Raw genomic sequence first — 72,089 nt, 5'->3', positions numbered from 1 at the left:
TCACCTTGCTAGGGGAGTCTGCATGTCCCCACAGTGCTGTGTCCACGCCAGCACAGAGATGCTCCCCACATCCCCAGGCACCCTGCTGTATCCCACCCTTCTCTCAGCAGGCAGCATCCCCACAGACATAAAGCCAGGGCATTTCCTCCCAAGGTTTCTTCTGCCAATCGCCTTCACATCTGCCCCAGGCCCTCCCTCATTCTCACTGGCAGGCCCTGCCAACACTGCCTGGAAAAGGAACCTCCTTCTCCCCTCTACAGACCAGGCATGGTGCTTGGGGCTGGCACATGGCATCCCCACAGGACCATGTCCTGCCAGCGAGCAGCTGTGGCGAGGCCCATTGCCAGGTGTGGGAAAGCACATCACCCTTTTCAGAGGAGAAATAAAGTACTTTTGGCAGCAGGTTCCCTCGTGGCGACTGGCCCCACGTCCCTCCTGTGGGGCGGGCAGATGGCGGCCGTGCAGAGGCCCAGCCAGCACCACAAGGCCCCCACGGCCCCAGCCCCATATGCCCCACTCAGCTGCTGTCACAGCTCGTCAGAGTAGGAGTCATTTTTCAAACACCACTAGCACGGGTGAGGGAAATGCACCAAAGGGCAAACTTTGTTTTTCAGCATTAGTAGCCATGAGGCCAGAAGCTCCTGAAGGGCCAGAGGTGGGTGACTCTGACTCGCTGCCTGGTGGCAGCAGCACTGAGGGTGTCATGGCTCTCTGCACAGATAAATGGTGCAGCAGAGACCTACTAGGAGAAAGAGGAAAAGGATCTGAGGTTTTCTTTAAGTGTAGACCACCTTAACAATAAGTTTTCTTACAAATCTGTAGAGTTCAAACACTCTAGACTGTAACCTTGAGCTCAAACATGAGAAGAAGATGCTTTGCCAGTTCTTAACATCGCTCGACACCTGCGCCGTCACTGCTGCTGCTGCTGCTAAGGCCTGGAGTTACACAGTGCTGAGGTCTGGCATGGGAAAAGGAGGCTTGGACAGTACTGTGGTAATTCATGCATGAGGGAGTACTGAAAAGAAGATAAAGTGGGCATGTAAGTCCCTACCCACTTGTAGTCTAGAGCCAAAATAAAGACAGTGAGGCAAAGACCACCTTGAAGGCTGCTACACCCCCACAGCAACACCAGTGTTGTGCTGGACTCCTGGGGGCCAGGCTGGCAGCACAAGCAAACAGCTTGCCTCTTTTGTCCCTCTTGTTAGCAGGAAAGTGAGCACCACACCACACTCTGTGGCCTCATCTTGTGGGACCGATCACAGGTAACCTCTCAAGCAGACAGAGGCACTGCGGGGGAAGTGTCTTTGTCTTGCTCATGGCATATCTGCTAGGATGGAGCAAAGCCATCTCTGCTGCCTGGGCATGTGGGAGCAGAGTTCACCACTGCTGGGTCTGAACACGAGCTGGAGCAGGTCAGGGGTGAGCAGCAAGCAGAGGAGATAAGGGCATGACAAGACTGGAAGATTTGGATCATCTGGGCCACAGGGTGCAAGGATGTGTGCAAAGGCTGAAGCTACAGTTGGAGCTATTGTTCTAGAGTTGTTTAGGAAAGGTATATTTTAGGACTCCTGGAAACTAAGTAAAAAGGCATTTATTTTTCATTTTAAGTAATTGAACATGGATTATGCTTAGACATAGTTATTCTGGAAATCAAAAAGAGATTTTAGGAGCCATGCCACCAGTTCTGACAGCCTGACCTAGAGCAAGGTAGCCACAGAAAGAGTCAAGATGCTTTCCCAGGCTACTTGCATTGACTCAGATGTGGTTTTCCCAGTAATATGAGCAAAGGCTTCTGTAACACTTTCAGGCATAACCTTCCTTCTTACCCTGAATGCCCCTTGTCAAAATGAAGCCACACTGGTCATCAGTACTCAGGATCACATAAAATAATGTCATAAAAGGGAGAGATGATTTTTGCACACATTCATGACACCATTTTAGCATCTAAAATTTGGATACAAAAATCACGATCTTTTCCTCAGTCTATTATCCAGTTTTTGTGAGCTAGGATTTCCTCAAACTTGTCCATAAGGGTTTTATTTTCACCTGAAGTTGTGCTAGTTACATTTAATCTAATTTTAGTGTAGATAGGCTAATAGAGTTTTGATAATGTAAATCCTCTTGAAAAAAGACTAATTTTAAGGTTCCAGAAAACTGTTGACATGCTATGATCATGAATTAGCCCAGTGTGTAAGAGAATGGCACTAATACTGCCAAGGTCATGGACTTGATCCCTGTACAGCCCATTCTCTGAAGAGAGGATCCCTCCAACTCAGACTATTCTGTGATTTTCTCTCCAGGCTATAGTACAAAGCAAGGTGCATTAGCTAAGTGTAATCTTAGGTTTAGAAGTCATTCCTCAGGCCTTCAAGAGATGTGAATCAGTGAGCTTTCTAACTGTGAAAAATGGTCTTCACAGATCACTGGCTTTGTGGTAAAGATTAAGATGCAAGGCAGATGGATGGGATATTTGACCTCCCTTATTCCCTTCTAAATTTGACTGGACTCTGTTAGGGCACTGTATATGTGTTGGTGCTGCCTCTTAGACACCGATACCATTCCTAGAGGAGCTCTGGCTTGGCATGTCAAACAAGATAATGTGATTACATATTTCTTTGACTGAATGAAGGTGGTTTTCCAGTCAAAGGGGAAGAAAGCTGTAGATTTTCCAAGCCAAGGTCATGTGTCTGATATTCCATCTACTGTGTAAGTTAGCTGGTAACCTCAGCATATATTTACGAAAAAATATGTAGATTATTACCTATTGCTCTTTAAATATCTCTGAAAGTGTTTAGAAACTTCATGGCTGATAAGTAAGACATCTTTTCTATTCAGGCATATCAGATGCCTTTTCTACAAATACACTTTCATTCTACAGTAAGGAAAAATCTATTTGTAGTTCAAACAATATTCTATGTTCTCTCATGTAGCTACTGAGTCTCTCCTGAGCTGTTTTTATGTTTGGGAGTTTTTGGGGGTTTTGGGGGGTTCTGGGGATTTTTTGGGGTTTTTTTTTTGGGGGGGGGGGGTGGGTTTTTTTTTTTTTTTTTTTGTTATTTGGCAAAAGCAAAGCAGAAGTTATTTGAAATTGAGTCACATTGGTGGAAATTAATGGTTTAAGTCTGGCAAAATACAGCATCCACAAAACTAGATCTAAGTCTCCAGAACAAAATCTTCTTTACAGGTATGTGCAAACTCATTCATCCCAGCAATCTGGAAGATGAGAGACTTTATTTTCTGGTAACCCTGTGATGCAAAGGCACTGCACCAAATAAATATTTTCAAGCATAACAATATCATGAAGACTCTCAAAAGCCACTTAAATAGTTATAATTTTTAGTTCTGTAAGTTCATTGAGCAATTTTGTGTGTTCATGTTTAACTCACAAAGAAGAAATAAAAATATTATTCCTGCTCATAAAACTTGAAGTTTGCAATCAGGAAACTGAAAGACCACACCATTAAGCTGGCCAACCATGTGGCACAAGCAGTAATCAAATCACAGTGAATATTCAGAGAAGCCATTTTTCCATCAGCCCACAGGCAAAAAAGAAAAGCAACTGCGGTATTTAAAGATTTGGAAAAGTCAGTTAGTTTACTGACAATTTATAAACAGGAAAAAATAGAGCAATATCTTAATTTATCAACTAAATTGTTACCTTCAAAGAATGCTACCTAGCCATTTGTTCAGCCTGTCATACCTTCCCAGCACAGACTACTGGTACTGTGCCCCTTCCCAGGTCTGAGGACACCTGAGACCACAAAATAGCCACTGTTCTGTCTGTCTGTAAGTGGAAGGATCTGTTACTGTTCAGGGTCCTCTTGGATTCCTGCCTCACCAAAGAAGCTTGAAACAAAACAATGCTCTTTAGATTCAGAGAACTTGATCCTTGAGCACATGGTGCAGCAGCCCCTGTCAGTACCTGTCCCCCTTCAGGCAGCAAATAATGCTCCTCTGGCTTAAGAACCTTTGTGTGAGTTTTGCAAAGTGGCTTGAGATCCCTGGATGGAACAGTTGGTGCAAGTATAATAGACTGTCTTTAAAATTGTTTCTTGTGGGTGTCATAACAATGCTGATTTTTTCACTACATGAATAATTTTTTACCTGCAAATTGTGGAATACAGGAGAATCAGTTTAATTAAAATGAAGGTGAGTGACTGGTGCTTAACTGGTGCATCAATAGAGTAAATTCTGTTTAATGGAGATGTATTTGACCTTTCATAATTTATAAAGTAGCATTTAGATATTAAAATAAAGTTGAAGTTTTAAACTTCAGTATATGAAAAGGGATTTCACTAATTAAAGGTTTAAAGCTATGAATATAATTTTAATTTAAAAGCTCTTTTTATGCTGAATTTAGATATATTGAAAGATTTGTTTTTAATAAAACCTCCTTTTTGATCAGAAATTCCTGAAGAATTTAAGATGATTCTCTGTTTACTTGGATGTCAGATGTAAGGCTGAGTCTTTTAAACACTTAGGCATGTGCTTAACTTGACATCAGCAAGATCACCCCTGTGCATGAAGCTAGCCATGGGCAAAGATATTTGTAGGACTGGCATCTAGCAATCTCTTGTAAACTCCAATCTCATCCTTTGGAAAGGTTTTCAGTTCAAGTGGAAAAAAGGAGTTGAAGGCGGAGAGCAGTGATGTGAAAGAACTGCATAATGTTACTCTTGCATAATTTGCAGCGAACACAAATAACAGAGTATTTTCTACTTGTTTTTTCCTCTTTATGTCATCAGGGTAGGTATCAACTGTAATTCTGAGGGCTGCTTTGGGATCACCTCATGACCTTGGCCCATTGGCACAGATTTTGGTGCTGATCTGAAGCCACTGAGGATTTGAATATTCTTTCCAAACTAGCTAAGGAAGGATTCCCACTGAAATTAACAGCATTTGAAGAACAGATAGCCAAGTAAGGAAAGAATTATATCCACACATGCCAGATTAAAGACTTATGGCCACTTCTAGGCACAAGTTAAATAAGGAACAGAGCTGTGATGGGCCGTGTGGAATGCTCAGTAACTCTCACAAATTGAAATCCACCTTGGAGAGAATGAATGGCAAGGGTTTTAAGAACTTTTCCCTAAAAGTTGTTCATTACAGACTTATTGCTCATCAGAGAGCTCTTCACCCCTCTGAAGTGGAATGACTCTTAGACTTTTCATGTACTTCCCTCACAGAAGATCTTCTTAACACAATAATTGCAAATTCAGTAATTTTGCTTTATCACTCCTTCTAAGTTTCAGTTTCTCCTTTTTGCACTCAGGGCCCTGTAGAACTTCACAGGTCTGTTGGCATGTTCCCATTCTCCCCAGTTGCTCTGTCAAAGATGTCAGCTTTTGGACAGCTTAGTTTCCCTTCCAAACGCTCCGTGTCCTCTAGGCTGTTCCCTGCACACACATGGCAGTTTCCTAATCTTGGTGCCTCAGGAAGTGAGACCTCTCTGCTCAGCACAGAAGGCTGACTCCCATCACCTCCACTACATGCAGGATAAACTAAACAACTTGCACAGCTACTCCTCATCTATATTTAGATGTACATTGTCATTCCAGTTTTTCTAAAACCTAGATTTCCATTTTACAGCAGTACATGTACCATCATCAAACACAAGAATGACAATCACAGAGTAACACAGATTCACACATGTGCACAGAGCATAACAATAGCCTATAAAATCTGATTTCTTGTATTTGCATTTATCACTGTTAGCAGCAAAATAAATAATTTGACCTCTATCAAAAGGTTTGGTTTATGCTGAGTTTAAATAATTTCATTCAGACACCTGGAATCTGTAGGTAGCAATTTGTAAGCCTCATGAGTCACTGTTGATATTTTAATGGTGTGTGGGTTTTTTGGTTTATTCACTCTGTTCCCTTTGCCATGTACAGTGTATTTTCTTGTTCAGTTTTCAGAAAGAGTAAATACTTGGAAAATAAAAGCTTTTGGTTTTTCAGCACTGCTTAAAGAATACAGCAGTTATTGTCACTTCAAAACCACCAGAAAATAAAGTTCAAAATAAATACTAAGACTGTTCATACTACAGAAGGCAGTATTATCCCAGTCCCAGAGGAATGTCCCTCCTTCAGGCCTCACAGATCTAGGTCCAAACTGGAAACCACACCAGATGAATTTGTGAGGCAAGGACTGCATAGAGGTAATGAGAGTCACCACATAACAGAAAAGAAAGAGCTCAGAAAACTGCAGCACTGGGGCATTAACACGATTCTCAGCTGTACAGCCAGATTTTCATTTGATGTCTACTGGAAATGTTGCAGTGCAGCTAAGCTGACTTATCCTCACTGAAGATCTCTTGCTTTTGAGCTTTGGGCTACCCTGGTGACTTACAGCTACATTCTTATACATATAAGAGGATTTGTTCTACACAAGTTATTGACTGATATTTCATTAACATAAGAAAGAAAGATATGTTGATCTATTGGATGTAACCGCTAAAATCTGGCTCAGAGTGGTTACTGGAATTCCTGGGGGTTTTTTGTGCTTCATGTCTGTTATACTCAACAGCTGTTAATCTTGCAGAGGAAAAGAGCACAGTCTTGCCATAACATTACCTTTCTTAGCACAGAAATCAGGAAGGAGACTTTGGACTCCTACAGAACCTCTTGCCAGAGTTGCTGTGTACAGTAATCCTTTTCAAGAACTGTTTTCTTACATCTGAAAGTGAATCACACTGCTCATGTCCTGACTGTTTGGACTAGCTTGGCACACAAATATTTGAGTGGGAGTCTCATGGGTATAAATGCTCAGGAAAATTCACTTGAGTAACTGGAGGATGAGTTGTGCTACAGAGACATACAGAAACATGTTGGTCTTCTAAACCTGTGAAATGTGAACAACTCATGTCCTAAATGCTACTTCCAAAAAAAAAGTCAAGTTTATTCAGGTTGCCTTTTTACTTTCTGTCCAAAGGAAAAGCCTCTTTTTACCAGATGCATCCCTGACCAAGGACCTGGAAAACCTCAAGGAACATCTCTGCCTTCATGAGCCCAGGGCCTGACAGAAAGCTAAAAGATGCTGCTGCCACCACTGGGACAGCATGCTTCCCTCTCCACACTGATGATGTCCAGATAAATTTGAGGCATTGGTGGCCTGGAGATGGTACATGTGAAAAGGATCTTCTCTATGAGGATCTATCCTCCATATCTATGAGTCTAAGAGGGAACTTCTGAGGTAAAACATCAATGGCCAAAACGACACAGATTTTTTTCATTCACTATAAAGTGTTTTCTGTCCCTCCAAATCAAGTGCATGTCAGATCATTCAGACATTCTAACTGGCTGTCCCATCTAAAGCTATTCAGCCACACTGATCACTGCAGCTGGTCATCAGGTGGTGCATTAGAGCTGTCACCTCCTGAAGCCTTTCTATCATTTGCGCTGTCCCAGCACAGTCCTACAGCCTTTCCTTTAGGGAACATGGCTGGAGCATCTCTGGTCCTGTGACATTCTATACACAGCCCAAATAGAGACTACCTTAGCAGCTAGAAGAAGGTACAGGAGAATACTCTCTAAACCTTTATTGATAACAATATCATTAATGTCTATTAGTATAGCTCCAAGAGTGCTCCAAAGTGCTAAAATAATAATATTCATTCCTGGAGAGAGGGCAACAACCCTTTGTTCCTGAAACTGTCTCCCTGGAGCAGCTATTCCAGTCATCCATATACCTTGACTGTATATCTTTCAATTATTTACAGTATTTGCTATAGATTCCTCTGATATGACTTGGTATTTGCAGGCTGAATTTCTGAAAATAATGTTATAATCAGGGAAACATGCAGGACATCTTCACTGTAGTGCAACCATTTGTCAAGGAGTTCTAGACCATGTGTTTCAAATATTTGATAAGGCAGTGTAACACACTCCACCTCCAAGTAGTACAGCAGTAGATCTCAAAACTTGTCTTTTCAGGCAGCTTTTACCCCAGTGGACTGCCGGAGGATATAAAATAATGATCTTGCACTCACCCAGTGAGCCAGGATGACCAGCTGGGACAGCCACTTGTCCTGAATAGCACCCCACTTCTCCATGGCTTGACTGATTGTTTATCTTGGTGGGGAAGTGCAAGCTGGATTGCGTAAGGCATTGTAAAAGCCGCACCAGCTAATTTTTTGAAGTTTCATTTTCTCATAAAAGGTTACGTTTTGGGCTGGCAACTCCATCTCTGCCCACATGCCATGGGTGAAAAGCTCTCCCATTAGACTGCCTGGGTAACACCACCCATCTTCTATCTCTATCTGCAGAGTGTGTAAAACAGGGTTATTTCATGTATCTTAATACCAATAATAAATTCAAGTGGGTGATGGGGCGGGGGAAGCTGTTTAAAGTTTGTGGCTGTTAAGAAGTGGTTTTGGGCTAATTCATCCAGCCTGGGATCTTCCTCTCAGTCCAGCTGCTGGTACACTCAGGTGCAAGAGGAGCCTGTAGCCCTGTGCCTGGGTGCTGGTCCTGAAACTCCCCAAGTGCATGACAGCATTGTGAAATCTTGGGCCAAGCCAAGTGCCTCCCTCATTTTTCTGAGATTAGCAGATCTCTTGGGAATGAAGGGAATCTGGAATATCCCAGTAGCACCTTCTATGGTATAAATGTGAGAATGCCTTCTTGCATTTGAAAGCTGAGGTATTTGTGAGGATACATTTTTATGCCTTGCTATGTCAGAGAAAAATGCTTTGATCAAAACAGGTCCTTTTCTATTTTTTCCCCATTTAAAATAGCACAGAGTATAAAAAAAGTAAAAATATCTGCTGGATCTGGTCTTTGTGTTAAACTTTAGATCTAGAAACTATTGTGGGTTAGGGAAAAGTATATAAGTAGAGATGGCTCACTGGGGTACTAACAGTGTAAAAGACAGATAAAAAATGCAGAGATAATTGCTTTCAGCCTCCTTTTCTGGAACTACTCATTCTTCCCAGGGCTGCACAGAAACAGCTGCACAGCACTGAGAATTTTAGCTGCAATTTTTTTTTTTTTAATCTTTTAAGACATCAGTGCCACATGAGGACTGCCCATACATGTCATTTCAAAAAATACACATATTCTGTGCTTCCTGGAAAAGGGTGTAGTGAAGAAGGTGCCCGTGGTTGGGACTCAGCAGAGGGACCGGTGTCAAGCAGTCAGAGACATTTTGCTTGATTTGAGACTAAATGCTTCATTACCCTTATCTCTAATTTATCCATATAATTAGTGGCGGACACCAAATACTTCCCCAAGCATGGGTACTGCAAAAGTAATTTTGTTTTTACTTTTGATGCACTCAGAGATTTATATGGATGGGGCCATATAAATACAGAGAGAACAGCTGGGCTAGACATATGCTACAGCATGTGATTCAAAACTGTCTCTATGTAAAGATTCAAAACCACAAAAACAGTTTCCAAGACAGTGCAAATAGGAGTTCCACATCCTTCAAGGAAATCCCAAACACTGTGAAAAATAGAGATGGTTCTAGTTCCAGGCTGTGAATTTACTATTCCTCTGAACTCATTTAGGATATATATGTAATTCGAATACTTTTTGAGATAACTATGTATTTTCCTTCCCACTTCCTTAAGGTGATCAATTAAACAAATCCAGTTACCTACTGAAAGATATTTATTTTTCTGCCTGTCCTCATGATACTAGAACATCTTCAACTCCAAAAAAGGATAAAAATGTAAAATAAAAACATTACCCATTTATGTAAGTCTTCATCATGATGGTCTTGGATACACTATAAAGAACTTATTATTCACCCTATGAAATTCATGTTAGCATTTTCTCCTACAAATTCTGACACATGCTCCATGCACATTGTGGCATTTGTTTTTCATGCACCACATGATAGCTTAGATATTTGAATGTTGAAATTGTACTTTCTTTTGTGATTTACAGGTATCGGCCACTTTACTGCAGGTAAAAGCTTAAAATATGCCTATTTATTATTCAAAAAGTTAGAACTGAAGTTTAGGATACTCTTGAAACTTTAGTATGTGGGCATGGATGAGAACATCTGCATGAGCCTTGCTCATCAAGCAGTGGGTCAGACAAAACTACAATATTGGCAGGGCTCAAAAGATATGGTACATGCCAATATGACATAATATTTGTTCTACAGTACTCTTTAGTAGTGACTGTAAGAGCCTTATGACTCACAATGGAACCAATGAATCATGAAGCATTTAACAGTTTAAACATTTGAACAAACTCCTTGAGAGCCCTTAACATATCCACATTGGGCTACAAGCAAACAGCAAGGAAACAACACTAGCAAAACTTCAAGTGGAAAAAAAAAATCAGAAGTCACTCACATTTGTCATCATTACAAAAATATCCTTTTACTCCGTTGAAAAAATCATATCCATTACTGCTGGAATAAAATTGATCTACCTTCAATGATTTTAACATATAGTAACAGATATCACACTTTCCCACTTTGGCAAGTGGTTTCTACAAAGACAAAAAAAGCAAAGAATTCTGGGAAAAAGCCCATTCTGAATATAAAGAAATGCATAATAATCACATCTACTTTCAGTCTAGCTCATTATAAATGAGTCACTATCTAAAACAGCACGACACCAACACATAGCAGGTATACCAGGTGCTTCCAGAAGGGCAAGACTGGATGTGACATAAAAGCTGGCTAAAGCAACTTTTATTTCAGTTTCAGGAATTTCCACTAATTCAACCTCTATAATTAGAGGTGCCAACTGCTAACAAAACCCATCGTAGCACAAAATTTCTCCATGGAAACAAAGAAGAGCTGTAAAGAAGGTGTCAAAAAATTTAGAGATTTCTTCACCTTGGGAGCAATAATTAGCTGAATAGGAACTTCTCCATACAGTGGGGAAAAAAAGAAATTAGATATGAAAGCCAGCTTTGATGGCCAAACAGGTAACAACAGGATGTGGGCACTGCTCCTACCACAGAAGTTTATGTTTCCAAATCCTCATTTCTGTTAACAATATAGATGCCCCTGGAGAGAGAGGGGCACTCATAGGGAATTATTATTTTCCAAATCTGGAGAAAATAGGGAAGAAGGGTCTCTCTTCTTTTTTTTTTTTTTTTTTCTTTTTTTTTCTTTTTCTACCTTCTGATGATATAACAGAAACATGAGAGACTGGGAAATTTTGCTCCTTGCGAGGCTCAGACATCCAAGGACAGGAGTTTGTCTCAGTGTCTGAGTCACCAACATTTGGAAGAGACGAAACACTGTTTTTCCCCTCCCTTTTCCTTAGTTGCTATTTTTTAACCTTTTTCTCCTTCTCCAAATTATTTCTTTCCTCCATTCCTGGCCTTTTCTTGCTTTATCTTCGTCTATATCTTTCCCTATAAAAGTTATGGCAAGTTTCATGATAAGCATTTGCCACACAGATGTCTTATTATTTAAGCTGGGACACTAAACTTTTACACAGAAAATCTGGAGGTACAGATTGTGCCTGCATATCTTTCCCTGCCACACTCCATGTGCAGATGTCTGCAATGCTAACCATTACTTCGTTTCAGAGATTGCCTTCTCCTTCAAATCTTGCTGAAAAAGAAAAAAGAATAGCACGTCACCTGGAAGCAAAGAGGTCATGCTGAGCTGATGACAGCTGAAACTTGGGCTTCACTAGACTTGGGCAAAAGTAAAGCAGGATTTTCAACCCTGACTTGTGTCCATGTGTAATCTCCCTCCACACCAATATATCAATCTGGTTAAATTCCACTTCACTCTTCCTGGCACACTGGTCACAGCATCTTATGAAATGCTTGAGGTTGAAGGGTTTTCTTTGACAGGGAATCAAACCAGGTCAAGCCTAATAACACTAAATCCTGGCCCACAGACCATCAGGGGAGGTGTATTTCTAATAGCAAAACTACTAATAAGCAGATGCAATTGCTAGATGTACAGAGAAGAAAGCAAAGGGTATAAATCTCCCTGGAGAAACAGTAGGCTTACAATAGGTGCTACATGCTTTGATCAAATTAAAAATTTTATTACGCTTTAATTAAGACCAGCAATTTACGACTGGCATGCAAAACTATTGACATTTCCTTTTTGTTCCAATCCACACTAGTAGTTTTAATCCACACCTGTACTTTTAAGTCTAAATTGACCTTTGTTCACAAAGTACCAGTCATTCAGCAAATCTCATGATTGTGCTTTCCTGGAAGGAGATAAAACTAGCTGTATTTAGACTTAATTCAAAACTGTAAATGTCAGACTCCATGAGCCAAGCCAATGTACTGAATGTGTTAAAAAGGTTTTCGTCAGACCCTACCATCACCCCAACATTGTTCTGTGCCTTCCATCTCTGAAAGTAAAGAAATTACCTATTTCATGAAGTAAATGAATTTTGTGTAATTTATAAAACTGGAAATATGCCAGAAAATAAATAATATATTTAGCCAATGTTGAGAAGCTATTTCAAGTGGTTTATGTGTTTCTGAAAAAAATAACCCAAAGAGGCACTTTTAAGAAACCATTAACTTCAGTGAACTAATTAGAAACAGATCACATGATGATAAATGAGGTAGTTTGATCTGTTGATTGGACTGCTAGCCTGTAAGTATGTAGAGTGACCCTGTAGATAATTGTATCAGTACCTGTGCTAATAGGGGTTTATAGAGATCAAAGCTGTGCAATATTCCACAACCCTTAAACCTCAGCATTGTACTAAGATTTAGTTAGTAAATACACATCAGCTAATTTAAAACAGTGTTATTACAATGTTGCCTTTATGAAATAAAAAGGTTTTGAAAGCTTTGAAATTTGGCAGCCAACCTTAACTCTGACCTGGTCCTGCTGCTCTCATTCCACTGAATATGATGGACAGTGAGAGAAGAGGGAAGGGATATTCTAACACTTAAAAGTTTTGGATGTTGCAGTCTGCAAGTGACTTTACAAACTTTAAACAAACTTCCTCCAGACTACTTCAGAAATCATGCCATAATGACATATGTGAAAGGCCTTGCAAAGAAGCTAAAATTTAGAAAATCCAGTTTTCACTCCTGCTTAATCTCTTCCCATCTTTTTTATAGCAGCCCCACTCCACTTTGCTTAAAGCAAAGGTTTTCAGGTGGGACTTCTCACATCTCCAGGACACCTCTTAAAACTGCTCTTATTTCCTGTGCCTTTTCTTTTTCTCCAGTGCAAGTATTTTTGCAATACACCACAATTTTGTTAATTTCTTACGCCATTTGCCCTGGTAAAACAATGTCTGAAGGTGCTTAGCAGGAACCGCTACATCTTATGGTGGTTGATGGCATTAATAACTCCTCCTTAAGGCACTGATATTGGAATGTCACACTGCAGTTCAGTGAGACCATCTGATATGACTTTTTTTTCCTAGGCATTTCTGGAGCTTGATCAAATATGGTGGCTGCGTGGAAGCTATTTCATTTTGCAGAGATGAGCTGTGCTCAACACTGATGCAGACTTTCTTCTCAGAAATATTTGAAAAGTGGTGATCTGAAAAATTCTCTCCCTTGCTTTTAAGAAAATAATTTGCTTGAAAGTTAAAAAGTGCATATAATGCATCAAAGCAGATGCCAGCTCTCAAAGTGATCTAGACAATTACAGCAGACATCACTGGAAGCAATAAACTTACACAGACTTAAGATTTAGTTAACAGTAACAATATAACAGGAAAATAAAACTCAGCAATCCAACAAAACACCCTTTCTAAAAGGAGGAAAGATTTATTTCCAGTATTCCCAGCCTCCAGCATAAACCAGTCCACATCTCCAAGATAATCCAAGAGCTCATAATGAAGGAATTCTACCAGAGGTTGAAGAAAGTATTTTTACTTTTATCACAGAATCATTCCGTGTGCCAACTGGTGCTGAGGCATGAAGTGTCCCTGTGCCAATGACTGCATCACATCTCTCAGTGCCAACTTCAGATGTTAAATCTCCTCCTGTTAAAAACTGCACTCTGTTTACAACTGTAATTTTTTTCCACCTTTAGCACCCAGCCAATGAGTCTTGGCAGGAGAAGGAAAAATTTTTAAAAAGACTTCAGTAATTTAGAATACTATATTCTAAATCAGGTGTGCTTGTTGTCATGGACCGTCACTGCCTCAGAGGCCACATAAGTTGATATACATTGCAAGGATTGACTGTTCAAAGGGAGAATTATGTTAACCTTTGGGTCTCCCAAAGGCATTTTGAGAAATTATTGTCCATGTAAGTAGAAAATGGACATGGAGACCAAGTCACAACAAAGTCCTGAAACCTGCCCTCCAGGCACAATATTAATTTGTCCATGATGGGGATGAAGGCTAACCTCAGTGCCCTGAAGGCACTGTCTCTGTGGGGGGCACAGCCCTGCTCTGAGCTCTGGTGACCACATTCTTTACAGATATAAAAATGGTTTTTAACACATCTGTTATAATCTTGGTGTATAAATGTGCACAACAGTTAGTCGTTATACTGATGCACTAAAAGAGGATAAAATATTTGTTTCCTCTGCTCCCTCCTCTACCAGCCCAAGAACAGGTATGGACAGCCAGAAGGTTCTTAGGATACAAGTATTCTCACTTTCTGCATGTTGGTGTCACTTATAGCCCCTCTGTTCTGACTGGTACCTGGAAGGGTGGCCTTCTTTAGAGGCCCAGACTGAATTTACACCATATGCTTAATCCTGGGTGGGGATTATACCCAGCACATCAAAGAGCAGAATCAGGCCAGTAATGTCTTCCACAGGACAGGCCTGCAGTTGGAAATCCTGCTAGCCACAGGAGGGCTGGAGCTGTACACAACCTCAAAACAGCTCTTCATAACACCATGAAGCAATTAACTACTTGAACCTCTCCCGTTTTTCTGTCCTCAGAATACATCTTGCATAAGCTGGAAAGTACAAATAAAGTCTACTTTATGATTAAAGGAGGATTAAAAAAAAGGTTCTTTGCAAAAGCAGATATTCTATTTATCCACACATATTTAATATGATATTTCCAAAGAAAACAACCAGAGCACTAGAAGAAGAATACCATCGACATCACCTGCCCAGAGAGTTTAAAACCAGCTATAGTGAACATAGTTTGTTTTCTATTTCTTAAATATGATGATAACCAATTTAGGGATTGACATAACCCCCATATTGTATTATTCTGAGGCTTTGTTAAGAGCAAAGAATGTGTGACCAAATCAAAGGCTTCACTAAAGCTAATAAACACAGCTTCAGTCACATATATGGCCTTTATCCACAGCTTGATTAATATAACATTTAACCTAGAATAAGGCTGAGGTTATGGAGAGCTCTAAACAGAAACCAGATTTGAAGTAGGGAAGGGTGAAGGGAGTAATAAGTTTAGATTAATAAAGCCATTGATCTTTCCACACACCAAACATTTGGAAAAGTTAGTTAATGGCATTAAAGCAGTTGAAAACCTGTGATTATATAAATCCAAGAAAACACCACCTTTCTGGTACACAGAGTCTTCCAAATTGTTCAGAGTTTCAGCAAGAACTGAGACATGTTGAAGGAATCATGAAAGAAAATGATTGCAGATTTGAACTGTAAAAAGGGGATTTTATCCATCCGTCTCTTCAAAGGGTAATTAATTGTTTTCAGTACTTTATTTAAATGTGTAATTTCAAAAGAAGAAAAGTTGATTATTGATTTAAAAAAAAAAAACAAACTACAACAAATTAGATTAACTTGACTTCTCCAAGGTCAGAAGGTTTCTAAATCTGTTAACAGGCCAGGTGATGATTATTTAATGCCCTAACTATTTGTTATGTCTGTTACAATTTAACCCAAATCTTTAATTCATTAAAATGAGTTGTTTTAGCTCTGCTAAAAAGTCCTTTCATTCCTTTCCAAATGCTCTCAGATTCCTCAGCCCTTTTTAACATGTTAATCTAAATAAAACACAATTTTTTCTTTTCTCAACTCGTCTTCATTTCCATTTCAAAGTTGAGTATAGTACCTGGATCAGCAACATATCTGTTATGTCTCTTATTTTTGCTGTTTCTTTTCTCCTTACTGAGATACTTCAACCTGTCATGGGTCATTCAAGGATAACAGTTCCCTGCTTTAAACTGACTAGTTCCTTAAAATCTGAACTGACTGGGGATGATGATCATCCAGAAGTAAAGGAGCTGCCTCCATAGTGAGCAGCTAGTATGCCAACTAGCCCGAAGTTGTAGTGGCCACATAGTAGTAAAACAAAGATTTTCCCACTAAAACAGCAGCTCCCAAAATTAACATATGAAAAGTTGCTTCTGTTGGAAAATTTCTGTCCTTCAGATACAGGTGAAGTTAGCAAGAGGCTTTAAAATAAGTCAATCTAAGAAATTTGGAATAGATAGCTAGGGGTGGATGGCATTTGCCAAAAAGCTTGAATATGTTGTTTCAGGGCCTGTAAGGAATAATGAACTACTGGGCCAAAGGGAGATCCTGAGAATGGTGAGAGAGGAAGAACCCGGCAGGAGTGGGGCAGCTATGGCTTTCAGAAAGGATATTCATCCTCAAGTGCCCTCTTCATACGCAGGTACCTGAAGACACCCAAGAAGGGATAAGCTTGCTTGTGTGTGCAATGCAAATCCTGCATCCAGTCACCCACAGGCTTTTGCATAACCTGAAAAGCTTTTTAAAGACAAGTATTTGTAAATCCCACTGACTAGTTTATGAAAAGTTTTATAATCATAACTAAAATGCAATTAAATGGGTAATAACAGTCAAAGAATTCACATGGGACTTAAACATACATTATATCATCCAAACATTCAAATTTGGTGGCCTGACTGGAGGTATAATTTTCTAGGGTCCTCCTGCCACTAATCACTCATCTGTTTGGTGCTCAAGAAAAGAGTAACTGAAGAAAGGCAAAGTCTATGCTTTCAGTCAAATCCAAATCTCACTGGACAGATTTCATTGCTAATGGGAGCCAGCATACATAGTGCTTCGATAAAATATTTAAAATTTATTAAAAGCATCTCCTCAGAGTTGAAAGCAGAAAATATTTAATCAATCCTGACAATCAAAGGATGATCTAGTGGAAACTTACACACGATTCATTCCAGCAAAGAAAAGATGGGTGGGCGAGTCCTCTAAACTTGCACTGATTTATTTCATATGTTTTTCTATGTGCACAGCTCCATTCGGGTTTCTCATTGTACCTGCTGACACACTGGTACACAGATAATCCCAAATTATTTTCTTTATTCTCCTCTTCAAGAGGTTCTGATAAAAAGCAAACCTAAGAAGTTCAAATGAACATGCCAGTATTTCACACAGATTTGTGTCCCATATTTGGATGAAAAAATGAAATAACACAGCTTTGAAGAAGTGGGAAGGGGAATGAAAACAAACAGTTAAAGTAGGTATGAAAATGTTGGAATATTCAATTTGAACATTTCAATGTGAATTGACTCTTTCTCATTTCCAAGACACATTAAGTGTGAGAGTACTTCAGGAATTTTCCAGGGCTTCTCAGATCCCACATCATCCTGTGCTTCCTGTGTTTATACACAGGAGGTTACAATGCATCCAAAGCACCACAGAAGTCAGGTGCAAGCTTTTCTAAGCCTTTGCTAGACATCTGAAAAGTACTTTCCTGCTCATCTAACATTTTACTCAGTACCCAGCAGTGTCCATGTATTTTCTTTCAGGTTTTCTTTTCCTAGAAATCTTTTTTTTTCTCCTGTTTTTTCCTGATCAACTTTCCCTGTCTTTCCCATTATTATTTCTCCCCAAGTATCCTGTTTGCCACCTGAAGAGGTGAGCCTATAGCCACCTCATAAACTGTATGTTTGAAAGGACAAAAAAAAAAATGCCAATGATGGAATGACCTGGCTCTACATGACATTATGGAGACTCCCACCAAGTCTTTCCTTACTGTGCACTTGCAGAGTTGCTCAAGGCAGCTCTGATCACATCAGTTCCTCTGCCATTTGTGTTCCAGCCATCCCACACAGAGACTGGCAGCTTAAAGGTTTTCTCTTAGGCCTTCAATTCACCCGTGGTCCACCAAACACTGTCACCCTCAAATCCCCTGGTGAGAACAGAGCTCATCAAGAAGCTCTACTAAAATGAACTCTGTGATGTCTCTGTAGTCTATTCACATACTGCAGCATTAGCCTGGCTGCTGTTGAACTATACCTTTCTATAGTACAGGAACCTGTCCCTTCCATGGTTTTTATTCCCAAAGGTGTTTAAGTCGCTTTCATTATGTTAAAATATTCAAGTAATGATAACTCATATCATAAACCCAAAATCACTATTTAAAAATATGTAATGTATATGCATGGATTTTCAATGGATCTGGAAAATTAGCAGTGCAATCTCCTTGACTTTTGGTGCCAATTTGGTTCCTGAGAATATAATTCCAAATCATTAAACTCAACTTCATAAGTTCTATGAACTTCAACAGGATTAAGTCTTAAATAAAAATCAAAAATCTTATTTCACATATTACTTATAGAGAAATGTATATAATTTAGTCTGAGAAAGAGCTTTAAGGTACAGTTATAAGAATGCTGGGGGTTTGTGAATGTTCATAAGAAAAAAAATCTAAATTAGAAAAAGATTAAATTATATATTCAGAAGAAAAAATTAACATGCAAGGATGGAAAGCCCTACAAAATTCTGCACATGGGAATAATCATGGTGACAGTGGAAGTAGGAGGGTATTTTTTGAAAATTGTACGCTAATGGTAGTTAAAGTCCCATTGAAGACATGATGCATCAAATAGCATACTAAGGGTTTTATGTTCAATGACCATACCTCAACTTCGTTATTTGCTGGCTTATGAATGACTAAAGAGGCAAGCTTAATACCTTATAGACTGCTCTAATGCTATTTTCAAAGGCTATTTATAATAGACTTGGCACTGTCATGCAACAATCTTCTAATGTTGTGTGCTAGCCTGTTTACAGAGATGTTTTTTATATGACTACACTGGCCTAACTCACTAAGCATCAGCCTGGAAAAAACCCTAATACTTACAAATCTTTAAGAGGTTTAGCCAGAACTGATAGCTTTGATGATGGTTCCATCTCTGGCTCAGTCTGAGCGCAATCAAGGACCCGCAGCCATCCAAGGACAGAACAAAGGATGCTAGCAACATTTCATAAGAGTTTTTCCAGAGAGACTGAGCTATTGCTTGGGAGAAACAACGGAGGAGCAGAAAATCTTTGGAACATCTTGGCTTCAGCCTGCTAGCCAACAAGTTTGGTGTGACTGAAGGGCTCTAGGTAAGTTAAACAGGTGGAAAATCCACTGGTTTATTTTAATTTCCTTCTACTGCTACCTTTGTGTCCACTACTAAACAGCTAATAGTGAAGTTTTCCTGAAACAGGTTGTGTCACAAAGTCCTGTTGCAGAATGGCAACCTGCTCCACCATCCCACATGCCACAGCAGCAGGTTGGACTCACAGGAACAAGAATGATGTTTTAAGAGTGAATGCAATTACATTGTAAAAGCAAAGAGTCACATAAACTCTGATTGGGTTATAAAGTAGCTGCTGTATATTTTATTTTTTCCTACTTCCAACCCAGACTCTCTCATCTTACTGAAATAAAGCTGTGCAATGGGATGCCACTTGTAAAAGAGCAAGTTTTAGTCAGAAAATCTGTGTCTGCACTTCATTGCTGAAACCTGAGCATGTTTGCCTCACTGGCTACCTTGCTGGGAATATGAATCACAGAATAGAAGTGGCATATGTTGAGGTTCACACATATAACTCATTTTTGTGGCCACAAGTATGTGGGCATATATTTGGCAGGTGCAAATTGACAGACTCTAAAAATTGTGGGCCCTTTTATCGATCAACTTCCATGCCATGCATGGGCTTCAGTCCCTGGAAGCTGCCTCCTGCCCAGCCCATTTGGAGCGCAGCTGAGGTGTGTCACATCTTTTGTCTCCCCTCCTGTGCAGAAGGCACAAGATTGCAACACCTCAACTTAGAGCTTGAGCTGACCTTTTTTCCAAAAACAGACCTCCCAGACACAGTCCTGTTTTCAGAAAACATCTTCTTTTTTTTTTCCTCCTCTTGCACAGAGACAGCTATAGGTAAGTAATGAAAGAGTCTTGGCAGGACACACAGATAATTAAATATTTCATCATTCTTCTGATTTCAATGCTCAGAACAAGAAGAGGTTACAGGGGGTTTTATGTAAAATACTTCAGATGGAGTCTAGCTGTATAAGAAAATACTGGGATGGATCCAGATACAGATGTGCTATCTACCCAGAAACTATTTGGCAAGCCAGTGAACTGTGATATTGTAAGAAAGTCTGGGCTTCAGTACAAGTTCTCAAAAGAGTGCCTGTTGGCTGAGCTATCATAGTAAAGCTGTTTATTGGCAGAGAAGTTATATGGGAAGCTGAAACGAAGACCCTGCTTCTTTTCCCACTGTGATTTTTTTTCTCACCACAATTAATTTATTATAGGTGGTTCAGTCCAGACCTTCTGCATAGTGGTTGAGGGACAAAGTCTAGACATAATTTATTGGCCAGTGCCTGGTGAAAACAGAGTTGCAGATTGCACGTTTTCCCTCACTTTCTCTTTTTTCTTCTGCCAGACACATCAAGTATGCCGTATCCTAATTATCTGGTATGTGAGACCTAAAGGAGGGAGGTTTTCCTTTGCTAGAGCTGTCCTCTGTCATATTGCAATATTTTTTCATCATGTTAAACAGTAAATATCAAACTAAACAATAACAGCAGTAAAACTTTGTTTATTTGGCATGTTTTTATCTGCCTTTCACATGAGCCCATAAAAACAAGCTGAGGTTTTCATCAGGTCCCTCCATTTCACAATTCCTGTTAGCTGGCTAGATGCTTTTTATAACCACTATACACATTGACAAAGTGCAGAGTAGTTATGTCCAAGATCACAAGACATCAATGGCAAATTCAAGAACAGAAACCCAAAAATCTACTTCTGTTATATGGGGGGAAATGTGGCACTGCAGAGTAATATCAGAGTAATGAAAAGCATGTGGTACAGAAACAAGGAACAGCAGAAGCTTGTCAGATGGAAGGTCCATTTCCCATCTTCAGAATGGTTTACAAATATTGATTTGTCAATTTGCTAAACAATCTTGAAAAGAAGGCCTAGTACAAGTTTGTGCTAAATGGGAAGACAGTTGGGATGGAGAGTCTGCTCTGGATGTGCCAGTAAAATCAGCAGCAGATGAAATTAGAACTAAGCTTTACTGCCTCCCAGGGACATATTGCAGCAGATGAGATAATTCTGCTTGCTGTGGGGACAGAAAGATCCTCTGGGACTGTGAAGCCTTGTCCCCCCCACTTGCCACCAACACAAAGGTCCATGTCAGGTCCTGATTCACTCTGGGCTCTGAGGATATGGCAGAGATCAAAGGCACGGTCCCCATAGCCTGACTTTAGTCTGGAAGTGAATTCAAAATCATTCCCGGGAAGGCATCTGCCTGGTTAGTCCACAGGCAGCACAGCTCTGAGTCAGAGCAGTGATGTCTGCTGCTTTTACTCCCAGGCCAAGCAGGCACTGGGGCACTCAATGTAAGTGTAGGGAGCACAGGGGTTAATTCTGATGCTCCACCAAACCTCAACCTCACCATTGCTGATGGTGTTTTTGGGAGGAAGGGTCCCGTTTGACCTCCAGGATGTGGGTTTGCATGGCTGCCAGTCAGGAAAAGTCTGCTCCTTTCTGAAATGGCTGTGTGTGATGTACAAGCCACTGCAAAGTGGTAAAGATTGCTGTGATCAGGCTGTTTCATGGTATGGACAAACAATTTTATTTTAAATAAGAGTAAGAAGCACCCATGCTGCTCTCACTTCATGACAAGAACACTTTCAAAGGCTCCCGTAAAACTCTGCAGCTCTCAGCTCAGTTTGCCCCCAGGACTGACATTGGCACCTTGTCCCTCTCTCCCATCCATCTGCTCCAAGCTTCTCTCACTGGTTCAACATCTCTCCCAATAGGTCCAAGCTCCTATTGCATAACTCCTGCCCAGCCACTGGCAAGGAGCCATCCTTCTCTGCCTTTTCAGTCCTCATTCTCATCTCAAGTGGGATCACTGCACTGGAAAAAAAATATTATGGGGCCACTTTCAGCTGTTTCTTATTCTCACCCATGCAGACACTCTGCATTAATTTGGTGTAAGAATCACTTGAGCAATAGCTTGTGTGGCAGTAATCTAGGATTTTTCATGTGGTTCTTTGACAAATTTGATGCTGAGATGTCATTAGCATATTTGTGAATAAAAATCAGGTGAATTTTTTAAAAAGCCATCACTCTGGGAGCAGAATAATAGGGAGCTTTATAAAAATATGCACTCAAGTCTGAATGTTGATGCTGAAAACAGTAAAAGTAACTATTCCAAATACAACAAGAGAGTTTCTCCTAGCAGAATTTCATAAGGATCTATAATACTAACACACAGTAGATGTAGTAAAAGAGGACCTGAAGGAAATGAGAGTGAAGAACTGTAAATCTACATCACAGATTATATTCCCCCAACACTCAAGAGCTCATTCAGATTATTAACCTTTTTGCAGCTGCTTGATCACCTCAAGCCTAACTCTTTCATGCAGGATTCAGAGAGAGGAAAGCAGGCTGCAAAACACAGGGGAAAGAAAAGCTCTAGAATTAAGGTGATCCAGAAGTAGATAAGCAATCTATCATAGAAAAGTCCATTGAGTTTTCTAAATTATTCAGGATAATTAGGAACAAAGGCTGTGGACAATTGGGAAAAATATCTGACTCAGCAAGCAACAAGTGGTAGGTGAAATTTAGTCTAGAAAATATAAAGTGAAACATATCTAAAAAGTAATAATTATTACAATGAAAAAGAAGGGTATTGGGGTTATCCTAGATGGCTCATGAAAACATCAGATCATTTCTCTTTGGCAGCCAAAAGCCGTCAGAGTTTAAGAGAAAAACCAAAATGGACAACATCATTTTGCTGCTGTGGAAGCTCCTTATCTGCCCAAAGCCAGGAATACTGAATACAGGAATATCCTTGGCTTTGCAGCTAATTTCATACTAATCAACCCAGCCTCACAGAACAATCCTCTGTTATTCAGAGGATTTCTCTCTCATGTGCTACCTGAAGCTCCCAGCTGAGCTTCAAATTTCCAGAATTTTGAAAATTGCATCCAGTTTCCTCAAAGTTTAATTAACCCATGCTTCTTCAACAAATGTTTGTTTTCTATTTCAAAGACAAATCTCTGAAAGCTGAAAAGGATTTAGATCTTTAGACAGGATTTCAGATCTATTTATTTCTTCACTCTACCCATCTCCGTCACATATACTTCACGCTTATGCTGAAGGAATGAAATATCATTTTTAGCAATAGTTTTTTACAATTGTTATATCTATTGTCAGGAAACTTAAAGTTGCTTAAAATTTTTCATCTCTAACTTTCATATCTTCATCACTGCTACCAAACACCACAAACTGACTTATAATTAATAAGCAGACATGGCTATTTTTCCTAGTCACTCACACTTTCTGTTGGGTGATTAAATCTTTTGTGATTTCAGACACCTGCCCAGTCACCAGGTTCAGAAGGTTCATGAAATGTTTTCCTTGTCACTTGATTTCAATTGATCTAGCACAACACCAAATACTTCCATACTGATCACTGGAAATAATGAAAACATACTTAACAGAGATTTTTTGAGACATTCCACCATGAGCCTTTGTGTTCAGGAAAGCCTGGTCCTGCCCAGCCTTAGGGATACCTAAGTGGTGCATTCTTATGTTTCCAGTCCTGCTGAGAGCTCTCCAGAATACCCAAATGGACCTTCTATACTCCAAAAGGGTAATCACCTGATTGTGATGAACAATCTTCTCCTGAGGTACCAGGAGAAATTTTACCGAAGACTTTTGGAAAAACAGAGGCTTTGGCAATTTGCCACACACATACTAAAGGGACTTCATTACATGATTTTATAATTAAGGAGAAAACATCAAAACATATTGTCACATTCAAGTAAAAAACAATGGCTTGTATTGAAAAACATCTGTTTCAATTTAACTGCAGATGTGAACTCTTAATACAAACCATGAATATTATCGTTGGTGTTTTTGTTTTAGATCACTTTGTATCACAGAAATCTTAAATGATTCAGGCATCTTTTAATTAAGTTGATCCTAATCCAATTAGGCAGAAAAATTCTGATATGGTAAAGAAATGATTATACTTTATAGGCCTTTCAAGTACAAAAATCTCCTAATTTCTCTTGGAACATAGGCATTTTTTATATGTGCAGTATATAAGCTGCATGACTGCTGTAGACATTTTGGGTTGATTCAGCTCTTACAAATACCCATTCTGTATCTCTCTTACTTCTGGAGTTACTTCATATGCAATCCAGCTTCAAAACTCTAGCAGAGCATTTGATATTCCCCCATCAGCAATTTGCAAGAAAACAAGGAAAAACACTCTACTCCTTCCCTAATGCCAAAGTCCATGGTCAATGGGAGAGAGAAATGCAAGAAAGACAATATCAGTCACAAATGAGAAATATGGGCAAGTTCCCAAGGGCACAGAGGATGTAGCAAAAGGGCAAAATTCAGTTGGCCAGGTGCTTTTACTGGCCTGTGATAAATCTTCAAAGTACCTTGAGAGAATTTAAGGAGAAAATATGTTTTATTGGATCAATAGGACTTTATGCTGCAGTACCTATGCATGGAAAAGTGTCTGTCTGGGGCACTGCTTTTTCTCCCGTGTGATGTTTCTAAAACATTCTATTTTTACATACTCCAAAGCCCCAGAAAAATGTTCTCAGAGGAGTAAATGCACATTAAAGGGTATTCAGCTGCAAGGATGCATCAGCTATCTGCAAGGTAGGTTTCCTCTTGATGAACTTCTTGTCAATATGATAGAAAAATCAAACAGGCTGGGTGTGTACCTGCAAAGCCTTTTAATTAGTTCTCAAAATTAGGTGAACAGGATTTTCTAAGGAAATAATACATTTTTAATTAATGCTATTAATTAGCATTTTGTTAAATAAATCTCTTTTCCCTGAATTTTTTTCCTAAATCAAATAGAATTCAAGTGTTTTTTTCTTCTCCTTCTAACAGTTAGGTAAGTGTTCATATTTTTAAACAAGTTAATGTTTTTAAAATAGTATTTATATGGTGATGTGTTTAGCTTGTAGATATTTCTAAGTTACTTTTGCTGAAGGCAGCATAGAAAATGATAGACAAGAGATAACCTAATTACTTCTGTCACAACCACAGTGTATTAACACAACTATTAACTGAAGCATTTTTAACACCTGGTAAACAGCAATTTCCTGCTAATTTATTCCAGGTTGAGGTGGTAGCTTGTAAAATGCTGAAATGTAGGCAACATCTGACAAGGTTTCATAAACTATAACACTTTGCACATTGGAAGGTGGATTGCTTGTTCATCACTGACAGAGTAGAAATTTCCCCCTACACTTCAAATGGCAGGGCTAGGATGGAAACAAAAATGTTGTTGATCTGAGACTTCCAAAAGCTTACTGTGAGAATTTTTCTAGGTGTTACACAGTGAAATAATTTCTGCTGATCTTTGTATTTTTAAAGTTCATATCATCACTTTGCTTGTCTGCAGCCAAAATAAAGAGCCCAGACATAATGAGGTGTGTTTCTTAAGGACTGCGCTAAAAATTTACATTTTTTTGAGCAAAAAAGGTTTTTTCCACACATGAAAATGCTTAAACAAAGATTTAATGACTGGATCCAGAAAGTTCCCTTTAGGCCACAGAAAATTACTTTAATCTGTGAATGTGATTTGCATCCATCAGAAGACAAAGCTCCTCAGTCAACAGTATAGTTAGGTTAAAATGTGGCTTTCTATTTGTTCTGTTTTAAAGGTGTTTGTCTCTGTCCTGAAAGGCAAAATTGTAGTGTCTCTTTCTGCTTGAAGAGGTGGTGACTGAACAAAGGTGCTTATTGGTGGAACATTCATTCGTTTATCAACATGTTCAACCAGACACACCATATCCATGTGGCAAAGCTGTCTGCAAATACCAAAAGCACAAATTTAAATCTCTTTTGCCAATATGATCTGAAATGCTTCACAGAGGTAATTGTGGGAAAGGAAATGCAGAATCAAAAGTTTAAAAATCAAGGGTTTAATAATTCTGTTTAACAGTACTGTACAGTGTCAGAATTTCCCATGATGAGTGCAAGGCAATCGAGGCCAGAGATCTTTCAGGGATATAGTGATGAGTACAAACTCAGCCAGCTTGAAGCTCCAGAATGGGTGGTAAGGAATGAAGAAATCCAAGCTATTCAGTTGGCCTGGTTATCTAAAACTATGCCACAGACAATCTTAAGCATTTCAGAACCTAGTGCAAATAACATCCTTAATTCAAAAATATGGTTTTAATGTAAAATATGCACTGACCAAGCAGAATGAGCTCTTTAACTTGCCAGACTTTTTCTAAACCCTTATTTTTATTTATTTTTTTGTCAGTATGCTATCAATTGCATGTTTAGGTAACACTGCAGCTTTGAAAATTTCTGCTGTTACTTAATAAGATTATAGGTTTCTTGATTTCATAAACATAACAAGAAAAAAAATACCACAACAAGGAAATTACGACTGTTCCCACACTTTTCGTTAACATGTGGAATTTCCACCCTCCTCTGCCCCTCAACTGTGCCAAATGCTGAAATATCTGGTTTCATTGCTGAGGAAGGGGCTATGGAGAAAAATGTGGCTTTGAAAAAGGAGAAATAATCTCTTGGAGTGGAGATGAAGTAGATTTTGACCACAGATGTTCTCACAGAGAGATATCTATCTTGCAGGGAAATTCAAGGACTGGATGGCAACAATGTGTAGGGTTTCAGCTGAGATGTTCATTTGTCAGAAGAAATGAAAGGATAAAAGAATAGGAGTAAAAACAATTTCCTCAAACCCTCAGTTCTTTTCATGCCAATAATCGCTTTAAGTTGATGTGTTTATGCAGATTGACTACATTAAGCAAGCAGCACTCAGCTTTGTATTGTCCATGAAACAGAGTTTAATGATATGAGACAAACCTGCCACCAATAGAGAGTCCTTCGTGCAGCTAAAACTTGATGGTAGTGAATTGCTTTTTACTTTACTCAATAAAGTATGTGCATCTGTGATCCTAGTTAAGCTCATCATGAAGTACCTTCCCAAACTGAGATGGGAATACTCAGTAAAGTTTTTGTGCTTTGTATTTGTACTTTTTTGTACATACTCATTGCAACATTTTTTGTTCTAACGACAATGGCAAAGGAGCTTCAAAGCAGTGATGTGAACACTTTAAAACTCACACACACTAAATAAAGTGCACCACATGGAATGTTTGACACTAAAATCTTACCTAAGGTCACTTTCTGTTCCCAGTTAATGAAAAGTGGTCTTACATGATAAGATAAACCAGAAAACTGCAAAGTCTTCACACACGTAAAACCTCTTAGTCTCATGTGCTCCTCCAGAGTAGCTTTACTTCAGCAAATACAGCAGCATTGAGCCTAACACCTTGGTCAGAATCTACAAAGGAAAAGGAAAGCTTTTTCCACTTACAGTTTCTATCAGCTGCACTGGCAATAAATTCCCCATCGTGAAGGGGATCCTATAATCCTACATAATAAATCTTTTTACAGAGTTTAATCTCCATCATGAAAACCATTCATATGCAAGGATTGACCTTCTGCCAGTATTTAAAGAAATAAAAGTTATGTACTGTAAAATCAAGCTACCTCAAGCTAAAACTAGCAATAATTCTCTAGTTTTTATCTTTTTCTTCTGAAAGTACATGATTATTGTCTGATGGGTCCTTTTGGTATTGTCAGATTGGCTTTCTTGTTCCTCTAGGGGTCCTTACAGTGAATTGGAGAAAAACAGCATGCTGAAGTGGTTTGTTTTTCAGTGGTTTAACTATTTCTTAGCAATTGCATACTTAGTTCATTTGCAGCATAGCTCTAATGATGAAAACAAAAGGCTTTTCTTATGCAGAAATTACAGATTCCCATATCAAAATGGCTAAAGGGTTAAAATATGCTGCTCCTCTGGCATCACCCACAGGTTAAGTTAGCAGTTAGAAAGCTTTTATTCTGGTATATGGCTTCTCCAATGTGAGTGTCACATAGTTTAGAAAATGACAAAAGCTGGAAATATAGCCAATCTTTTTCCATTTTCTTATTCATTAAAAGACTGCAAAAAGAGTTGAAACCCTTATGTTTTCCAAAGTGCCTCCTCCAAGGAATGCCATGAAGGAAAATCACTGAAACACATGAATTTATTTTCTTCTTTTTATTTGTTCTTCCCACTACTATCATTTGATGTGTGTTATGATCTTTTCAAGTTATAAGCTTCCCAGTAAAGGACTGAGAGCTATTTCATAGCACCAGCATCACAACATGCAGGAGGAAATCATTGATAGGCATTTTACCTCATTAAATCTTGCCATGGTCCCTCTACCTAAATCTTGATTCCTTTTTGATAACACAGTACTGATCCAAGAAAGCCAAATACCTTGTATGAATGTTAGTTCCAAACTAATGCTGAGAATGAGCCAGCAGTGCCCTGGCAGCCAGGAGGGCCAACTCTGTCCTGGGGGCATCAGGCACAGCATGGCCAGCTGGGCAAGGGAGGGGATTGTCCTGCTCTGCTCTGCTCTGGGGCAGCCTCACCTCCAGTGCTGGGGGCAGTGCCACAAAGTATGAAAGACAATAAACTAATGGAGACTGCCCAAAGGAGGTGAAGGATCTAGAAGGGAAGCTGTATTAAGAGTGGCTGAGGTTGCTTGGTGTATTCAGTCTGGAGATGAGACTGAGTGGAGGCCTCGTTGTAGTTACAACATTCTTACAAGTGGAAGTGGAGGGGCAGACAATGAACTCTTCACTCTGATAACCTGTGACAGGACCTGAGGAAATGGCCTGAAGCTGAGTCAGGGGTGGTTTAGGTTGGATATTAGGAAAAGGAGTGGTTGGGCACTGGAGCAGGGTCCTGATGGAGGTGGTCAGAGCACCTGACAGAGTTCAATAAGCATTTGAAGAGTGCTCTCAGGCACTTGGTGTGATTCTTGTGATTGTCCTGTGTAGGTCCAGGAGTTGGAGTTGGTGATCCTGGTGAATTCCTTCCAGCTCATCTTGTTCTATGATACTAAGAAAAATTTCATCATCGTACTGATTCTCTCTTTCAAATTAGGTCCATTCTCCTATCTGTGAAGCCTCTTAATAACTGGTGATTATTTAATGCCGCCATAAAAATAAGTATAAAAAATAAAAAATAATTACTTTTTAAAAATCAGAATAGCACTAGATACTCCTATGTTTTCATCACTTCGTTGTCACACTCTACTTCCTATAGTCATCACATTAAAACACACTTGAAAGATGTCAGCTTTGAGACCTCAGTGTTTCGTGAGTGCTTCTGAGCACTCTCTGCATTAAGCACATCATCCCTACTGAACCAACAGCTCAGCTGGATCTGTGATCAAATAAGCAACTTCTAAGCAGCCCTGTTAGCCTGGAGTGGGAATATTTGTACTGGTCTTTACACTGCAGTTTTTTCTAATGTTAGTACTATAAGGCAATTTATTATGCAGTGCAAACATCTGGTAGTCTGTTACTCCAGGATTGATGCTTACAGCATCACTGGTCACTCCTGATGGGACAATTCAGAGTACAACAGGGTACAGAAAGAAGGAAAGATAGGTACAATGTGGTCAAGTCTACTTTAAAGGGAAGTATGATGAAAGTGCTTGGAAAAGCTCATAGCAGCTGATATGAGGTTGACTTGTGAGTTTGAATTTGAGCATTTCCCCATTGCCTGGCAGCTGGGACATGTCACGTAGTTCCTGCTCAGAGTTACTGGATTGGGGAAATTTACCCTGTAAGAAGGGAGCAGAACATAAGCAGAATTCTTTTAACAAATGTAACCAGCACTGATTAAACTAAAAGTTACTCGAGAACCATAATAAGATGACATTAAATAGTCATTGACTCATTTCCCAAAGAGGGATGAAAATTGAAAGAATTACCATATGTCATTAATTTTGACAATATCAGAGGGGTCACATAAGAATGAAAAATTACTGCCCTGGGTAATTTTTACAAATATTAAGTCAGATTAATTCTGAATCTTAAGATTCAAACAAAAGAACAACGTAGTTCAGATTAATATGTTATTTTCTTGAATTGAATTCTGAGAGCAGAGGAGACATAATTTGTTGTCACTCCAGGAAGGTAACTACCTGATTGAGATCATGAACATCAATATGTCAATAATTAGGGGAACCAACATTGACTTTGATTTACATATACATAGACCAGCTTCTTAGCTGGCATAATAATCAACATATCTCTGTCCAAATCAGTGCTATCAAGTATTGATTTATGGTCACTGGAGACTGAGATGATGTAGGCAATAGGTATTTTTGAAAGGCATTACTTTGAAGAAACTATTATGATGAGGCCGAATTCTTCACCCCTTACTCAAATGCAAAGTCAGAGTGGGAAGAGAAAAACCTATCTTTTGGAGGTTATGTCTGAGACCTGAACATAAATTCTGATACAGCTTAATAATAATCACATTTGAACTGCAGAGGTACACATTTAAAATGCTGTGGGAGAGTCAATTTTAGAATCAAGTGGGGCTTTAAACACAAGTATGCCTGAGCTGAGAAGATAAGAAACCAATCCAAGGCATAGATGCTAACATTGTTTTCCCTCTCTTACTCGACAGCTGCTTGTTGGAGATCTGTCATATGGAAAATATGTGAATAGGATGAAACATCTGTTAATGTGTCACTGCTCCCACCCAGCTCCTTAAAAGCAAGAACTGTAGACTTGTTACTATTTTCAGTAGTGCCCAGACACTTGTTCTGGTCATCGTAGCACAGGGCTGGTGATGTCTCGGCAGTGCCTGCCTGCCTGGGGCCAGAGTGGCAGTGCATTGTGGCCATCTCAGGCATGCGGGGAAGCACAAAGACAAGGTCTTAAAGTAGCCTGTAATCCTAAAAAGTGCCATTCCAGAGAAATTCCATTCAACAATACTTAGCATGAGGAGACTTAATTGCACCAGCAGCTAGTTTAGTTTGCAGTGTGCTCTAGTTAGAGAGATAATTACAAGCCCAGCTGCTTCTGATACTTCTTTTCATCTTACTAGGCAGTCACTCCCCTGATCTCTTGCATGTTGACAACATGGCATTCATACCTGATGGAGACACTGAAAATTTATTCCTGGCATTAGTTATTATTTTCTTTCTTTACTGGAAAAACTGTGAGTGTTTCAGTAAGATAGATGCAATTAAGAAAAAAACAAGGACCCTTCTTTTCCAGAGAGAAAAAGGGAATTAAAGAGACCAATTTATCATGACTTTTTGCTTTGTCAATAGTCAGACAGTTTCATAAATGCAATAAAATATTCTCCCTTCTCCTTAATGTCTATGAAATATATATCCCTGTTCAGAAACAGCTATCTTGCATCAGACTGAGAATGCAATGATAAAGGTGTATCAGTTCAACTGAGCATTATTTTTCTACTGACAGGAAAGGTGCTTTGTGTCATTTCAAAAACCAACACCCAGTAAATTCTCATTTTTCTGGTTTTTTTCCCCCATCTGCAAATGCAGCAGTAGGTAAGTTTAACCACATTAGGAAATTTTAACTTTCAACCTGAAGATGAGAAGACAATCTGTCTCAGATGCTGTCATGAGCTTCTATCTCAAGCTGACAAGTTTATTCTTGGCCTTTTACACCATGCTTGAGAATGCCATGAAGGATCTGAGTTATAAATGTTAGTTTTGATTGAATATAACACTGCAAATAAACATGCCAATACACTCTGTAAGTTTGTCATCCTATCTCATCCTCTCACCTCTCATCCTCTCCACCTGATCATGCTTGGCACCTGCTGCCAGCAAGTCCATAGAACAGAATGGGCATCAGACAGGCATGTATGAAAATGGCTCATGAATACCATCTAATAAGAAGAGAATTCAGAAATCATAACATCATGAAAAAAAAAAAGAGTAAAAACTCTGAAAAAAAGAACAGTTGATGTTCACTGCAAATTTTTGTGGTGCCCAAAAGTAATACCTTTCTTTAAAGAAGAGACCACATAGTAACAAGAAGAGAGTGACACAAAATGTTCATCATCATCATCATCATCATCACCATCACCATCATCATATTGGCCAGTGACAGATTCCTTTTAAAGAGCAGTATTCATTGTGCTATTCCCACAGTAAAATGGGTGTAGAAGCAAATCTCATACAATGACGAAGGTGGAAAAAACATAGTAAATCTGCATTTCATGCCTTTTGTTTTTACTGCTTTGGATGTTGCCTTTTGCAGAGCCATAAAAGCATGGAAAAACCTACCAAACAAGCCAGTGCTCTTCTTTAACCCTTTGGCAGTGGGCAAGGAGTGTCTGGAAATCCTGAATTTTAGCATCAAGGCTATCAAAGCAAAATAAACAAAAAAACCGAGCTCACAACTCTCAAAGTCTGGCAAGAGAAGTAGAGAACATAAAAGCTGTGAAAATGAAGCTAGCTAGGCAAAAAATACAGAAAAGGTTTGGCACTAGAAAATATTAGCTCACTGACTGATTTTTGAGCAAATACAAAGTAGTTGTTTTTTTAAAAAAGGATGCAATGTTTCTTCTTTGAAAAGTGGTATTTAAAGCAGAAATTGAAGAATTCATCTGATTACTAAGTAAATAGCAATAAGCTAATCTTTATAAGCTATTTTAATTGTTGTCATGTTCCCCAATTCTAGTCAAAGAAACAGTTCCAAATAAAGTGATGTGACAAAGTGTTTCTGACTATTGTAAGGTCTCTTTCCCAAGTTTGAAAATCCAGAATTCAAATAGCTTAACCCCATGTTTTCAGAAAAAGAAGAGATAAAAGTAATCTGTATTTTGACACTGTTATGAATAAACAGAAAATCAGCTCTTGAACTCCTTTTGGCTATGACATACAATCATAAAAATGGTCCAATTATTTAAATGGAATCAATATAAATATGTCAAATAAAATTAGCAGACATTTTGGTGTGCTACTGCTTATGTTTACATATAATATCACCAAGTATAGGTACAAACTTTTACATGTGCATGGGTGTATACACACACTTGTGTATAGATCAGTTTATTGATTTTACCAAGAAAAATCAAGAAGGATTGGAAGGAACCATAGAGATCATCTAGCTCCAACATCCCTTCCCTGGGCTGAGACACCTTTCACTAGACTAGATGCTCAAAGTCTAGTCTAGCCTGGCCCTGTACACTTCCATGGATGGGACATCCAAAACTTCTCTTGTCCTTTTCCTGTGTTTCCATTCTAGGAATTTTTCTCCTCATCTCCCTTAGGCTGATAGGAGTTAATTCAAGATTATCAGAGCTGCTGGACATACAGCACGCAAAACAGCAAGCTCTCAGGGCATGGGCAGTTTGCATTTCACCTCCAAGCTTGGCTGTGTCCTTAGCAGAACTCTGGCTATGCACACAGTACTTTGGGAGCCCCAGTGCTCCAGCGAGCACCTCTCCCCTCTTCCCTTCATTTGGAGCACACAAGTACAAATTGCAGCAAAAGGGGTTGACTTTGCTAAACAGTTAAGTGCCCAGAAAGAAGATGTTTCCTAGAATAAAAGACTGAAGCTTATGTCAGGCACCCACCGGCTGCACTGCTGCCCTCATTTCCGAGCTAGCACACACCTTGTACTAGCTTTGTCCTCCTTCCACAACTTCTCCAGTCGTCACCCTGGGTGAAAGGGGACGCAACTGCTGCCCTTCAAATCGACCTCATCCCTTTCTGAGTGCCTCTGGTGAGCTCAGAAAGACTCCAGATGGCTGTGTCCAGGACCTCTTGGTCTATGCCTGCACTGCTGGTGGACACAGTGGGCAGTGAAGGGAGCAAGTGACTGCACCCACCACTCCTATGGAAGAGCTTTGTGGCACAGAGGGCATTGGGTTGCTACCAAAGGTAATCAGGCTGGTGTGCTTTTCCCAATCAAGCTGTCTAAACCCACCTTCAGGATAAAAGTAAGTAGTTCAAAATAGTTCAAACTGTAGTTCACTGTTTGTGAAATGAGGATAACAAGCGCATAATTATTTGAAAGGGTGGCTATGAGATTTAACACATGAAGATTTGAGAGGAGGTCAGATATGAGGACAGAAATCCCCAAATAGGGACTATTTTCATAAGAATGCTGAAGTAAAATTTCTAATGCTCATAGAAATTATGATCTTCCAGATCTTCTTTCAATGCTTTTTTGTCCAGTGGAAAAAAAAAAAACATTTGATCATACTTCCGGATGTACCATTTCTTCCTTTTTCCCAGGCACAAGAGTAGGATTGTTTAGTTCTGTGTTTCATGTATGTGTTACTAAAAACAGAAGAAAATAGGTTACAGGAACTATGACTAGAAGACCTGCAGGTGTGTATCCTATGATCAGAGACAGAGCAGATGAGACTTCAGGAAATTGCTGCTTTCAAATTTGAAGAGGCTGTATAATAAATTCAAGCTAAAGTTAAACCATCTCTCCTCCTGGAAGAAAAAAAAATCAAAAGTATTTGTTAAACCTGCAAATCAGCTGATTGTATATGTTACCTAGATTGATTTTGAGCTATGTGATTCCTCCTTGAAATTACATTTACATTAAAGAGTGTACAGTTACAATGTGTTTTTTAATTCTTTAATCTTTCTGTAACGATGACTACTGCAGGCGCTGTCGACCCTGAAAGACTAAATAAGAGGCACAATGCTCTTTAAAGGAGCTGTACAAAATTTAGATATAACTGTCATAAAAATATTTCCAATCCAGCAAGAAAACAAAGAACTTGATGGTGTCAAGAAAGCTAAACCTCAAATGCAGTTGAGACTTGTAATGGATGCCAAAGCTTTGTTTTTAAAACATGGTTTAATGATTGGGTGCAGCATGTAATGGTTAGTGGGTTGCACTCAACTTGAAGACCAGCAGAAGTGAAGTAATGCAGGGAGCAATCCCAGGATCTTTACTGTTTCATCAATAACTTGGAGGAGGCATCACAAACATCATGCTTACGGCCCAGACAAGTGCATGAACATAAGCACTGAGCCTTCCCTTTAAATGGAATGATACTTATTTTCAAGGCACCTGACCTAGAAAGAGCAGTCCTTCCTTGTTTCAAGGCCTTTGGCCTATGCCTCATGCTACGATCTTCCCAACCTGATCCAACCCTTATCCTCTCCTCAACCTTTCCCAGTCTTCCCTGTTCCCCATGCCATCTTTTCTGCTTTTGCGTTCTTTTCCCCTGGTCCCAGCTCAGCTCTTGTCACTGTTCCAGCCAAGCTCTCCCTTAAACACCCACATTTTCTCCTCTCTCTATGTTTTGGAGCTACAGACAGGAGAGTGTTGAGAGGACAAGACAGGGCAGGTTCCAGGTTTACCCTCTTGTCCCCTGGAAGGCACAATAATTTGTCCCAGGGGCAGCCCCACACAGATGCTGAAATTTCAACCTGGCCCACACTTGATGTGCATGGAGCCATCAGAGATGTTTGTGCTGACCATGGAAATGGGTTTCTCAGAGGCTCTAACTTTGGTTTTCTCAAGGATAGCAATAGTCACTCATTTTTAATCTCACTTTCGAAGCTTCACCGATAAAACAATTTGGCCAAAACTTAGATCACAGTAGACCTACTTAATGAAAAGGCTGTATGTTTTATCTTCATTAGGTGAACACTAAGACATCCCTGATATCACTTTTTGAGCAACTTTAACTTGAAGCAGGAAAAGAAACTTAAAGTAACAGCTAAGGTGGAAATTAATCTATTTTATCAGTTTACAGCCAATGGCAACTGAAGAGGATGGTGGCAATGGAAAGCAGACTTGACTCTAGTTGTCATTTCCACTTCTTACTAAGCCAAAAATACAACCACTTCAGTGACTTCTGTACACAATGTTCCTCCTACAGAAAGTACATCTGGACAGAAAACACACCTCTTCTTCCCTAATGCAGGATAACACAGAGTGGTGCAGTAATGCAACACAAAGACAACTGATAATTCTTAAAAATAAAATGAGCAGGTGATCCTAAATATCAGTGGCACAGACAAATGATCTCCAGGGGCAAGAGAGCAATATGTTCTTTCTCTACCTATTAAATGGTAGTAATTGTAGAAAAAGTAATGGAAAAAGGGCTGTACTCTCAAATCTAGATACATTTTGTACATATATCCATCTTAATCCAAGAACAAATTATTCTTATTAAGGCTATCCAGTGATGTTACCATATTCCACCAGCTTTCAAGGCAATCCTTTTAAGAGAATTCCTAGAAAAACCTATATTTTTTATCAAGATTTGAGATTTATTCATTTAGCATCAATGAAGTATGAAATATACTATCTGCCAAACCTGCCAGTCTAGGCAGATTTCCAGATTATTCTGCTTTAGTACTCTTTTCTCTTTAGTGGTGATATGAAATAAAAATAACATTGGGGATTTTTTTTTGTTTTGCTTATTTTTCCTAACATATGCTTTGTTTTTAAAGTTCTTGCTTAGTATCATACTCTCCAGAGGATCCAGAAGTAAAACAGCCAAAGGCAGCTGAAATTATCCAACACACAGTATGTAGGAAAACACAGTAGTATGAATCTTTTCTTCTACTTTCTATATTTTGCATCGTTATTCAAGCTCATGTGCAAATAATGACACTTAGAATCCTATTACTTGTTTGTGCCTTTAATTCAGGAAGTGAGATAAATAAGTAGTATCATCTGGGCCAGCAATTAACTATGCATTGAATTGCAGTTTCAAAAATAGAGTTGAAGTTGACTCTCTTAAAAAGACTGCTCCCAGAATATCACTATACCATGTGCATTCCTAAATGTATTGCTGAAATACAGGCAGCCAATGAACATTTCCTAATATGCATAGGATATTATTATGGAGTGGACACATACTGGTTATTGTGGAAGAGCACTCAAAAAGGCAGGAGGAGACTCAGGGGATTGCAACATGAGTGGCTATCCAACACCTTCAGTCTCTGGTCATATTTGCATGGAAGCCTGTGGTACTGTGCATAAACACACAGACTTGCTGAGCATCAAAAGGTTTTTCTACAGTCAAAGTAGTGTAGAAAGACCACAACCCACTCCAGTTCCAGAAAGGAAAATACATCCAAATATATATTTCAGTTGACCCTGCTCTGAACAAATGGTTTGGACTAGACGATCTCCAGAGGTGCCTTCATACCTCAGGTATTCTATTGATAGCTGGCATGGGGCAAATGTCAATGCTATCCATCTCCTCATTAAAATTCCAAGACATCATTACTTCAAAAAACCTCAGCCTGAGTAACTGGAAGAGGAGCTGGGGAGAGGATAGTTGCAAGTGGAATGCCTGAAGAGAGGGATCAACAAAACAAAGCCAAACAAAACAAAACAAAAAAGGAAAGAAATTTGAAATAGAAGAGCTGGATAGTGGCACAGGCAGCTGTTCTAGAAGAAAGCTAAACCTTTTTTAGCAGTCACGCTTTCTCTGAGAGAACTGGAAAAAAACAGTCATTGTGAATAAAGTATCTGAAGGCATCAGCTGTTTTTTTCTGTCAGTGAATCACTGGCAAGCATCTACTTAATTGTGAGAATTTGCCATTAATTGTTCCATAATTTATGCAAATCTATTTTCATCATACCCACAGAATACTAGCTATTAGTTATTTATGATTAGTAGTCAGCTAGCACTGGGTCGTGACTAAAACTGTTCAAGCAGGAGAAAACAAACAATTTTGGAATAATAGGCATTAGATATTATTTCTTTCCATATGATACTATTCCTGTTTCTAGGTGAATACATACTGAAAGTCATCAGTCACTGAATAGATATGATAAAAAAAAATATATTTGTTAATATCAAATAGGAAAGGTTGTCATGTAGCAAAGAAGAATTATAGCTTATGCCAGGACAGAGGTTCTAAGCTGGTGTAAAATCAACATCATTCTAGCAACAACAACAGGGTCACTGAAATTTCATTGATTTATACAACACATAAGTCTGGACTTTATTTCATCTTTCTTGTTTTCGTCCCATTGTTCAACTTGCTCCATTGCAGAGGATGATTAGGAAGAGAGACTTAGGAAGAACACAGTAGCAGGCACTTGGAGAGATGAGATCCAAACTGACTAAGACATGAACGGGTATTTGCAGATATGTAGAGGAAAGAGAAGTCAGGTTCTGGTAATGTTTCTGTGATTGTGACATGGAGTTAGAGATGATGGAGATGAAGGATAGAAAAGAATGTCTGGAGTCAGCAGCATCTCCATTCTGCAGTAATTTGATACTAACCTTCTATAGCTGAAAATAAATTTTAAAAATATCTTAAAAAATTTAATGAAGGAAAAGGTTAGTGAAACAGACTCATCAAAATATTTTACCCAGAGAAGATTTGAAAGTTTTTTTCACCAAATTTACTCTGGTGTTGATTTTGGATAATATTTTTTAATATCTTTTTATCATGAATTAGGTCTATGACTGCCCTTTTTTCCCACTGCCTGGCTTTATTACCATAAAAAACAAAAATAGGTATTTTTCTAGAAGTATTGGATGGCCAGGACATGTGAAACCCTTTCTTGGATTTTCCCAGTTCAGAGGAACCATGGAATGAGAAGAAGCAAGCCTGGATCAGGAAACAAAAGGATACTGTCTACTTTTATGTACCTGACAGACCAAAAGGATCACAGCACTTGCTTCTCCCACCAACCCTGCCTATGAACAGACATGCACCAGCATATTCATACACACATGTTTTTTACTTCACACTAGACAAATGTGAAACAAGGAAAGGCAAGGTTTGATTTGTAAAATTCTTCAAACCACAAAATTACAGAATACACATGGTAAAGAAGAAAAGCAGAAATTTCAGGGAAAAAAAAACACTTCAAACCCAGTTGCTTATGTTAGAAAATCCACCAAAAAGCCATGTTCAGGAACCCACTGTTTAATAAATTGATACTAGACATATACAAGTTTACTGTCTGAACTAAATTCAACATACAGCAATGCTAATGAGAAGTAATTTACATTGACAGCTTTTCAAAACAGGTAATTTTCCCAGAAAATTTTCAAGAATACACCACAGCTGTTTTTAAACCTACACTGGAAGTTCCAAAAGAGGGAAAAAGAAATAGGAAGAGATAAAAATGACTGTAGATAGGGAAAGGCCTGGTCCCATCCAGTCTTTTTACTTTTGCTTCTCCCTGTGACTCTATACTCCATAGTAAAGGAAGGAATGAGGTTTAGCACAAGCCTGAAATCTGGTTCCACACATCAGGAGAACTGCTGGAGCTTGTGCTGGAGCTTGTGCTTTGATGGACAGCAAAAATAAACACAGAACAAGAGAAAATCTGGATAGAGCAAGTAAAACACTCAGAAACAAAACCAGTAGCCAGTTCTGCATGGAACAGAGAAGAAATATGAAAAATTTTCCCTTTGCATGGCCCAAAGGGGCAAAACTAGGACATGCTTTAAGTAAACCAGGCACAAATACATCCCTGATGCAGCCTGACAGGAACGGCTCTGCTCACAGGAGCAGTAAGATCTTGATCTTCTCCCACTGCATTTTCGCAGTTCCTCATGATTTAATGTTGGTTCAATTGCATGATAAACCTCCTTGCAAAGATACAGGGCTAAAGGCCAGCCAAGGCCCAGGGAGGAGTGTGTCACTCCTGCCCTAATTAATTCAGGCAGAAGGAACGTGATCAAAGAAGCGCTGACACTCAATCAAAAGTGAGACAATATGTTCATGAGTAATAAGCACCGTCACATTTTCAGGATGTGCCAACACTTCCACTGAAGTACATACTGGAAAAGGGGGAAGAAGGCCAGAAAGGCAATTGCAAAACATATGTGACAGAGGCTCAACAAAAATAAATAGCTCCCCAGCCAAAAAATAACCCTCCCTGACTCCCCCATGCACTGCAGACAAAGCACCAGGCACACTAAAGCTGTTTCACCTCACAGAGCAGCTGAGAGCAGGAGACTCATCTGGTTGCAAAACCTGTAGGTATCATATGGTCATTCACAAGCCACATGGCAAAAACCTTGGCCAGCACAGATGAAAACAATTCAGTGTGTGAGTTAAACACACCGGAGGTCTAAAGGACAAGGACAAGGCTGGCAAAGGATTGGCCCTTTTGGAAAACAAATACACAAAAGCACAAGTCATCTTTCCAATCTGCCAGTCCAAGGCACAGGAAAACTGTCTTACCTCATTGGGGTGGAGTAGGGACATGCCTCCAGGTCTTCACCATCCCAGGCTTGTCCTGCTTTTTTGGTAGGAAGGTCAAAAAAATCTTCATTGACAAAAGGATTGCAAAATTTTCTCCTTGATGTTCTCCCCAAAAAGCTGTAACACCGAGACAGCTCAGACACAAACACAGAGCTAAGGTTTCTAAGGAAAAACTTCAAGACCTGTACATGTCCAGCCCTGCTCAAATCTGCTCACTGACAGTGCCAAAGAATGCATGTGCCATGTATCACCAATAAAAGTATTAAATATTTAATTATTTCTCCTAATAGTGTAGGTTCCTTAAGAAAAATCCTTACTATCTGCTATAAATGCCTGTCCTTATCAATTAAATGACTCTTACTTTAGCCATTTCTTCCATTAAAATCTAATTTTCTTCATCAGTTGGACTTCTATCATGATGGCATTATATTCTTTCAACATGGTATTGTTGCCACTACATGGTAAATACTAAAAAGCATACCATCACCTTTCTCCTATTTTTTTTAATAAAAAAAGAATGTAAAATATCTTCCAGAATACACCACATTTTTCAAAGATCAGTCCCCGTAGACCTTTAAAGAGGTGATGCTATTTGCATTTAAAGTATTTTCCCATGAAGACATTTCTGGTCATGAGAAACTCAATCAAGCAGAAAATGCCATAAAGAAATAAGACTCATAAAAGTTAAAAATTTTTCACCAGAAATCAGATGCACGATAGTCAACATAACTATAATGTGCCTGGGGTTGCAACAGTCCCCCATTTTTTGTCTATTTAATAAAACCTCTGGCTTAGACAGTAGCTAGGTGTACCTGACCCAGAAATGTCTGGATTCTATGGCCTGAGATGGCCTGGAGAGTGTCTCTCCTTGTCCAAAAGCTTTTTGAACCATGTGGGGTGCTGTGAGAGGAAAGGCTATCTTAATGGGCAAATATACTTTGAGCTTTCTCACTGGAAAGATACCTGAAATATCCCCTCCATGCCTGTGCACATCATTTAAATCTTTTTGTTATAGGCAGGTTGTTGTCACCTGGCCCTGACTAATGAATTAGAAGCACAACTGAGGAAAAATTTTGTGCCAGCAGTTCTCTACCATAGTGATGAGATCAAGGAGAAAAGAAGTTACCAGAGAAAATGCATAAGAAAAGGAGCCTGGCATGGACTGCCTGTGAGCTCCTGCCTCATCTCCAGACAAGGAGAGAGTGTGGCTTTTTTATATAAAGTATATTTAGATAAGACTGGGAGTTTTTATTATTGCAAATCCTTTTCCATTTCTCTGTCTGGCAAAATGGTCAAGAAAACATTGTGCTTTCAGTACCTGCAACTCCAAGTACAAGTCAAAGTATAAGTCGCTGCTTGTAATGTTTTACAATCCTCTATTATTTTACCACTTTCGTATGCCAGCTACATCATGACGCACACACAACTTATTTTCCACAGGTTCAATGAAATGCATTTCTAGTCAAGGTTTTAAGCTGATGTCAACAGCTAAGGTCATCTCCATGATATCAAAGTAATTTGGATATGTGATGGACATAAATGGTCAACATTTTCAGGTATTCAAACACTTTTTTGAAGTTGGTGAAACCATGTTCTATTGAAGTTCTATTCGTGTCTTCAACACAGACTAACAGGAGCTGTGGACACTCAGCAAGTCTTAATATAAAGGAAGCTAAAGCTAATGTGGTCTTTTCACAAATATGCCTGCAGGTATGTGCAAGCAAATTATGGATTATGGAATTTTAGAAAAGACAGAAGTAAAAAGAAAATGTGTTTTAAACAGATACATCTAATGTGAAGTGCTTGAATTTTGTTATGGGAACTTTTTAATGTCTTAAAAACATTATTCAATGAAAGGAAACAATCTTTGGAGAGACAACCATTTATTCAATAGAAAAATGGAAATATTTGGGGCAGTATTCATCTCACTTAGCCATGGCAATTTCCATCTACATACCTAAGCCTGAGCAAGTCACTGTAGGCTCTTCTGAAGCCAATAGTGAGAAAGAAATTACTCCTGAGGTGCTAATATCTTTTGTCCTTTTTATTGTTGTTGCTACACTTATTTTTCCTTTAAAATCAGAGGATTCTATTTGGAATGTACTTAGCTCTCTGGAGCCACATGGTGCAACAGCCTTTTACTGCAACTACACTGTGGGGAAGGAGAGGAGATTGGCTCCCTGGCAGTCCAAGGACTAAGGTGGGAAGGCATCCATGGAGACCCCCTAGTCCAACCTCTTATCACAGCAGAGTCACCTCCTAGGTACAGGAGGTGGCTTGAATAAATCTGTGAACCTTTTGGGACACCAGTACGAGCCAGGTGTCAGGCAGGGAGAGAAGTGTCTCACCAGCACTGTCCTGTTTCACACATGACAAGGGAGCAACAGCTGCAGTGAAGGTATCAGGAAATTTCTAGTGGCAGAATAGCTCCCTTGACCAGAAACACAAATATTCAAAAACAATGAAAAAGACATAAAAACATAAAAAAGGGTGGGGTGGATGGGGAGGAGACAGGAAAGGATTCAAAAAAGTCATGTCATCCTATGTAATGACTTGGTAGGAAAATGTTTTCACACTTCACCCCACTGAAACTAGACTGACACTCCACCCTGTGTAATGTCTGTATTTTAACCATAGATAATTGAAATGGAACACCCCAGCCTTTACTTACCCTGCCTAATGAATGTTATCATGTGGAAAAGGTAAATCAATAACAGCTGAGATCAAACATACCAATCTCCTTTCCAGTGCACAATGCTCTCATTTATATAAATCTTTACAACCTGACTGCCCTTCTCGTTTAAACGCAGTGAGTGAAACATTGCCCGGTACAAAAGACCTTCTCTCTCAAGAATTCTCCATGCTCTTTGAAAGGGTAGCCCAAATGAATTGCTGGAATGGCCATTGAAAGGGCTACTCATTAGCTATGACTGTCCTTGGGAATTAGCCAGGCGTGAGGTAACAAGACCACTAAGTGCTGTTGGTATTGGCAGCAAAGGCAAGGTTCATCATAGTACCTCTTGTCTAGACTAGGGATGTAAAAGGAAATAGAAAACAATTCTTTGACTATATGCACTTGATGGTCTGTTCCTTTTTTTCTATAGAAAAAAAACCGTAAGACATTTGGAATTTTTCATTTTTATTTGGGAAAGAAAAATTTGGAAACCATAGTGACTCATGTTGGAAAGTGTCTGACTGGCATGGGGTAGCCAGCTAGCTCCAGAAAGTTAAAGCTGCAGGAAGAGTTTGAGCAAGGCATGTGAATTCAGATTTTAATGTGATTTAACTCTTAGTATCCTTATAATTCATTTTGCTTTATTCACTATAAAAATAACAGGGAAACCTGATATATACCAAGAGGTTCACATACCCTAGAATAAGAATTTCAGCTTTAGGAACGTGTATAGGTCCATTCCCAAACGCATTACATAAGTCTCCTTTCAGATCATTCTACTGCACAGGTATCCTAGAAGAAAAGGTCAGATCTGTCTCCTCTGGGTGGCTGCAAAAGAAATGCTTTAATCTGCAGAGCATCCTGGCACTGTGGTATCCCTGTCTGAATTGAGAACCACACACCCTTTTCACACACTTGCTTCTCATTTCCAGCTGCTGCACATTGTTCCCTGGCCAGCTCAGGTTCCATCACAGAGCAGCTGGCTAACCCAAAGCTACAGCCTGAAGGAAAATTCACAGTCTTTTCTCAGGACTTTTCCCAGAAGCTGAATCACACCTCTTTGGGGAACTTTTTTTCTGTCCAGTGGCAGCTACTCTGAGCTTAACCACAACTCTCACTTCTTTGCCTCCTTTCCTTCATCAGAGTTCTGACATCCTCTGCTTGCAACCACCCTAATTTCTTTTGGGAAGGATAGGCACTGAATTTCCTCATTCACTACATTTATCCTACCTCTTTGCTGTCAACATTTATCCATTGACTCCTCTCCTAGAAATAAGTCAAAATGAAAAAATTCACCATCTATTCCTTAGGATCTTTTTAGTGTCCCTACTAATTCAGGTAATTGAGAGGGTAAGGGGGCATCACAATGCCCCGTTCTTTATCATCACCTCCTTATAGACACCTTGTCTTCTGTTTCCATTAGTATGTTTTGTTCCCCACTTTCTCTTTGAGTGTGTGGTGCCCATGTGTCCTTCATTGCACTGACAAGTGCAGAAGTGGATCTTCCCTTATCTGTCTTTCATTCCAAATAAAATTTGATGTCCTTTCAGGCAGGCATTTTATGTCCTTAGAAACATGACTGATAGGACTCCAGCAGTTTCACCTCAACTTGTCTATCATTGTGGCTCCAGATCATACCACACTGGCAATTTTGACATATGACAGTGCAATTTTGACTCCACATACACACAACTCTAAAAGAATTTTTTGGGTTTTTTATCATTCTCACATTCCCCTGCTTCAGTCCCCAGATACCATTCTGGCATGGAGGCTAGGCTTTCTATGCTGAACACTTACAGTATTGGACTTACTAAAGCAGGATGATGGGCTGTCTTCAGGCTGATTCTAGGACCTCTCTGTTTGTCTGATCTTTGATTGTCACCTTCTCAGTGAAGTGGCATCTTTATGTCCGATCCATGCCAGGGCCTCAAAGCTCAGGCAGTGCTTTATATTTGCAGATAAATGGAGCAGACACATAAACTCCGAGGAGTACCAGATACCAAGCATTCTTTCACGGAGAAACACCACACAGATGGGGACAAAATGGGCATCTACACCCACCCCTTGCCTCCATCTCACTCTTCAATTACTATCTGAGCTGTCAAAACTTCTCTCAACTCAGTGGTCTTCAATGTCCTGTTTCAAACTTCTCTTTATCATCTCTTTTCCAGCTTCCAGATTTTCTTGTCATGTAAGTGGTGGTCTCATGAGGTGCACTGTGAGACTTCCTATCACTAAATTGCTTCCCCAGATTCAAATTTGGGCTGGACTACAATGAGCTCTTTGCGCATAGGCAAATAAAACCAGCCAGATATAAAAATGTCTTGAAACACTCATCGAGATTTGAATCTGACATAAAGATTAACAATAGAAGAGAAAGTGCACACAAAGTCTGGTGTTCAACAAGGATATGCACATTTTCTATGTGAAGCAGAATTGACAAGTCATCAAAATCAGCAAGGAACCTCAAAAAGCAGGAGTCCTCCTTCACAGGGCTGTTTTATGAAAAGGGATGGCAGAACAGACAGGGACTGCTTTTGGCAATGACAAGACAAGAGCTGGAAAAAAGGCAAGAATAGAGAAGCGGAGGAAAAACTTGTGTATCTGCAACCAAGAAATCTCAGTCTGGCTCTCAGCTTGCATGTTAACAACTGCTCTGCCAGACATATTAATGTCTCCCAATTGTTTGGTTTTCACTTAGGGCTTTGCACATGATTGAATCATTGAGTGACTGTGTCTTGGCCTTATATTTCCAAGATATATTGCATTCCTTTTACATATATATTACACATCCTACTCAGGATTTGGTGTTATATTCAATATGTAATCTACATTTAGGAAGCATTCCTTTAGGTTCACCCAAGAAAAGTGCTATCCCCATCTGGTGTCCTGATCATCCTTACGTGAAAAATTCATCTGTCTTCTAATCTCCTCTGAAGCTAGTCTTCATCTGATAGTTTGGAGTGTTCAGAACATTACTTTCTCTCATGTGTCTCATTTCTGATTCTTTCTGGACTAGAACCACAAGTCTTACAGGAAGGCATCTATACATGAGAAAAAAAGCCCATTTTAAAAGGTTGGAATAACCTGAATCAAGTATATGATCTAAAGTCAAAGCCTCTGCCCAGCAGCCTTACTATTTACACTTGATCACAAGTCAATACCATAGATCTGATTTGCGTAAATAATTTTCATTCTCTTTAGTACCTATAGAAATTACAGTAATGTAGCTCACTCATCCAGGATTGCTCAAAGGTTGTTGTCAGGTCAGCTGAAGACAAAAAAAAAGTATATAGCTTGCTGATATTTCATGAAGTTTTCCATTCACTTTTCTCTGTTTAATCAGGTTATCACTTGGAAAGCAGCAAAGGTACTGCTCACGTCCTGAACCCTGTAGTGCTAAGCTATGTGTGCAAATACAAACAGCATGTTCTTTCTAAAAGAATGTGCACTTGCAAGTGTCTTTTAATTTGCTATCATAAACAGGGGTCTGGATTTCAGTGAAAGTGAAGTTTACCAAACGCATACTTACCTGCTGAAATGAGAAACAAATTGTTGTGTAAAAATAAAATTTGGCAGTCAAGATTAAGAAAGCCTTGTGTTGCAATGATCAGCTAACTTCTGCAAGAGAGCTGGGCTGTGCTTTTCTTTACCAAATATTATTTCAGTTTTCTACCTGATCAAAGGAGTTTGCTCAGAATTGAAACAGGAGTAGGCATACACTGTATCTTGAGTAAATGACATTATCACTAGGATTATTATTAAAGGCTGCTTTTGTAAACTGATAGACGTAGAAATGAGCTTAGTGTAGCTCTATTGAGTATAAGTTATTTGCCACAAGTCTTTATATTTTGTGGTCCATGAGTGACTTCCCCATCTTAATTCCATTCTAACTAATCGGTGTAATGCTGTGTAACAGTCACAGAATCATATATCACCAAAAAATTTAGATTGAAAGACACACCTAGAGAATGTCTGATCCAGTTCCTTTCTCTCAATAGGGCTAAATGGATCCGATTGCAGAGCTGTCCAGTTGAGTCCTGAACATTGAAAAATACAAGAGTGTCCACAGCCAGGGCAACATATTTGACCACCACCATGGTGATATTTTGTTAATATCCAACAGGAATTTCTCTGTATTGTATCTTATATCTGTTGTGAATCATTATCTCACTGTGCAACTCCAAGAAAATCCCAGCTACATGTCTACATGTAATTGCACACAGCAGTGAGACCTCCCTTTTGCCTTCTCTTCTGAAGGCTGAACAAACACTTCCCACAGCCACAAACTCTATGTCTTTTCTACAGCCTCCTCCCATTGAGGTGACATCCAGTGAACGCTCCCCATTTAGCTGAAGCCTTTCTTGTCCTGGAGAACTCAGACACAGCACTGCAAGTGTCATCTCAAACTTTTCCAAGTCACTCAGCCTGCTGGCTATGGTTTTACTTATGCTGCTCAGGTTGTGGCTGGCTTTCAATGCTGCAAGGGCTCATAGCTGGCTTATTGTCCATCAGGGCATCCAGGTCCTTTTCTGCAAAACTGAGCAGCTTGTCCCCAGGCTTAATTGTTGCTTATCAAGCTTATTGCTTCCCAGATACCAGTCTTAGCATTTCTTATGATGAACTCATGATGTTCTTGTCATCTCTATTTGTCCAACATGTCAAGATCCTTCTGAAGAGCAACCCAGCTCTCCCCAGTTTGGTACCATGTGTGAATTTGTTGAGGGCACACTCTGTCACATCACCCATTATAGGTGTCAAAACCCTTTTTGGACAGTACACATTACACTTATGTATGGGGAGAATTATAATATTGGCGTATATATGTGGTTTTACCTACTTGCCCTGGTCAGTTATCAGCAGAACCAGGGTTAAAGTGTGACTCCCTTAGCAGAAGAATTCACATATGTGGCTGCTATCACTACCAGCATTTCCAGAGAACTTGGATGAAAGGGAATTTTAAGAATTCACTTGAAGAAAATAATTCTGTGAGGTTTGGAGGAGTTAAAATGCCAGTCAATAGAAACCATTTTTTTGCCTCATTGTTTTCTCTGAGTTTAGCCTGACCATGCACATAAAATCTATTTTAGGATACATCATACAAATGATTTTTTTTAACTTCACCACGGTGTAGAGAAAAAATGTTCTTTTACTTTGTAACATGCTCTGCAAAATCTTTAGGCCCCACGTGTTTAAATCTCAAGCATGTGCACTTTTCCTCCTTCACTGACCTTTTTTGCAAAAGAAGTCAGGCTTAAGGTAATTACAGGAAGCACCATTTGCAAACCTGCATCATCTTTTCTTGTAGCTGTAGTTTGTGCGGCATGGTCACTTAGCTATAGATGGTCAGGCTAAGCTCTAACCTGCTTTCTCTCCACCAGTCTTGGCAGCTATGATGTCCCAAGACCAAATCATGACTGGCTGTCAGCCTGAGACACTAAGGCCAAAGCCATCTGGAAAAGAAACCTTGTTTCCTTACCTTCATGTCCAAATAAAGCCTCTTCCTGGGATCTGTGTTAACAACAAGTGGCCACTGCCAATTTCTCAAAGAATGCAAACAAAAAGGGCTACAAGTGTAACAGGACTGAGTCATGATTTGGGTTTTACAGCACTAGCAGGAAGCTGGCTGCGTTTTAGTGTTTGCTTACACAATACTCTCTCAAGGTCTAGGGGTGAGTGGGTTTACATGCCCGTTGTCTCACTCCCTGAATTATAGTTGGGTCAGTAACACTTTGTTGGTTGTTACAGGTTATACTGAGACCAAAATGTCATTTGCAACCACATAGCCACGGACTCAGTCATGGGAATTACAGTTTAGTTTAAGAAGTCACTGAATTTCTCTACCCATTACTGTGCAGTATATTAATTTGAAAAGTGATGATGGTGCTTTGACAATATTTCTTTATTATGACTAATTAATTTTCGCATATACCTTGAAGCAACAGAATGCAAACAAACAAGTGATGTCATCATGTGTAGCAGAGAAAAAATAGTCTATGAGAACATACCCTTTCTTGCATATAATGACATGTTTTTTGCTGCAGAAAGTCCCTAAGGCTGATCTCTTACTTGCAGTTTCAAAACATCATCATTAGTAAGACACTGGGGAATTAAACCTTTCCATGAATCCATTTATGTCTTTACTGAAAACCCTACTTTTCTACATGAACGACAAGAGTCACTTGCAGTTTTTCCCTCACAGCTTTTGATGTGGGCCAGAAAACCATTTCAGGTAATAAACATGACATACCCTGCTAATCTGAGCTGGCTTACTCAGCTACCAAAAAGGAAGGAGCCAAATATAAAATCTATTGTCAATCTCATGACTGGTCATTTGTTATTTTCACTACTGTATGGGGTTTTTTTGTTTAAATTTCACTTTTGTTGCATTCGTAGATATTTGGAGCTTATACTAAATTAGAAGACACATATTTACACAATAATTCAATGGTGAGGTAGGAAGATAACTTGGCAAGACTCTTTTTCCCCCTCAGGCTTATAAATTCCAATTTTTTTTTTTTTTTTTTTTTTTTTTTTTTTTTTTTTTTTTTTTTTGCCACACCTATTTGGCATATATTTCTCTTTTTTTCCTTTTTTTTTTTTTTTTAATGAAGAACAGGAATAACAAGATCAACCCTGAAAAACACAAAAGTACAAAGCCCCTTTAGTGAGGGCCCAATCCTAACCTACAGAATCTCTCTTGCTCTGTTTAGCTGTTTCTGGACCAGGCTGATACACCAAATTGCTCCTGTTCCTCAGCATGTTTCAGCTGACAGCCAGCACTGCACAAGAATGCTTGAGAGAACCCTCTGTCCTTGGCATAAACTGGATGAGCTGTTAATCATTTCTCACTGACTGACATTTTTTTTTAGCCTTCTGACTTTCCAGGTCATCCATTCCTCTCTTCCCAATGCTCTCAGACACACCACGTTCTGGTTGCTTCAGAGGCTGCAGCCACTCTGCTCAGTGTTTCATGTCCAGCAGCCTCCTGGTAGCAGGTACATCCCCGGTAAGCAGGGCTCTGACAGCTTTTCACTAGCTCCAGTTTGTCCAGCTGCACTGCACTGGAAGGAGCAAAGAATATATTTCATTTAAAAGTGAAAGAAAGGTTAGCTGGGTAATGTGATGTGCTGCAAAATCTCTCTCTCCTCTGAGGGCAGTCAGGTAAAAAATACTACACAAAGAATTTCTAAGATTCTTTTTTCTAAAGTTGTCATTAACAATACAGACTATTGTTTACATTTTAATTAACTTCTGTTTCGCTGTTTTTTAAATAAGATTAATTAACCTATTGCTTTCAGCTGAATTATTGCAAGGTCTTGAACCTATTCAAGACCTACTTAAAATTTTCAAAGGCTAGCAAGGCTGGTTTGTGTAGAGGAAGTCAAATTAGCAATAGCTTCATGGCAGTTTAGTAGCTCATGGAGACTGCAGTGATGAGAAATATCTCCTGGAGAATCTCTCTGCAGCAGCCTTTGATCTTACAGGAGTTTTCTTCTTTACCTTTGTAGTGTGTACAACTGTTCCAATGAGAAAATAAGGAATGGGAGATTATATGTGTAATACAGTAAAAAGTTAACATCAGAAACCCCAGAAGTATCCCTCTACTCGTGCCAAAAATAAAGAGCGCACCTGGCCTTGACATCACTGCAATGAAAATAAAAGCTGAGAAGATACATTGAGTGCCACTCTCCCCTATTTACCACCTTCTCATCTGCACTTTCACCACCAAAACCTTCATTCCAATCAAGAATCTTGCTGCTCCAACACTGTGCTTTTCAAACAGTGTGTTCAATACAGCTACTAGCAAACATGTTACAAATGTGCATAGAATTGGGAGCAAGCTGTGAGAGCAACATTGCACAACTAAAAGGAAGTACATGATTGACTCATTTATAGGGAACATATATATATATCAAATATGTCTGCATTCATGAATCCTGATACGGATCAGTATGGTTTCTGGATGTATACATGTAGCACCCTAGATCTTTGGCTAGGACTACAAAGCATATTACACAACGCAGGAAATGTGAAAAGGGAGTTTCAGGCCAAATTTGCAATGTGCCACTCCCAAACTAGTGACGTGCTGATCTGATCTTCCAACATAAGTTGTTTGCTTTAAATTATCCCTCCTGTCAGTAGCACAAAAGTGCTATGACAGCAGCTAGGAATTGGCAGGAAGAAATGAAGTTCCCGGCTGTGCCATCTCTTTTCTAGACCCATTACCTCTTTTGCCAGCCTTCCTCACTGTCTTCACCAGATCCTCAGGCCCTTCCTGTCTCTTTCACCTTTTATTCTTATTTTTGGCATGCATTTTCCTTAACTGAGTATTCTTGCTGTGTGCAAAATTCATCAGGAGAAGAACTAATGCAACCAAGGGTTGAACAACCTTTGCCCTATTGCCCAGAGAAAAAAATTCCTTTTCCAAAAGGATTGCTTGCCCAGCCTGGCAGGCTCTTAACAATTTTCATACACTCACAGGCAAATCTTAAGAATATTTTGACATCTATTCCCACACAGTAGTGATGAGTTCACACACGTAGTTTGTAGACTGAACATTGAGGACATAAATTCTTTCCAACTCTGATGAAACTTGCATCTTCATTCTACCAAGGAGATGAACTACTGAAGTGTATAATACTGAAAAAAAGTTTAGTTTTTCATCACACCCTTGGAGAATAAGACAGACAACAACCAGAACTAACATGTCATAATCATCTGATGACCTCAGACAGTCCCCTTGAACTCCTCTCTTTCACAAACCAAAAACATCCCTACAGCTCACTGATGCACCTTGACAAACAAGTAAAAAAGATAGACAGGATTGCATGTGGTAGGAAAACAATCCTGAATCTACTTAACAGTGGCATGAGGAATAAAGGAAACCTTTTACACAACTGTCATCACATCACAAAACCTTCTCCATGAACCAGCTAGTCACATGGACACTAGAAATATTGGTCTTTGTCACTCTTGGTCTGTTTTTTCTAAGAGTGGGATAAATTGGAGATGACATAATATTACTATTACTATTACTACTACTACTATTAATAGTAATAATATATAATAACTATAATAATAATAATAATAATAATAATAATAATAATAATAATAATTTAAAAAGCACAAGTAATCCCAGAATATTTAATCTAGCAAGATATAAGATACTCTGGAGCTTAGCATACACTAAGCTGACCACTGGAGGCCAAAAAGCCTTAGAAAATACTGAAGTCACTATGGCAAGCGGAATAGCACGTTCTTTTATTCATGAACCAACAGGAAAGCCCAGGTTTGCTTACAGCTTGGAGATATTATTGTCACAAAATACTTCTGTTTTCATCCACCCTGATTTCCTCCTTAACAGATGGCATATGCCTTCCCATTTTTATTACTGACTTCTTTTCTCATTCTTATATTGGAGTTAGATTCTATTGCTCAAAAAAGGTCATTCCATGAGTACCAGAATGGATGAAACTCTTTTTCTGTGACTCTGAGCCTCCATGATGATTGAGTGATAAGTTAGAAATCTTTAACACATTGAAATTCTTATTAAAGTTTCTCTTTTAAGAACACTCTCTATTTACAGCGATAATCACAGCAGCAACCAAGCACTAGAAACCAAGAAAAGTACATTCACTCCAAACTCCCCAGTCACAGTTTTAGTAGTGAGAGAAATTAATCAATATGTGGATTCTTTGTGAAGGGAAAAAAAATACATTAACATGCTCCTGTGTAAAGACACACAATTTTCATGCTGCTTTGTTTCCATACCATTCATAGGAAAGATAATTTTCTGTGGGAACGTTAAAACGAGCTCTTTATGGTTCACTTTTTACCACCTGATTCATCCTGTGTGGATGTTAGCCTGAAATGCTGTTGTCAGATCTGTTTTTCACAATTTGGGTACAAAAGTGACTATCAGCAAGCCATCATGACAGGCTATATCCAGTTACCTGAAGAGGTTGAGCTTCTTGGATTGCTCCATAATCCTCTTATCTTTCTTGCAGCCTTTTCTTCCCCAATTATTCAAGATTCTTCCTAAAGGCTAGAGACCAGAAGGGAGTTCTACATCCCAACATCAGTCACATCAGAGCCAGCTGTACAAGAAAAAAAGTTTTCCGCTCCAGACCCTTTCCCTGATGCTACAGAGGTTCAGAAAACTTTCATCCCATTTTTGATCTCTGCACAAGTTTTTGAATCCAAATAAGACCCTGAACAGTTTAAGTTCAGACAATAAATTATGATGGAAGTTCCTCAATTTTAGGCTTGTATGGGAAGAAGTGGAAAATTTGAGGAACTTGAATGATATGAGCCAGAGTGGAGTAAGAAAAATATTTGCCTAGAAGATTTAGTTGTTCAAGACTGTGAAATCCAGAGTCATGTAATGTATATTATGAGAAAAGACAGAGAAATAGAATATTAATTTTAAACATTTTAAGCTACAACTCTTCACTTAATAGAAACAAGACACTTCCTGATTTCCTATGGAATCCCCTTACACATAGCTCAGAAGCTAACAGCAGGAAAAAACAGCAAAGTGGACAGATGTTCCAGAAGAAATTCTGGAAATGAAGCACAACTGGGAGATTTACTGTACTCACAGAAGTTTCTACATTGAATGTTTTCCAGATCCATTGAAGTGAATTATCTCAAAGAACAAATTAGGTAATTTAAAGGTCCATAATCTACTGCAGGGGGAAAAGAAACAAACCCTAAAAAATGAAACACTACAAGTCTACTAAGTTACAAAGCTGTTCAAAACATCCATTGGATGAAATGAGTAGGGAAAAGTAACCCCTGCTCTTACACAGGTTCTGGAGAATTATTGTGAGGTAAGTTATTTTCTAATGAATTATTGGCATGAAAAATGCATGGGAATTAGCCATCAGCATACAGAGGTCCATGAGGGGCATCAGCCTTCTCTTCCTAATCAATTTTAAGAAAAACACACTAAGTTTATGAGAATACATGACACGGCTCCAAATCATGCCTGTTAACTGTGTACGTAACCCAAAACTATTTGAATGCTTTTAAGAGTTCCACAAGCTCATTGGCAAGGACTTACTGACTCTTCTCTGCCCTCTGGGGCTGCTTTGCCACAACTCATGTACCTTTAGCCATTGTAAAGAAAGTTACATAATGGCAGAAATGTAAACATGGAAAACAAGTTAGTCTTTCTGGTTTTTTTATACCGGGTCTCTTGAAATGTTGCTGATTAAAGCAATAACTCAGCTGAACCAAAATAATAACAGATGTACTGTAAGTGTTCCCAGACCTAAACACCTTGGAAGGTCTGAGATCATATTTAGTAAAACTGATCCCTATCTTAAGCAGTTTTGACACATATTCTTAGCCTTGGTGGTAAGCAAATAAGTAAGCCTTTTGAAGCATTCTGAGGCAGGCAAACAAGGACCTGTCACGTAGGGCTCTTTTGACCTTATATTTTTGCACAAATTTCTCCAACTTGGTTAAATTCACTAGGACTTTTCAAGTGATGCTTCATGGAGCTGACATTTTAAAGCAACAACCTGTCTGCCTGGGCATGTGTGTGTATAAAATGGAAGACAGCAACTACATATTCAAAAGTCAAGTGAAGTGGTACAATTGGAAGTAAACTGGAGGTGACATATCTTTAAAAAACTATGGAAGTGTTCTCTGGTTACCAGATTCAAATATATTTTCAACAGAGATATATTTCCATTCCTTTTCATCATTTTCCTGAGTATTACTAAATCAGTAAATGAGCAAACAATCTTTTCTAATTTAGTATATTGTTGTAATTCAGCATAGGCAGGCACACCCACTACTGCAATATGACATGGTGAACATGATGAAAGCCATCTGCTTCCAAAGGTTATGGTTCAGAATTTCACTCAAAATGTTTTGCAATGGTTCCAATTACAGACGCTGATATTCATGTGCCAGTGGCATAAAGAACATGAAAAGGCAGTCCCACCAGATCTGTCCAGAAACAGGTTCATCATAACTTCCCAGATTTTTGCAGACAACCCCAAAATCACAGCTGGCCACATCTTAGGCCACCCAAGACATTTCCACACCACCAGCTGGTATTTATATATTCCAAGGCATTGATTTTTTTTACTGTGGCTTTACAGTTCTGTTAACCTATGTGAGGCTTTAGGGAAAAAAATGTTTCAGAATAAATCCTTAGGATCAAAATAAAATAATATAGATGGAATAACTAATTATATTTAGAGCAATGGTAACAATAAGCTGCTGCTTTGTTTAGCAACTTCCTGTACAATAAAAAGCTTTAATTATAAAAAACTAGCATAAAGTACAACAGGTAGGTGGATGGTTAAAGAATGAGCAGGGTCTGCTTATAATGATACACATTCAGTTCAGTAGGATGGTTCCTATGTCCTTTCCTAAAAAAAATCAATGACGATCCACCAAAAGCATGCACTTTCTGTCACTTGGTAAACACATCCCTTTTAACTCTTCATATCTTCCTTCTACCTTAATAACCCCATTTTCTTGTCCTGATTGTTCCTTCTTGGCTTTGTTAGACAGAGTTCCTTGTGCTTGAAAACTTCTTTGGAGTTATAGAACAAAAAAGACAAATGGGGCTGTGATCTTAACTTCCAACAGCAGGTGCTATCAGAGAATAAACTCTCCTGGCCAGTGGCAGATTATCATCCCTTGTCTCTCACCCTTGCAGGGCACACGATGAAGTGTTCTATGACAAGCACAGAGTGAAGAAAATCCACTTTTCCTCCCACTGCTCTCTGGGGTAGCAGGCAACCCATCTCTGACTCTAGAGTCCCTACATAGTGTAGGGAAAAAAAATTGTGTATTAAGTAGCTGTGGGTTTCTTTATAATTCAAAGGTTTGTGCTCATAGCTTTTTTCCTTAAAGGCCCAAGGCTGCAGGGAGGGTGAAGCCAAATCTTAGTCTAAGGCTTGCTTTTGATATATATGGAAGAACAGCCATGGAGAGCAAACAGTAACATACCAAGATATACAGAAAGGCAGAATCCTAATTTAAATTTGTAAATTTAAGCATGAGGCAGGGCTGTCTTGCTTATAGGGTTGTGCTTCAGTGGCATTTACATCTTTTTCCTCTCCTCATCAGCTGCAGAAGGAAAACTGCATTCACATACATGTAGGCAGAGCTGTCTCACTGAGAGCCTACAGCTCATCCTCAAGTTAAGCACCTTACTTATGGTGACTGGACGCCATCCAAAATCACCTCAGTCAGTCAGGAACAGATAGCTCTAAGTTAGCTGCAAGAATCTCTGATACACATGAAGTAAAATGCATCAGAAGATAAAAATGAAATTAATCTTACAATCAAATCTGTATAATGGCTCGGTTCAGCAGGGAAATGTAGGTACCATTGCAGACAGTACACGAAAAGATCATGGTCCCCCCCAAAAAAATCTAACAACATTCAGGTGCTGCAAAAGCATGGAGGAGAAGGTGGAAACAGCACAGAAAGCATCATAATGCCTTTGCATATATAAAGGACAGAGCATACTTCAGATACTTCTTGCAGTACCAGACACTGTGTCCCATAAAACAATATGATAGACTTGGTGGGACATCACAGAAAAATAACAGAGGTGGAAATGTGGCCTTGTGAAGAGAAATTGGAAAGAGAAAAGATTTTCCCCTCATACAAGAAGGAATGAGAGGCAAAATGAAAACATTTTACAGATTAATGTTATCATATAAAACAGCACAGGGAAAGCAGATCAGGGGCTTCCACTCTGGCTCTGGAAGGAAAAACAACAAGGCATTCATTGAAATTAAAAGGTGGGCAAGTCAAAACTGATAAAAGGAAATACCTTTTTATATTACGTGTAATTAAATTGTTGAACTCATTGCCAAAGGAAGTTGTTGAGACCAAAAGCTTTACCAGATTCATCAGGAGATTGGATATTATATCAATATCATGGATATCCAGAGTAATCATAATTAAAGAAAATAAAACTTTTGGAAGAGATATTAAACCTAGTGCTTCAGGGCTTAAACTAGTCTCTCACAATTAGTGAGTAGGATCAGGAGAGCTCTGTGCAGGCAGATTATTCTGCCTCCACCTCCTTCAGGGTTCTTGTGTCGTTCTTTATGGCATCTACTTCTACTTGTATCAAACTGAGTAACACACAAAATAGTTCTCCAGTTTGACTTAGTCAAGGATTCCTCTAACTTACAGTCCTCTCCAAGGAAGGTCTGCCTACAAGTGGGTGTGGATGTGTGCTAAACCTTTCTGTGTAAGCACAGGATGGGGTCACAATTTGATCCTTAGCCACATGGGAAGGGTATTTAAACATGATTGCATGCTTGCAGAGATTGATTGCTTTCCTTATTTTAGAGTGAGGTGTGCCCAGCATTTCCAAATTTTTTATTCTGCACAAAGATGCAAAACAGTTTTAAGAAATAGGTAAAATTTTATTTAACAGCAAGATAATCCAGATGATAGATCAACATGTTCATGGTGCGAAAATAACAAAACCCGTGAAAAGAACAAATCAGTACACAGGATACCCTAAAAAGCATGTTTTGAAGCAGGTCAATAAAAAGATGCCCCTTCTTCCTATTTCTTCTCACCTTGGCTTAGTTTTGCAGTCTCAACACAAATTCTGATCCCCATCCTGGTGTGGGGGTCTTGGAACCTGTGCACACCAAGGTTGAGATAAGCAACTCATAGACTTCTTTCTCCAGAGAGATATCCTGTCCACTATATAGAGAGGTTAAACTTAAAAATCAGCTGCAGTGAACTCCTTTAACCTAGGGCTGGCAACAGGAAGATGCCACTATCATGGTTTCAGAAGACACACAGCAGTGTGTCTTCTGAACTGTCTTGCCAATCAGTGGGAAAATACATCTTTTGTATTATTTGCATAGTACAAAATAGGGAGGAAAAAAGTTTTGGAATTAATCCAGACATAATTTTTACCTCTTTTTGAACCACAATAATTGACCTATTTTTACTCCAAACAATAGCTGACCATTAGAAACATACGAAAACTTCAAAAGCTGACTTTCTGTCTCACCCACCCACCAAAGCTCTTTCTTTCTTTGGAGAATTAAATTGCCTCAGTATAAAGAATTCATACTAGCTTTAGTTCTAGAAATCTGATCCTACATTTTTTTCCCATGAAGAATAATTCCTTGATCTGCTATCTTTGGCACTTTTCCTAATTCTTACAAGCATTCATTATCTATTTTGTTTGGTTGGGTTTTGAGCTACATTGGGAGATATTATTGGCAAGTACTTGTAAATATACAGTAGCCTAGGTAACCCCTTCTTTTGTGTTTGCCTTCGTACACAGGGTTACTTTAAGCTACCTCTACCAGTGTGGCAAGAATTTTTAAAAGTTTATAATGAGATATTTACTCCATTTGACCATCCTTGAAAGTAAATTCTTTAAAAAGAAGTAACTGAAGAAACAAATTGAGAACACTACAGAGGTTTTTTACCCTTTTAGTTGCTATTTTTGTTATTCTTCCCCCAACTCAGGATTTTATACTGAAGTTTTTCATTATTGCATTTTGAAAGCATTCTGACAATGACAGCTAGTCAGAAAATTTTTTCTACCTCTTTGTAAAATATGGGCATTTTGTAGTATGTAAAAATGTAAAATGTATGCATGTTACATATGTAAAAATCGACCAAAAAAGTCAAGTTTTTGAGAGTGTTGTTGTGACTAAAACATGTTTCAAACTCCTCTTTGCTGAGTTTTACCTTTCTATATCTTACTTAAGATTTTATGAATATCAGAGGAATTCAGATTTGTATTCTTTACTCCCTTATAGTCCTATTTTTCCTTTTTTCTCGTCTTGTTTATACCCCCTCCACCCCTATGCACACTACGGAAACAAGGGCAGAGGAGACAAGCACTGGGTAAAAATAGTGGATGGGAAGGATTTCCTCACTTATTCCTCCCAAACAGAGAAATTCAAAATAACATAAGTGAGAAAATTATATTTGAGGTGATAAATAAGAGCAGTAGTAATAGCAATGCAACTCTGAAAGCTGAAACAATAAATTAATATGTAGCTGTGCATTTACTTTTAATTTTTAATATAATTTAATTTATGCAAACTTTTCTGCAAATCCCATGCTTGCTTTCTCTGATCCAAGTATTACTGTCAAAAATGCAAAACTTTGTCCTGGACTGATTTTGTATAACTGACTCATAACCCAGTGAATAAAGGGGTATTTTTAATGGGAATGCTGACACCATCTATTCTAGCTCAGACAGCGCTACTCAGTTTCTTGTACATAAAACTCATTTAAATGCAGTGATGACAAGAGCTTGTGTTTTCACAAGCCCTATAAAGTTCAGTTCAAACAAATACCTGTTATCAGACTATTCAAGAAAAGGAATGTGAGAGGGGGGGTTTGTTTTAATGTTTTACTCAGTTTTGAAGTGGTTGAATGGTTCATCAACCCACTGAGTAGTTTCCTTAATCATTTTCTTTTTAATTAATAGACTTGTGAACAACCACAACTGCTTTGTGGAAACACTAAACAGATGACTAACTTGGAGTGAGCAATCTACTCAATACAGTCTGCCTTAATTTGAACCATACATGCTGAAAAATAAAAGCATGGCAAGTATGCAGGTTATTGTACAGCTTTGTGTCTGCCTTCAGCTAAAGTCCCTGGTGAGCAGAAAGCTGCAATCATAAATCTGAGAGGAACATTTTAGATTTATTGCCACCTGCTAGCATGACTTTGAGCCGTGTAAGGGACGTGCCTTATCAGCCAGGTTAGTGTCACAGCACTGGTGCTGGTGGCCACCTTGGCTGCAGAAAGAAATGGTCAAGTGTCAGCTCTGTGGACCAGAGCAGACATTAGTGCCTGATTAGAGGAAAGTTAGCACACTGTCACTGTGTTCCTTCTGTCCTGCTTCTGGATAGGAACCATCTACTGGGGGTTCATTAGAAACGAGCCTCGAGGCAAGCCAGCTCTGTAAACTACAGCTGTCTAATTGGTTTTGCTTGTGTGCACTGTCTTTGCTTTTATAATGGGGAAAAGCAACATAGCCTTTCTAATTAGATTGTTAAACATAATAGTTGAATGGCACAGCAGTAAAGAATTTGCCCTAGTCTTTGTAATTCCAGAATAAGGCACAGCAAAGATCCAGGATTTTTCCAGCCCATTTCCCCCATCATCATATCCAATGGTAATGAGACTGGGTGTTGTTTTTTTTTTTTCCTTAAAATAATGCAAACGATTGTAGGCCTTGCTAAAATCCAAAATAAATGTCAACACAGAATTCCAGGAGCAAACACATCTCTCCCTCTATTCTGTTGTCTCTGCTTTCATTTGCTTCAAATGCTGGGACTGTGCACTAATTGGTGTATTTGTTGGCAGCTGACACTGAGGGAAAAAAATGCACAGGCTTGGAAGATGAACTCTCCTCTCTGCCCGAAGGTGGTCCCCCTCCATCAAGGCTGAAATGCACTGGTACAGTGGGGAAAGCTCAAAAATCACCATTTACTGCACCTGTTTTGTGTGTTAAGAAAGGAATTCGGTCTGTCAGTTCGGCACCTTTCATAGCCTCTAAATTGATTCAGAAGGAATAAGAAAGCTTCACAAAGCCAGTTTTTTTCCTCAGTGCCTTAGATTCAAAGTTCTTGATTCTTTTATAGGTCCTTGCTGGTTTTCACATAAGAACTTTGTCAGCATGCTGAGCACATGCAGAAGGATGCAGAGAGGCCTCTGTTTCCATTTGCTTTCTATGGAGTTCTTTAATGCATATCCTCACAGACACAATGTGGCTATTTGGAGGAATTCCTAATACAGTTGAATTTTTTCTCTTCTTTGAGAAGAAGATAATTCTTCTCAAATATTCTAATATTCTCTTTTCCTTTCAGAAGTCTATCCTGGTGAAAGAGTCTCCATTGGATCCATGGGATAAACAGAGCAGGGGGCAAATAATCAAGGGTCAAATAAATGTGCAATTTGTATTGATTCTAAGGTTTGAGTCACTCTTGACATGGCAGCAAAATGCAGTATATTTTACCACAGTCTTCAAGTTATTCAATGACTCTTTTGTCAGATACTCTTTTTGATTTTCTGGTTAGAAAGTGGGAAAAAAGAAAATGGTTTGCTAGAATAACCAAACATGAACTTCCCCTTAAATGCTCTCTTTGAAAAGATAAATTCTTGAGTACTTTACATGTAAAAGAGGATTTTTTTTTTTCTGGAATAGCATGGAAACTGATGCTTGAGATATATGAAAGATGTCACGGGAAACAGCAAATTGTTCAATGTGCAACTGCAGTAAATAGCAGCAAGAGGAACCAGCTGTGCAGCTTTCATGTGGGTGTCTCAAAGGAAACAGAAAATGAAAAACAAAAGATAAGTGCACTACAAGAACCTTTAGCATGTATTGCTCTCTACTGCCTTAAGCCTTCTGAGTCAAAAAGAATTTGATATCTACGCAGCACCTCTTTCTCATCTCTCAGGGTTGCACTTTGTTCTGCAGGATCTTCAGGACCAGAATTCTGAGAAAAATTGGTCGAACTTCATCTTGCACAGTATCTTTCTATTATGACATGATCAAATCACCTTGCATTGCCAGAACTGCACACAGCAAATAAAACTCATTTTGTTTCCAAATTTGGAGATTTTTTCCTTCTCTTTTATCTATAAAACATGAGTTAATATCATACAATTCTTGTTCTTGGGAAATTGCAAAATTTAAGAATTAATTGTAAATAGTAAATATGGAAAATTTTTGGATTAATACATTAGAGGATGCTAAAAAGAATTTCTGTAAGAGATTATTTCTGAAAATGAGAATGACAAGTAGGTACTTTTAAGAAATGTACATGAATCCTTATTTGCCTTTCCCCCGACTCATCCAGCTGTGATATAAACATCATTTTAAAAAGTAGATATGAGTCTATCAAATATGTATTCACCAACCAAGATCTCACCAGAATGGTAACACCTAATACCAAAAATTAGGTTTTTAAGATCTCCATTTAGGACCTTCTTCATAAAATGGATTTGAGAGACCTTAGGGGGTCATTTGAAGTTTTATACTCTTACATGAGGTTGCACATGGATTTTTTCTGATTATCTTCAGGGATGGAGTTTTCACAACATCTCTAGACAATTTGCACCAGTGTTAGACAACTCACATAGTGAAATTTATTTCCTGATATCCAATAAAGATTTTCTTGTTTTGCACTTTGTATATGTATTCCTTCTCATGCTTTTTCATTAGAAAGTGCTAGTTCTCAAGACTCAATAACTTTGTGGCACTGTCTCTGTTTTAGAAAACCTCTGTAAAGAGGTTTTCTGTACTTAATGACACAACAAGTGAGAGGTCACCTGACACTGTAGTGAGCAAAAATTTTTCCATACGAGGCCCATGCAGAAGACTACTCAGCCTTGATTCAGGTCCTTTCTTCTTGATCCAATGATATGAACTGAAACGGGCCCAAAAGCAGACACAAACCCATTTGTTAGGGCACTCACCTACATTAAGTAGCTTTGATTCTTCACTGTGAATCAAACCAGACGAGAGCTTGGCTTTGTCCCAAAGGTTCCTCAGCAGATGCTTTAGGCAGAAGCCTACTGTTCTGGGTATGATTCTCACTAACTCCAGAATTTCAAAGAGAGTTTCAACTTTATTTGTAAGTAAAATGTAACCATTGTTCTCTGGCCAGACCCAGACACAAATTCTGCCAAATTTATAGAAGACAACAAGGCTGGAATTCATCTCATTTAACCCCAAGCATGCTCTTAGTCCATGGAAAGAATTAGGCTTCTCTGAGGTGTGATACATCTGGTCTTTCTTAGATACCTTAAGTGAGATTTCTCTTACCAGATGTTCTTACATCCAAGCTGGTCTCCCAAGCCAATAGAGCAAAAAAAAAGAAACTCTACAGCACTATTTGCTTTATTTTAAGATAAATGTCTAAAATTATCTAAAATTGTTCATTTCTTCCCATTGACTATGAGCAGAATAAAGAAGAACAAATCAGGATTAAACACCCTTCTCACAGATATCTCAAATTATATGCAATGAATTCTACCCTAAGAGGAAAACTTTGTGTCCATTTTCATGAAGTTATGGCTCATATCCAGCTTTAATGAAGAGAGAGCTAAAACAGGGGTTTAAAAGAAGTGTGAGGTTGCTTTCTTGGCTTTTGTAGGCTTTGGAAGAAAACCTATACTGTGCTCTTTCTTAAGTTATGTGTTGAAACGTGTTTCTATGTTGTCAAAGATTAAATAATTAGTAGAACATGGTCAAGATCAAAAAGCTGTTCCATGTCATAGCTAATTTGAGAGTTACCACAAATATTACAAGTAGTGATTCCTGCTGGTCCTATACCTGCTGTAGCCAACCATGTGGATTCAGAGTGAAATGTAATACACTCACATTGTGTTTTAATTCAAGTTGTCATAAGGTGTTAATTTAAGAACTGAATGTATTTTTACCACTCCTCATCTCCCAGTTACTATTAACATAAAAATGAATAATGGGCTTCTGTTCTAAGCAAGAATAGTTAAACACCTGGCCAGTGACCTCTCAGACACCAGTTCCAAAAAATGTGTATGAAAAAAAAGCTTTCTGCTGATTCTATGCTTTATCAGAAAGCAGTCTAATAATACCGTCTTGGTGGAGGGGGTAATTTTTTCCTGATTTGTTTATTTGTTCTCTCTGTTTCTTTCTTTCTTTCTTGCTTCTTTCTTTCTGGATTTCTTGATGTCGTTCGTTAGTTTCTTCTTGCTGTCTGGCGGGAGTATGTGCGTGATGTATTGTGCGTTCTTGCTTTCGTTCTGTCGGTCTTTCGTTCTTGGGAGGGCTTTCGGTTCTGGGCTTCTTCTTTCTTTCGATTTCTTTCTTGCTTCTTCTCTTTCTTCTTCTTTCTTCTCTTTCTTTCTCTTCTCTTCTCTTTCTTCTTTCTACTTCTCCTTCTCCCTCTCCTTCTCCTTCTCCTTCTCCCTCTCCCTCATATTTGGCATATTGAGGACACCCATCTATATATTCTGTGAGAATCAGTACCTTTGTTATGCAGCAAACACAGAAAATAATTGATATAAAAAAGAATCATTTCATTTGGCATTATTCATAGATTTGAAAAGCAGTAAGCAAGAACATTGTATTACTCTGATGCAAAAAATTTATTCATTCTGTGCCAGTGACTCATGCATCAATGCTTTGATATGCATAAGCTGAAACATTCACCCTCAAATTAACCTCTGTATCTTGCTGTGATCTATCCACCTTCCATCTTAACCACAGACGTTATTAGTATGGAATACTGTTCCTACACACTTCCCAGCAAACACTTTTGAATCCAGATGCTACAAAACACAGTCTTCTAAAGCCTGATCTGGAGGTTTCAGTTTCAGAGGGAAAGATGTCATAGCCTGGTGGCCAGAAGTGAGAAGAATTCTTAATTGCTGCAGCTTTGTTAATCATTTTTGTACGCTGATTGTTTCGACGCACGAGTACCAACCAACACAGGAAGATCTGAAACGCAGGAATCACAAATTCAGCTTCTAGGTACATCAAGCTACACATGACTCTGAACTATTCAAGGTGAGAACATTGCACTTAGTTTTTCAGAGGCTGTTACCTATCTCCTGTCTTTGCATAAAATTAAACTGTATCAGAAAAGTAGCAGGCTCTCATATCAACTAGAAACAGTTGTTTACTCCTTTTCCTTCATCTTCTTCCTCCATTCCAAAGGTGTCTCTTCTTTCTTCGTTTTTAATTTTTTTTAATCCATTTTTGGTTGTACTAGAACAACCTTATAACTGATTTAAGCCTCTCTTTTCTTCCATATTCCTCTTAGATACAGCACTATCTGTCACACAGTCTTGATCTATGACCTCAAGATCTTCCAACAGACTCTCTTTTTACCTTTGTTCCAGCAATGATTTCAGCTAAAATTCTGTTTAGGAATTTTTCATTAAATATTTTTGGCCTTTAACAGATATAACAAATCTTCTACTTTTCATCATATTGTCCCAGTTGTGATTGAATGTAGCAGAGTCAGGCCTGCATGACGCAAGACTTTATCTTTTATTAGCTGAACTGGGGAAAAGATCATATTTGGTTTTGAGGGACACTTAAGGTGAAATAAGGCAACTTGCTTAAATGTCTTGTCTTACTCTGCAACAAAATTGAAAATATCTTACATTTGCTCCTAATTTTTCATGCTGCTTCAATCTAACCATATGCCAGAGCATACAGACAAAAGAAGAAGAAAAGTGTCTGAAAGCCAAGAACATATTTCTATTCAAAAGAAGAGATAGAAGAATCCACTTACCAACTACCAGAACTTAGTGGCTAGGGCACTTGCCTACAAGGCTGGAGGCCTTGATCAAGTCCCAAACTGATTTTTTTCTCTCTCTGATTTACCAAAGAAAAAAATCAAAGATTTTATGTCTGTTTAACCCTGGGACTGAGCCATTTGAAAACTTTAGTAAAGAAGAATAAGTTTGTACATCTCAAAGTAGGAATGCTTTTAGATCCTTACATCTCTTTTCCTAGTTTTCTCTGTCATATTTAAAAATTCTACATTCGTATTTATTTTATAAACTGTGTCCTATTTGACACAGTCACTTTCAGCAGCTACAATGACAGCTAAACTTTTTCTGCCTCCCCAGATGAGCTTCAGTCATCTTCTTGTCTTCTCTCCTCTGAATGCAATGAATATTCAGAGTCTGGGGATTTAACTTTTACCTAGATGTCCTTTAGCTATCTTTCTTCAGTTCAGGGTTGGCTTTCAGCTGAGGTCCAAAGTGCATTGGACTTTACTGCAAGCTTTTTTTGCTTGCAAATTTGACTATATTATTTTAAAGCACAGTATCACAGAGGGTCCAGAGGAAGCTCCTCCACAGACATTCATTTTTAACTCTTTCATATGTCTAGATTCACATCTCATTTATAATAGATTTCCAATTCCAGTGGACACAATGAAAGTGAAATTAAATTAGCTCTCTGTGAAAAGGATTCAATATTGCTAGAGACACTACTGTGAATGGCCTCTGAACAATAATTTTCTTGGAAAGCAGGCTTGAAGATGCTGTCCCAGATCACAGAGCAAGAAAACTATGCATATGTCATAGCCTTCTGCAGAAAGTATGACCTTTCGAACCCCTGACAATTTAAAAACCCATGAACTTTATTTTGAAGTCATAAGAACATTATTGGAGTAACCTCAGTTTTTCTCTTTTTATTTCTAAGATTTTTATTTCTAAGTTTTTCTCCTTTTATTTCTGAAATTTCTGTGAAGGGAAAAAGTAACAACATGACAACTGTTCTAGAGTACATGTAGTGGCTTATTTTTATGAGAAAGTGCATGGATATCCTCCAGTGTTGTAACTGCAACTCAATTTTATTAACTTTATCACTTAGTGATTGTCTTTATTGCATCTAGATAAGGATTTTTGTGGGTTTTAACCTAGACATGAGTGAAAGATGGTCAAAAGCAATGTGCTCTGTTCTCAGTTCTTCAATATCTGCTTGACCAAGGTCAGAACTGGTCTGTTTGGCCCCGCTGACATTAACAGGACAAAGCACAGACCATGGTAAGAGGACTGGGAGAACGGGCTCATTCTGCTCTGAAGTCCCCAGCACAGCTGTGAGGGACAGAGGGAGCAGGAGGGAGTGGCACTGGTGTCCCCTCCATGGCAGCTACCCAGGCTGTGCAGCAAGGTCCTCCTGGGAGGAGCACGCTAGGACACGGACACACGTGTGTCAGGAACGGGGCATGAGGGCTGTGTGCCTGCTGAAGAGAAGCCTCTCTCTGTCCATGCCCTGTCAATAAAGAGGATTTAAAGGGTGGAGAATGTGTAAAGGATTCTGCTTGGCCTTCGAGAGGATGCAGGAATGGGCAACAGGACTGCAGGGGCATCCCAGAGCCAGGGAGAGGCCCCCAGGGTGTGAACCTGATGAACAAGCCTTTTCCATGGGACATGACAAGGGACACTGCCCACAGCAAGAGGCTGTATGGAAGGGTTGCATGGCCTGGGATTCCACCACAGCCCAGAGGGCTCAGTCCCTGTCCCACCAAGAGATGCAGTGGGAGAGGCTCTGGAAAGGCTGAAGCAGCAAACCAGCCCCGCAGGCACCAGGGGCTGCCAGCTGTGCTGGGCCATAGCACATCCTCCAACCTGCTCCTTGGGATTGGCAGGTCCAGGCCAGAGCTCAGCTTGGAGCAAACAGTGCAGCCCAGCACTCTGTGGTGATTTCTTATCACCATTATTGTGTTAGAGAAAAATGTATAAACACTCAAGCACACACTTCATTATGAAGTATCATGTAGAAATCTAGTCTCATACAAGTTTTCTTCCTCATGTGTAAGCTATTAGGTATGATTGTTTAAGGAAGTTAACTGGAGTTACTAAATATTCCTGTCATATGCTTTTGGGGAGATTTTTTTCCCTAGGCCTATAATCACATAACAGAATTTACAGCATATACTGCATACAGCCTTGGCAAATAGGACTATGGGGAAGAAATTATAGTGCAATAACTCATTCCTGTTTTCCCTCTTGCTTTAGTGATAGCACTGACACAAATTACAAAGGAAATATGACTTCAAGTAAGCATTTCTGAGGTTCAAAATGCTATTTAAACACTTTCAGTTCACCTTAGGGAATGTATTTCACCAAGGACTTTGTTTTGGTGGTTATGTGTGAGTGTGCATTTGGGCACAAAAGTGCTTCTCTGTGTGAGTGGAATGCCCATGGAGATGTGTTTTAATGCATTATGTTGGAATTTATCATAGCAAAAGCTTGCTAAGGAGACATAGCCTTTTGTTAATTGAAGCTAATCACTTGGTTTTCTTTTACCACCTTGTGTAATGCCACTTTATAGGTAAAGAGGGCCAGATTCTGAGGGGAGAAATTGTTCCTGTTGTAAAATGTTTTAGAAAATATTAGAAATTAACCTAATAGCTTTGGTGTCTCTCTGGATTCTGCCACTTAATTTTCAACATAAAGCTAAGTGTTTCCTAACAAAAAATATTTTAGCTATTGCATCACATTAGAGGCTCTAGCTCATCATCACACTTCTGAGTGTTTGTTTACAAACATGCCTGTTTACTTTAGCTCCTCAATAACATGGTTTCCCTGATTCCTTCAGGCCACTACATATCTTCTGGCTTAGAACCTGGGGTTTGAACAATACTTCTTTTCCCAAAACACAGGTACACTTCTTTCCACACTGCCTTCAGTTTTAGTAACATCCATCAAAGGATTGATGTTCCTATGCTCTTGCTCCGCTGTTTCTGGTTGCACAGGTTACTGGATACAGGGACGTGGTACCACAGTCCAGCAAAACAACATCTGCTAGAGTGATTAGAATTACATCACTGCTGGTGGAAAAATGTTTGCAAAATTCTTTGAAGATGAAAAGTCGTATTCACAGGATAATTGATGCAGAATTTTAACAAACTTACACAGAGTGCTTAATACCTTTACTTCTATGCCAAATACCCTATCAAAATACCTGACACAATGTTAGAAACAGGTGTAAATGTGTCTGTTTTGCAAAGGCAGATGAATACAGATCAGTGAAATCAGGAAGGTGGCCATTTCAGTTTACAGAGCTTGGTTCAAATGACAGATGGTAGGTTCATACAGCTACATGCCCATGGTAGTGTGCTGTCATATCAGTCTCTGTGCCTTCCTGGCTCCCACAAAATACCACAATTTGTGTCTAGGAACTTCCAAGGCACAGAGAATGCCAGCAGCTCTTTGCAGGTCCCGTGTTGTGCTTTCTGGTTTTGGAGTTATGTAAGTGTGTAGCTGAACTGGGCAAAGGACCCCAGAGCTGCACTTTGCAAGCCTCCAAAAGGCTGCTGGCAGTCCTCGTGAACTGGCAGACGTGAAGCTTGGCCACCCAGGCGCTGAGGGCTGAAGCACAGTGAGGAGCTACAAATACAGGCTCCAGCTGGAGATCCAGAGAAGCTTGCATCACAGAAGAAGAAGCTGTTCTGAGAACAGTCAAAGAACTGAATTCCAGAGACAGCACTTATCGACAGCTGCCCAAAAAAGCAGAAAAACGCTCTTGTGTCCCAGGGAGTTCAGATGATGTGCTTCCAGTCTCCAAACTGTGCATGTGTCTGTGTGTGTGTGTTTGTGTCTGTGTGTGTGTCTGTGTGTCTGTGTGCTCACATTGCATTAGTTCATTTAATGACTGAGGGGAAGGGTGCCTGAAATTGTATTTTATAACCTCTTCTATATTAAAAAAAAAAAATAAAGAGAGGGAAAAAAGAAAAAAAAAAGAAGTGTGTGTTGCTGTTCCTAGTGTTTACTGATTCCTGACATATGGCCTTCCTAAAATAAAGTAAAGGCTCTTAACAGTGGTCCTGGATATGACAGGGTTATTGTAGAACCAATCCACAGTGACCACAATAATAGACTAAAATTTTTCCAGCTGCCATTTTCATTATCAGATAAGCAAGGCTTAATATCACCAGAGCCCAAAACCCTAGCACTTTTCTTGTACAATACCCTATACAAAATCCCCAATCTTTCTTTATTTCTTGCACTGGAAAACATGTATCAAATTTAATCTTCCCTCATGTGGAGCAGCCACGATCTCAAGCTGGGCATTTAGGATTTACAAACAGTGCTGAGCCTTCAGGAAATATACAGCACAGTTTGGAAGAAAAACCTTTGTTCCTTCTAACTTTTAATATTCTCTTCTGCTTAAATTTTTGTCTCCTTCAGGTTTCTCATGAGGTTTCAGTATTTGTCTATTCCCAAATTTACTCATCAGAAATCCAATATTTTGTCTAAACTAGTGATATTGGATGGGGAGAGACTGGCATTTCCAGAAGATAACTGCCTATTGAAACAATTTTCCTTCAAGAGTAATGAACACTTGATTAAGGTGCATGCACAAAGGTCCTCAATTAAGGATCTTAAAGATCTTGATTAAAAAGGTTTTAGGGAAGGAGTCCTGCACAGCATCAGGTGAGATATATGTTACCTTTCTACTTTGCTGCTGAGGTCGTAAGCAAACTTTCTTCGTGTCTAAGTTTACACTGGCCAAATACTTTGCCAGACAATTCTTCTTTTGCTTATTCCATTCCACTTATATCTGAATTATTCACCGTGTTTCACTTTATAAACATTTACAGTTGATATGTTCTAAAGGGAACAAATAACAGTTTGCCTGTTATGAATGTGGGCTTGGCTGCCAACTCCAATACCAGCAGTACAGAGAAAAAAAATTCTTTGCTTTCCCCTTCAGGATATTGCTGGGAAATAAGGCATGGGAAGAACATTTTTCTGCTGAAAAGTAGTATTCAGTGCAGAAGCAATTCACATTGCAGAGGAACTTGAAGCTAAAAAATTTTAGCTTAAGGAAAAGCTTTTATAGGAAACTGCACAATAATTGTAGCTATTTTTTTCCTCTAAACTTTTGCTGTCATAAAAAAAAAATCTTCTCAACATTATTTTATATTAGAACTAAATTTGTCAAGGAAAATAAAAACAAATGGAAATAGAAAACGATAAAAAATACAATTCCTAGGCAAATAAGAAACTTGTGGAATTATGAAATGGTTAAGAAATGTTTACATTTCGGCTTTAATATGGGGGGAGAAGAAAATCTGCATCAAAATTTTATTAAAAAATTTGTTGAAGATTCTTTGAAATGCTTTGAAGACTGACAAAACATGCAAAGCAGATCTGTGCCCTTCAGATGACTGATGGTTTTTGGATTGAAGCAGCTGGATTTTCCTCAGTATCATAGCATTGCCATCCAGAATTATTAATCCATAGGATCCTTCCACAGCTTTGACAAATGTAAGGGCAGATTCCCAGACTAGAAAGCACCAAAAAAGTCTCTGCAACCTGTTGGGACAGCCTCAGTCTTACCTCTCAGAACATCCTTCTGTGTCGACTAGTTAATACTGAGGCAGAGATAAGCATCCTTGTGCCTGCAGTGTAATGAGGCCAGTCCAGGAGCTGGCAGCTACCACAGAGCAGCCAACACTTTGGGGTTTTCTAAGGCATGGTGGGAGACCTTCTTTTTTCCCAGCAGCCAAAGCTTGGTTTTAAACCCCTGCAGAACAGAATCAAGTCATATTCAGCATGCACATTGCTCATCTTAACTGAGTTTACAATTTGTACATATAGCTTTGTATTCATCATGTCAGAGATGGTAGTGAGACACCAACACTAAGATCAAATTCAGACTTCTCTGAGTTTGATCTTAGTATTGATCTTCTCTTATACTTGCAGCATAAAGGAATCTAGAACACAGGTCTTCTGAAAGTGACCTCGTAACAAGCAGAGAACAGTTGAGAGATACCAGCAGCTGTGTTTTCTTTGACTCTGGACTGTTCCAGCAATGAGACTGCTTGACAATTTGCTTTAGGCCTGTGTTTTTAACTAGATCCACTGTTTTGGGGTTTTTTTCTGAGAACATGGAAGTATTCTAAAAAAAGCCACCTTGAAAATTGAAACTAAACTTCATAGAAATCTTTGAAATCTTGTTCTTTTCAGCCAAGTACATCACTGAAAACAAGATAATCTGCACTTTGGGCTGTGTCTTTAAAAGATGCAGCCCAAAGTAATAAATGATATCATCATTACCTGACCTCTCTGGAAAATGAGCTACCAGGAAGAAAAAGCTACTTATGAGCCACAAAGTCCCTGCTTAAACACTCTTGGGGAGTTTGGACAGAAAGGGGCCTTCAGGGCTTGGCTTTGGAACATACACACACCTCCAGTAAGGAGAAAAAAACATCAGGAAAAAAACATGTGAATTTAATGTAAATAATTATATTCAGTCTCCCGTGTTTGAACACTTATTCTTGTGTGAAAGGCTTTCTTGAAGCAGAAAGAGACTACCTGGTGTGTTTTGGATCCTAATCCAAGGGAATACACCCCCTCCCATCACACAGTAAAATCACATCCCTGCTGTTAATGACTCCCTGCACAAAGACTAAGAGCCTCTTGCACAGTCTCCTGTTGAACTGCAGGGAGAATTTGGGACTTACACTCAAAAGAACATGAATTCTGCTCCAGAATCATAATCCTTTTCAGCTGGCTGCTGCACTGTTATAGTCACATTTGCTGTGTAACTGAAGGGTGCTGGAAAGTTTCCCCAGTTTGATTATCCCTTCCAGAGTGGTGAAAGCATGTGGAGTTTTTTAGTTTTTGGTTTTGGGGTTTTTTTACCAAGTTATCTTGTTTAATCAGGACTAAGTAAACATATTACACACTAATAATAAAATCACTGGAAATTCTCTATTTAATCTCTGTGATTTTCTTTAAAGG

This window comes from Serinus canaria, chromosome 1, assembly GCF_022539315.1.
Source record: "Serinus canaria isolate serCan28SL12 chromosome 1, serCan2020, whole genome shotgun sequence".
Taxonomy (NCBI): Eukaryota; Metazoa; Chordata; class Aves; order Passeriformes; family Fringillidae; genus Serinus; species Serinus canaria.
This window is presented reverse-complemented; position numbering follows the sequence as displayed.